Source organism: Pinus tabuliformis, chromosome 3_1 (assembly GCF_031772625.1).
Source record: "Pinus tabuliformis cultivar Carrire ecotype Pingquan chromosome 3_1, CPIR1, whole genome shotgun sequence".
NCBI classification, from domain to species: domain Eukaryota; kingdom Viridiplantae; phylum Streptophyta; class Pinopsida; order Pinales; family Pinaceae; genus Pinus; species Pinus tabuliformis.
Window position 1 is genome coordinate 702,954,513 of NC_142301.1, and position 72,089 is coordinate 703,026,601.

At 38.3% G+C, this 72,089-nt stretch overlaps 2 protein-coding genes and 2 pseudogenes across 2 annotated transcripts; all 4 read right to left on the reverse strand.

The window, feature by feature from the left end:
* Window positions 1–15,430: 15,430 nt before the first annotated feature.
* On the reverse strand, window positions 15,431–16,471 carry LOC149189094 (disease resistance protein RUN1-like; annotated as a pseudogene).
* A 6,008-nt stretch (window positions 16,472–22,479) lies between these two features.
* On the reverse strand, window positions 22,480–23,713 carry LOC149189095 (disease resistance protein RPV1-like; annotated as a pseudogene).
* Window positions 23,714–47,661: 23,948 nt separating this feature from the next.
* LOC149189096 (disease resistance protein RPV1-like) lies at window positions 47,662–48,162 on the reverse strand. Its single transcript, XM_089410122.1, has one exon. The coding sequence runs from the start codon at window positions 48,160–48,162 to the stop codon at window positions 47,662–47,664; it is 501 nt and encodes a 166-aa protein (XP_089266248.1).
* A 505-nt stretch (window positions 48,163–48,667) lies between these two features.
* Window positions 48,668–49,210, reverse strand: LOC149189097 (putative 2' cyclic ADP-D-ribose synthase BdTIR). Its single transcript, XM_089410124.1, has one exon. It carries the CDS (start codon window positions 49,208–49,210, stop codon window positions 48,668–48,670), a length of 543 nt encoding a protein of 180 aa, XP_089266250.1.
* Between the last annotated feature and the right edge of the window lie 22,879 nt (window positions 49,211–72,089).

Below are 72,089 nucleotides of genomic sequence, written 5' to 3' on the forward strand. Positions count from 1 at the left end.
TTTCATTATTTAAATTGTATTTTTGAATGCTAAATATAGTATATATAAGACCAAATAAAAATTTTAACCATAAAAAAATGATTTTTTTTCTATATATAGATATATATATGAAGACAAAAATTAGTTAACATAGATCTTCAAATAGTTTATTTAAATATCTTGTTGAAATATTCTTGAAAAGTATAAGATTTAAACATCTGATTCACACATTTGTTTTTGAAATTATAGCCAACATTATTTTTCTATTTAGAACATAATTTTTATTTTAAACAGGGACCTACAGACGGAAAAACTTACACATCTCCTCATACTGGGTTGTAGAATGAGCCTCCCAACTCAAAGATGCATTTAATAGGTTCATGTCTTAGAAAGACAATAATGGGGCTCATCTCTATCCTTCTTCCTTGTGTATCATCAAATACCTTCTATTAAATGTTCACCTATGTGTTCCATTAATCCCCTCTACATGTCCATCCACCAGCTTGTCATCTCCTTCTAATTTATATGTACTTTTTGTAGTTCGGCCATGTACCAATCCTTTGCCAATTCTCAAATATACTCCTATACTGGCTATCAATTGGGATGTCATTTCCACAAACATCAAACTTGTGAATATTGTATTCTACCATAGTGCAAATCTCCATCTATTTTAGGGAAGCAATAATGAAATATAAAAATGCAATTTAAATGTTTTCTTAGTTATCCATTGTAGGGACTCAAGATTTGGAAAATCACATGACTTTAGGCCATGTTTTCCAATCATCCACTAAAGCTTTTTCTGCATTCTCTTTTTATCACAATACATTTGTGAATGTCTCCAATGTTTATCTATGTAATATTATTTTTTCTTGATATGGTTAAAATGGACCAAGCCCATGGTATTTACGTGGTATCTGCCTATTTTATTGCCTTCATTATTTTAGGGGAAACAATAAAATAAGGTTTTTAGATATTCCATCAAGCCTATAAAAGGGGATAGGAGCTAAGCATTTGGAGCATCCTGAGTTGTCTATCTATTTTGTCTTTGTTGAGAACTTAGTGAGGTCGGTTCTATTTTGATCCCAAGGAAGAAAAGCTAGTGGGTGTAATTTTTCTCATGGATCCATCCAAGGTCCATGATTGTGCTCCAGTGTCTTTGATTTCTCATTTGATGAACAATAATGCATGTCATTATATGGACATGCACTATTTTCTTTAGTGAATAATATAAATAAAGGGTTGCATTTCCACACACTGTTTGTGCTCTTGTTTCTTACTAATTTTTTTTTATTAAAACATTAAAGTGTGTTATATCCATTAAAAATTTTCAACGTTTGAAATCTTACCATGATATCAGAGTTGTGTTTCCTACCAACGTGAAGGTTTTAAGCAGCTAATTTTAGTGAAATTTATTCTCAAGTTTTGCGCTACCAGTTCGAGGAAATCATTCTGATTTATATTGAGGTGAAGGATTTCGCAATTGAAAAAAAAAATAAAAATTTTGTGGTTGCATTAGTTACAAGCCTATACCCAAGGGTTGACCACGACATTCAACAAGATCGCGGATCTCTACGTCAAGACAGGTTGCAATAAGAAAGAAAAGACAGGTTGCAATAAGAAAGAAAAGGTTGTGTGGTGATCACAGCACCTTGGACGCAACATAAGAGCAAGGGAACACCATTGTGTTGCGCATAGCTCGCAGCACATGCCGGTGAACAAATTTTCAACACCGCCGGGAGAGCGGTGATTTGGTCGCACTGAAGGATCGAGCAGGGGGTCAACATTGTCGGGAAAACTGCGTGAGGCCATCGGCGATTTGGCCGCATTGAAAGAGCTCTCGTAGGTGGTCAATTTGGCCTTCCACTAGCATTCGGTCATATGGTGGTCCAATACACTAACTCGCAAGTGTGAGGGTTCCATATAGACAACACACCAAGGATGAAGGGCTGAACGACCACGTGCACAACAGCTTGAGCCTCAGATTCAATTCGTCAGTCAAAAAACTGGTCGTGTAAGAGCAGAGGAGGTTGAAGGCAGTAGGCACCACGTCATAGATCAGTGGAACCATAACCCATCGCAACATAAACTACAAAGTGTAAGCCACATTCCAACAACTGCCAAATTTCGAAGACTGACCATACTTTGTTGCAGAAAAGGATCTAGCGTTGTGGAGACAGGGATGAGAGTGGATACAGGCATGAAAGGCGATTTTCTCGTTCGCGGGTGGTGATTACAAGGTAGAGTGCAGTGGCCTTCAGGTCTCAGGAGAAGAGTCGAGCGACCACGGATTGATGCATCATGCTGGGAATCAGCTGCAAAGGCCCAATTAATATTTTTTGGCCGAAAGCAAACCATGGAGCTGAATCATTAATTTTCTTAAAGGGGCCAAATATTTAAAAAGGCTAAGGTTTGAGAAGAAAAGATGCAGAGGATTATATTCTTAAAGCCATATACATATTCCGCTTAGAATTATTAAAACCAGCGAATTTCTTTAAAAATTTAATGAAGGTCGTGAATTATTATTAAATCTCAAAATCATATCTCTTCAATTAAAGGGCCAATTTTTTGCAAGGAGCCGAGCCACATTGCTGGTGCGAATTCGTGGAAAGTTAATTTTGTCTCAGTGGTACAGGTCAAGATTAATTATAATTTCTGAAGGAGCGAAGACAAAGAATTGCTCTTGCAGGGTTCGATTTACGCATCAGAGGCACATTTCTTAAGCAGTGGCCGAATCATCCGTTGAGACAATCCCACACAAAAACAATTTTTTTTTTTACAAGATAATGGAATTTTCTAAGAGTCGAGCTGACCCCTACCATACCATTCGTTCAACTTAATTTACCAGAGTTTTTTTATCGAATTTATGCATTGTAAGGAACCAATCTAAACGCTGAAGCATATTCTCTATTTCCCATGTCATCGAGTTGTATGGTGAAGTATGATTTTCCAGGGAGTATAAAGGCCAAGACTTATTTGCAAAGAGGAAATCAATCTCTATCTTGAAGAGAGCCAAATTATTTTTGTTTCAGTAGTGAAGCTAAGAGGCTGAGTTGTGCATCTGATAGGATGACCAAATTCTAAAGAAGTTCCAGATCTGAATATTGAAGCAATCTGGATAATTTGGGGTTCGACCTTCAGTAGCACTGTAATCAGATTTTTGCCTTGCCTCAGATATTTACCTCATTGTTTACATGTAAGTTATTTGAAAAAATCTCTGTGTGGGAAGTCAAAGAGCATGTGCACAGGAAAAATCAGGGTGGGCGTCGGCCTTAACAACAACACATTATGGTCGAGGCGCTAGATACCATGTCCAACAGGTGCGCAGAGTGAATCAACATGGGCTTCAGCATTATCAACAACGCTCTAGGGATCACAAGTTTCCCCGGTGTATTTAATGGAGTATATTTGAGGGTGCGTTGCATATCCGGAATGGGGTGAGTCGATTTGTAAGAGAATATTTGAGTTGGTGGCGTCGCTCCGGTATGTGGAGGTTGTTTCCTTAGAATAAACTTAGATGATCCCAGTTTTCCAATAAACAATAAACTTAAATGATCCCAGTTTTCCAATAAACTAGAGTCTCTCGAGAAAGCTTGGAATCATCGCATCGTAGCGGCACCAAGGGCTATAACATCTGGGCATTGGGTCAAATTGTAGAAGGGGACTGCCAATATTGATCCATACATATTGTGGAGACGACGAGGTGGTTGTGTTGTGGAGACCAGTGATTAGTTATAATCAAGAATGTGGAAGATATAAGGATATAACTATATATATAATATTATTGTTGAAAGAAAAAAGAGAAAAGAAAGGAATAAGGGGGCTTTAATTTTGGGATTTATGATGCTTAGATGTTAAAGAGAATTGATATTTCTCTTTTTTGGTATGTGAGAAGATGGGAAGAGATTCTAGAAAACATCTAAAAAATTATTGATGAACTAGAAAAAATATATGGTCTTTTACGCACGAATATCTTTTTGGACCAAAATAATGGTCAAAGCAGTAGACTTTTCTCGAAAAGAGTCTATGCCATTCTGCAGCGAAAGTGCCCATGGGAAGTGAAGGAAGGACAGGGAAGAGGGGTTATGCTCTTTTCACTTCGATTTGAATTGCAATGAAAAAATTTAGTCATAGACATTCTAAGTTGGAGGAATTAGACATGTATATGTCCGGGGTGGGGAAGCCAGAATGGAAGAAACTCAATTGAGCTCTCAAGCCGTCCATGCTTGAGTTGATACAACCCAAACTTTGGGAGCATCCTTGTGAAGAGGTCAGGCTCACAATTGCCTCTTGTCTCAGTAGGATCCTAAATTTAACATTGCCTCTACCACCTTATCATAATGACCTCATGAGGGAGATATTGTAGTTGATAGTAGAAACCCTTCAAGGGTTGAACAACATGATGCTTCCTAGCTCTTAGAAGCAGCGCAAAATTTTAGAACTCATGGCTGAGTTCAACATTGGCTCCTTTATGTTAAATTTGGAATGTGAAGACTTAATATTTCAACTGCTCCAGACCTTTTACACCAGCATTACATTAGTTCATCCCAACTATGTCAAAACAAGCATGCAAAATATTGTGTCCTTGTTATTAAAAGGAGATGCTGACATTTGCAAGATACTAAGGTCCAAATTGTTGACCCTTTGGAGAAAGGAACTAGTTGTATCACTAACTACCTATGATCCAGTCGAAAAGGTTGTCATGCAAAACATAAAATTGCTTAGAAATGTGCTGACTAAGAAAGAGTTGAAGAGGATGGATGGAAGAAGCAAGAACAAAGGAAATAAAACATGTAGCAAGAATAAACTAAGAAGGAGATGACTATGCTTTATCTGTAAGGGACCTTGGGAACTTAACCATTCATGCCCAGGTGATAGGAAGGAGGAAACACATGAAGAATAGTTGGAGACTCCTTCAGATCATGGGGATTCATCTGTAGTTGGGTTCATCAGCTTTTAGGAGAGAACCCATGAAGGATCTGAGCACTCAAGTATAGATGGTGAGAAACAACACAATGTTATTTAGAGAGACTTGCAGGACAAGCTGATGATAATCAACCAGCTTGACAAAGTACATGGGGAAAGGTAGGAGGTAATTCTTCCTAATGATGTGGTAGACTCTTGTACAACTAAGTCCATAAATATCCAAGAGGACATCCATGAAGAATATGAGTAATCAAGTGTAGATAGTAGTCGACCAGTGCATCCATGTTTGACAACCAGAGAGGATGAACAACAAATTGTCCCCACAAGTGGAGAAGGCCAGGGAGAAGACATTCAAGGAGACTTAAGTAAGGAACCAGTAGTAGTAAATCGACATGATGAGCATGATCATGAGGGGAAACATGGAAAACATAGTATGCAAGATGGGTCATTTCCAGAGAGTTGGTTAAAGGCTCAAGTTGAATTTGTGATAGTTGGGCATCTAGTGCAGATAGATGTAGAGACATTCAACAGGGCACCAAAAGCTCTAGGAGAGGATTGTTGGGGGAAATATTAAGTATTTCAAGATAGATCTTATGATTTTGAAGCAGAGGATTCAAATAGTATGAGGAATTGTCTTACAGGAGAACATGAAAATTGAGGAGATCATAAGAGTATGTGTCGAGTTAGAATTCAAGTTGTCTAGTGTTGAGGAATGACTCAATTCCCTCACAAGGAAGCCAGAGGAGTATAGTTGGGAGTTCTAGAGTAGCCCTCTACAAGAGTACATAGATAGAGATTGCAACACTACCAACCCACTTTTATACATTGGGGAGTGCAGGGAAGAGTTTTCGAAATGGATCATGTTGAGTGACTAGGTGGAGCAACATGAATTGGGCATCAAGCAACATCAACAAAGTAGATGTGTTCCATGTGAAAGTATTCATTCTTCCCATGGGGTGGATTGGTGAGATATTATGAGTAGGTACTCTATTGATGGGATGATTTTTAAGAGGATACTCTTAGCCAAGGGCATATCACATCATGGGCCCTTAGGCACAGACAATGATGGAGGGATGAGTGGTTATCATAACCCACAGGTCCTGGGACTTAGGGGGCAATGGGATCTAGGTGGATCTATTGATGACAACATTGGTCAGAGGATTGTTTGGGATCTAGGTATCGAAGGATCCCTTCATGTTCGTTTAGTAGGGAAGCATAGGGTAGCATAAATATTTGTATGGTATCTTTATATTACTATACAAATGCGTCTTCTATGGATAAATGTGGATTTCTTGAGGGAAAGTAATCTTGGGGTGTGAGGATTTGTAATATTCCCTTTTCTTGATATGGTAAAAATGGACAAAATCTGCCCATGGTATTTACTGCGATATTTGACCATGGTATTTGCCTTCGTTTTTTTAGGGAAAACAATAAAATATGGTTTCTAGAGAGTACATCAAGCCTATAAAAGGGGATATGAGGTAGGCATTTGAAGCATCATGAGTTGTCTATCTATTTTGTCTTTGTTGAGAACTTGGTGAGGCTAGTTCTAGTTTGATCCTAGGGATGAAAACCCCATGGGTGTAATTTTTCTAGTGGATCCATCTAGGGTCCACGATTGTGCTTTAGTGTCTTTGATTTCTCATTTGATGAAAAATCGTGCATGTCATTGTAAGGGCTTCGATATTATTGTATGTGATGGGGCCCATCATTAGGTACATTTTGAGGTTCATTGTGTTATCCTCCAACCCTTAAAACTCTCATTTTCTCACATTAATTCACATTTTTAGCCATAATATGCTTAGTAAGAAGACTAAAGGGTGTTTGTCATATTGTGTGGCCTAATGTGGTTGATATTCAAGAAAATGAGGCATTTTTGGAGATATTCACCATGCAGGGGCTTGATGGAGGCAACTAGAGAGAATATAGGGGGTTTGTCCACCTCATTAACTCCCTAACTCAGTTTTAGATCAAAACATCTTCACCAACAACTCGAATTCACTAGCAGCCGAGGAACTCCAAGTGCATGACAAGGTCAAGAGGAACCAAATCCACAAATTATGAGATTTTGGAGGGGAGAATTCCTCCTTTCAAGGGAGTTGTCCCTCAATTACTTTTGTATAAATAAACCAATTGAAAGGCTCATTAGGATTCGATTTTTTGTTGTAGCTAGGAGTAGCTACTGAGAGCCTAGTGCTTGACATTGTTATTCTTAACTTTCATATGATGTATGAGACTATTATTTTATGTTAATGAGAAGTTTACCATTGATTTACATCTGAGTTAGTTTTGGAGGGTTGAATCCCTTGGGTTTGGGCCCAACCCAGAGGCTTTAGTCCCTCTCTTGTACTTATTTCTTGTTCTTGTTCAAGGTAGTGCAATTCCTTCCTTGTTTCAATAGATGTTGTAACATAAAAACTTGTAATTGTAGACTTTCCTATCACCTCTCTTATGGGAAGGGTGATTCAAAAATATCTACAATCACAATCCAAAACGATGTATTTATGATTTCTTGAAAATGGATAAATGTTAGTTTGTGATCCTTTTGCATGCTTGCTTTTTGTAACTTAGGAGTTAGTATCATTATCTTGGTGATTAGAGTATGTTATAGACATTTTTGTGCCTCGCGCCATGGAGCATGAAATGTCAATAATTACAGGGATCCTCCGTCCCTAAACATGTTGTTCTTACCCCTAAAAGAACAATGTCATCAAACAACAACACTTCCAATCAGTTCTCCACCTGAAAACACTTCAAAACAGGCTTATTTTGGATCATGTCAGCTACTCCACTAAGCTTCTGCGCTGGAATGCAACTGCTCCTCCTTGTACCTGCGCTGGAAGTCAAATCTAATGAAGGCTACCTGCGCTGGGCGAGATTGGCCAAGTGGCACAGTCATTCTGCAAGGTGTCAACTGCCCAAGAAGCTTCCAAACTCACACTTGGTTCATGAGATTCGCCCTGTGATGAGTAAGAGGTACTTGATCACCATGTGTAAGCAAGGATCTCCAAGTGGACTCAAGGACTGAAGTTTAACTGAAGAGGGAGAGGACACAAGGCAGCTTCATGTCAGTCTCAAGCTGACTCATCCTCTCTTCTTCTCTCCTATATATAGAGCTCTTCTATGAGGTCTAAGGAGGCTGGAATTTTGTGTAAAGCAAGGAGGTGCTGTTGGTTTACAGTTAGAGCTATTGGGTGATTGTTTTACTAGAGGTGAAGAGGAGAGTTCTTGCTGCTGGGGAGGTGCTGCTGGATTGGAGCCATCATTGGTTGTAACCTTCTCAGAACCCTGTTACTTCTATCAATAAAGTTTTGCATGTTCTCCTATATACTTGTATTGCATTGATGTATTGTGTTTACATGTATGTTTGATTCACCCTAATCCATGCATCAGTTATGAGTACATGTATCTTGTAGTTTCCTCTCTTGTTTTGTGCAGGATCTGTGTGTAGCTGGACCGGCAAAGAGAGCAAGGAGCTGGGAACAAGAGACAAAGAGAGAGGACAAGGATCGACTAAGCGAAAGACACCAGGTTGGTTAATCTTTTCTTCCTTCTCTCTGTACTTTCATAAAGGAAAACATCAAAGCTTTACTTTCAGTTGTTGCTAAAGACTGTCACCTTTAGAGTAGGGATAGGGTCATCCGCGTCGGATACTTTTCCCCACAACGAACTGGCGACTCCGCTGGGGAGCCTAGTATCTTGTTGGTGTTTGTAGTATTTTGCTATTCATTTCTTGAAGAAAAGAGTACCAAATCGAAAAGCTTTTGACTATATCAAAAGCGAAGTAGAGGGTCTGTTACTCTTGCTCATTTGCTGAGCAAATTCAAGATTTGAAGAGCTAATCTACAAAAGACTCTTTACTCTTTGTGATAGATCTTCATCCTCTTGATCATCCCTTAGCCTGTACTTGACCTATAGCTTTTTATTTCATCAAAAACAGTGCATTTTTGAGCTTTTTATGACCCAAAAAACTTTGTAGACGTAACTCTCGTGTCCCAGAGCAGGCTGTCCATAGGCAGTCTGCATTACAGCGCAGGTGCTCCCTTCAGGAACTGCGCTGAGAGTCAGACTGACAGACCAGAGCCTGCACTGGTCCAGTTAGCCATTGTCTTGCTCAGTTTTCCCATTGTGTCTTGGCCCTGTTTTCACTGATTTTTGCTGATTGCTTGCTGGTCATTGTACTTGCTGTAAACCACTTCTCCTTGACATTATTCCGCCTCAGTTGTGTGATGAAACTGTGAATGTTCTTTCAGTATTTCTTGTTTCAGTTACAGTTTCCCATTGTGAAAAGCGAACCAGTATAGCTGTGACCTCTTAGATCCTGAACTGTAAAAGTTTCTTTGTGGTCTTAAGAGCTAGTTTTATTACTGTTCATGTCTGTTTGAGTTTGTTTGCTTTTCATATTATGGTTTGAGTTCATATATTTTAGTGTTAAAACAAGTACCTGTAAGGTGTCTTTTCATTTTAGACGAAACTTGTTTTTTTATGCTTCAAATTGAATTCGAAAATTATACAACAATTTCCTTTTGTCTACATCAACATTAAGGGAAAAGAAAAGAAATACATGCATCTTGCATTTGCATTTTTGATAAGTTTGTGTGTCTGATCTAGGAGAAAGTGCATTAGTTTGTGCTTTGTGCTCTGTGTGGAAAGATATTGTTTTTCTCTCCCCTCAGTAGTTAGGATTTTCAAAGCTAAAAAGATTGTGAAAGCTTGCTTATCATTTTAGCTGCATTTAGGAATTTGTACCAATACATCTCGTGGTGATCCTGAAAGACAAACTGATAAACAAGATCAACTTAAAATATATTGAATGAATCTAAAAACGCATTGTAACATAACGCTCACAATAGAGGTCTAGGTAGAGATGTGTTCCGGCGTCGTTAAACGTAGTGACTGTCGATCTCTACGAAGGTGGGTGATTCCTCCTGAGGGACGATAGCACTAATACGGATTTGAGCTCCCGCGTATCGTCGCGTATATTGGGAGACCCCTATAGGCAATTATCCTTTATCCTTAGGAAGCCGTGTCGACCGCCCTACTGATCGCGATGCAGTGAACACAGCATTCACGAAGATCGACCACCCGTACCGTAAAACGTATTCTGTGGTTTCGCGAAAGGTTTGGCACACCCTCTGCATAGATCTCCAGAGCAGTTTCTTTTGGCCCTTTTCAAACTCTATAACTGAAAAGGTCCAACCGAGCATTTGTCACTTCGGGCTCGTTAATACATCGAAGGCGACTAGAGTCATCTTTAGCTTTTTCTCGACTCTTAAAACATGAAAAAGCAAAGTTGTGTCTAAAAGCGTCTAATAAAATTCATTCAATACGGAAACATAATTCCCCCTTTTGTATTTTAGTTGATCAAGTAATCCGCAACCGTGGAGGAAAGTCAATTAAAACTCCGTCGTTCGGGGAGACTCGCGAGTCAACCGTCTTTGTCTCTGGAACCGAAAGTAGTACGGGCGAAGCGAACTCGCTGGACCAGGTCAAAATATCCTTTTAAAGTTAGAACGGAAGTTCCAACAACATCTGAGATTCTGGTCACTCCCGATATTTCTGGAATCCCTGCCTCTATTGAAGAAGTTCAACAGTAACAGAGGGACAGTTGTACTGATCCTAGTCTGAAAACAAGTACTTGCATAACTGAACCAGTTCTATCTGAAACCGGTCCACAGAGTCTTGTTGTTCAAACAACTGTCGCTGTCGAAACAACCCCTTCTTCGGCACCAGAAATCTTTTACGGACCTGAAGGTCTTCCTCTTCCTCCTGGTCTGATTGCAATAGAGGAAATCGTAGAGGACCAGCAAGCAAATACTCCAATTCATTTTGGAGTAGGTACCCCTCTTTTTCCTTCTGCATCAGAAGTTTGTCTATCGCCACCGGAAGTTCCTGAAGAATCGTTAGGAAGTTTATTGGATAGACTTAAAATGTCTGAACAACCGTCGACATCTAGGACTATGCCAAATGACACAGCGATAGCAGAAGCTCCTGCTGTCACTCCAACGATGTTTGCCGGCATACCATCCGTCCCAACTAGTTCTCATCAACTAGAAGGAGTCCACCCAGGGACTATTATGACAACTTGGTCTGTTCCAGTTTGTTCTTCCGGTATAATACCCGGTAATTCTTATGTTGAAACTAGACAAATTGATCCCTTTGGGAATCAGTTTAGACCATCCAGTCCTCAAAGGCAAGCTATACCCTTGAGCTCCGGATTGTTACCGTATGGGGGGCAATATGCCCTTTCACTTCCTCTTCCGGGAGGATACCCATACGGCAGTTTTCAACCACATTCAGGTTTAGCTGAAGTAACGACGAGTAGTTGGGTACCTATGTTACCCCAACAACCAAGAGTTGTATATTGCATGCAACAATGTGTACCTATGTCTAGTATCCCGACGACGCCAGCAATTGTAACCGTGTCACAAGTTCAATCGATGCCTGTTGTATGCCAACCCCAAGTTGTAATGCAACAGCCAATTGACCCTGCAACACAACCACAATCACCAACTTCCGGGACGACACAGATACAAACGGGAACCATAACCCCGCATCTTGGTCCGTCGGTTAGTGTCGCACAACAAAACATGGCTTCACAACCATGGATGGTGCAATACCAACAACCTCAGTTTCAACAGGTGTACCAGGGATCTGAGCAACAGATCTTTGCAAATAGTGGGCAACCCTATATTCAGAATGGGTTAAATCAACCACTTTACAGTGGCCAAGCCCACCAGCCGTATCAGTCATATCAACATCAGTTGCATTATGCTGGTGTGCAAAGACCTACTGCTCAGGCGATTCCATCGTATCCTGGGTACACCTCGCCAAACCTGAATCAGCAGTTTCCATTCGTGGCGACCTTAGAATTACCAGACTTACATCGATTGACAAACGATCCAATCGCCTATGCCCATTGGTGGCCAGCGATTCCTCACAAACTTCCTTCGGACATTCCTAAATTCAATGGAAATCCGGGCGAAGACCCGTCGAATCATGTGATGACATTCCATCTGTGGTGTTCGTCGAATACCTTGAATGATGATTCGATAAGGCTTCACCTTTTCCAGAGGACATTGATTGGTCCGGCGGCTAAATGGTATATTGAATTACCTAGAGCCTCGTTCGACAATTTTAGTTCCCTAGCCACGACTTTCTTAACACACTTTCAATTACCTATAAGGTACGAAACTGGAACAAAGATCTTGACCAATTTCAAGCAGACAACGGCCACACATATATCAGATCATATACATGAGTGGCGTCGTCGTCGTAGAATGGTAAAAACCTATGTTCCAGATCAGCTATTAGCTGAGTGGTTTATAAAGTCGCTTCTGCCTGCTATAACAGAAGATGTGGCCAAGGGAGGCGTCATAACAGAGGAGCAAGTTATTGCTCGTGCTCAATATTTGGACTTAGTATATACTCAGTCGGGCACGCTCTATGATAAGATACCTGACGCCCCCAGACCAGAATTTTCAATCCCTCCTCCTCCCGGATCGAATAGTGACTCTCATGCCGGTGATGGCGTGATTGGAACTGCAAACGCTAAGTCGACAAGGGATTCGAATAAGAAAGCCCGTAAGACTTCGAATCAAAAAGCAAATCAAGAGATTCTTGCTTCGGAGGTAAATGCTGTATCTACGGATAAAGACAAAAACTCCAATCAACCAGGAAGCAAGAAGAAACAAAACAAAGGGAAGAAGAAGAAACAAGGTGGGTCATCCCCTCAAAAAACTTCTTCAAACCCTCCTGGGCAAAGGAAACAATTTTCTCCATGTCAAATATGCGATGAAAATCATTTGACAAAGAACTGTCCGTTCAAAGCTGAATTAAAGAGGTTCTTTAAAAGTTCCCAAACTTCAGCTGTGTTGACTGATCCATTTCCCGCCCCAGGTCAAAATATGGTTGATAGTGGAAATGCTTCCCCGTCTCAAGTGCTTATGTTGTCGGTTTCTAAGCAAAATGATGCTTTGATCTCGACTAGGAATAAAGATTATGGGAATCCGCCGGTGTCGAACGACAAAGGGAAAGATCAACCCAGCAGTTCGACAACAACTTCGGCAGAAGTTGTACCCCCCCTCACGCATGAATTAACAATAAAGCCACCTAAGGGAGTAGTCCACAAGTCGACATTCAACCCTCGCGTCAGAGCGGCGCAACACTATGATATAGTGGAGGATTTGGCCCAATCGCCATCTGCTATGTCGACTCTTGAGGTACTACAAAATTGTCCATCCCAAAGACAGGCATTGTTATCAGCAATTGGTGGAGTGGATCCTAAAGATTCCAATCTTGTATCCTTTGATCACAAAGGATATGATCCTCAGTTACCAGCACAATTAGCTTTCCTTATTCAAGTGAAAGCACTCAACAAAACTGTTCATAGAACGATTATTGATGAGGGAGCATCGACATGTATCATGTCGATGAGTTGCTGGAAAACTCTTGGATCTCCAACCTTGTCACGATCTTCGACGACATTGAAATCATTTGACGGTAGGTCGTACACCCCGTACGGTATCCTAAATAACTTTAAGGTTGAACTAGGAGGAAAAACAGTAGAAATTGATGTTGAAGTCATTGATGGCAATCTCGACTATAACATCCTACTGGGAAGACCATGGATATATGCCATGGCAGCTGTAGTGTCGACATATTTTAGGAAGATCGCATTCCCGTTTGAAGGAGGAATTACGATCGTCGACCAACAGAATTTCCTCCCTAATGGTTCACAAGTTACTGGAAGCATTCCCCTGATCCATGGGAGCGACCATTCAATACAAGATATCGGAGTAGGCTTGCTAAAAGATCCCACAATGATGGGAACTTTCGCGTTGCCACCTCCTTACCATGTAGGGGATATCCCGTTTGTAGCAACATGCAACATGGTATCTTCGTCGAAGGTCGCAGAAGACAAAGTCGTCATGGATCATTAAGTGGTGTTGCCACCTAGCCCTATTGAAATATTGTAGCAATCAATGTTTCAGGCATGGGAGGCGAGCCCAAATGAACGCTCGTCAAGCGTTTGGGTAGATAGGTCCGAAGAATATGGTACCCCATTGGATCCATGGTCAAAAGTTCATGGGACTGACGAAGGAATCTTACAATCAATGATGATTGAGGGGGCACCATGGAATGATCACCACCATCGTTCCCTTCTTCCAGAGTGTGAAGAAGAAACTCAACACGACCTATACCACCCTTCAGTGTTTGAATTCCTAACAAATACTGTAAATACGGTGGATTCAGAGAGAAACCTATCCAATATTGAAGAGACCGTAGCCGTAAACATCTCGACAAAATCTGATGTTGTAGAGAATATTCATGTCGGCAAAAATTGTTCCCCTTCAGAACTGGAAATATATAGTGCTCTCTTTCGCGAATTTAGAGATGTCTTTGCATGGTCATATGATGAAATGCCAGGCATTGACTCGAGCATAGTTGAACATGAAATTAAAATGTATCCTGATGTCAAACCAGTAAGACAACGGCTTCGACAGGTACATCCGAAGAAAGCCGCTGCCATTAAGGCAGAAGTTGAAAAACTTCTCCATGCTGGATTCATCTACCCGGTTCCTCTAACCGATTGGGTATCGAATATTGTCCCTGTTATGAAAAAACAAGGGACGATAAGAGTGTGCGTCGACTATAGGGATGTAAACAAAGCTTGTCCAAAGGACAACTACCCTACACCCTTCATCGACCAGATAATTGATGAATGCGCCGGATGTGAAATCTTTTCCTTTATGGATGGATTTTCCGGGTATAATCAAATAAATATCCGCCCACAGGACCAGTCTAAGACTGCATTTATTTGTCCGTGGGGCACATTCGCTTATCGAAAATTACCCTTTCGTTTAAAGAACGCAGGGGCGACGTTTCAGAGGGCAATGAATTACGCCTTCCATGACATTAAGAACATTGTTCAACCTTACCTCGACGATCTTCTGGCTCATTCGCGGAAGCGGACTGATCATCCGCGGCATTTAAGAGCAATATTTCTACGTTGCCGACATTACAAGATAAGACAAGATAAGACAAGTTATGTTCTGTTGTTCTTTTTTTGTTGAGGGTATTGTAATATACGCAGCAGTGCGAATGCCCTGTGTTTGTTGAGAATGAAAACCCAATACGCAGCAGTGCGTATGTAAGAAAAGTTTTTACACACAGTAGTGTAAACTTATACAACAAAAAAAACTACACAACAGTGTTGTTTTTTTGAGAGACAGAGTGTTTTGTAATGCACAGCAGTGCAAAGACAATGAGTTAATTTTTAAGCAGAGACAAAGTGATTTTTTTTTTGGAACTCCATCTGAAGAGTTCTTGGTGAAATCCCTTTGTGAGAGGAAGAATTTTGTAACAGCAGTCTTGTTAATGAATACAAAGTATTTTTAGTTTGTGAAACTCTGTTTTCCTGGGACAATTTTGTCCTTTGTTTCTCTTTCAGAAACAGAGCATTTTTCTCTGTTCATTTTTGTTCTGGAATGATCAGAAATTCCCAGCATTGGGAAGTTCTAAGATTTCAGAACTTGACAGGCAACTTTAATGGCACAAGGCTATTTCGAAAGTCCATCAAGAATACTTACAAATGATTGGCCAGACATATTATGAAGAAGATTCTCTGTGAAATGCCAAAGACGACATGGATATTCTGGATTCTTGGCGATATCTCTGCCGAGGTCTTGTAGGTGGTTGTGCATTCTGAGACGGTTCGTACTGTCCACCTCCATCAGCATCTATTTTCCAGCGTCCAAAGACCCAGCAACCCTTCTCAGTCGGATCCATCCCATACTCTTATAGCGGTATCCCTTTCTTCTCCTATAAATAAACATGCTACGTCTAAGAATATTTGCTTCTCCTCTTCATCCAGAGCATGATAGCTAATTTTAAGTGTGCTTAGGATATCGTCCGGAAGTACTTTGGAGGTTTTCCACAACTGCGCAATCCAATGCCTCAAATCATCTTTTCCACGAAGAAGCGCCCCAAGCACCTTAAACGATAGTGTCAAACCATTGCAGACATGCAAAAACTTTTTCACCACTTCTTCAAATCCTATAACAGGATGGGGTTGACCGAAGGCATGCTAGCAAAAGAGTTCTTGCGAGTGCTCTGGAATGATGCCTTTCAGTGTGTAAATGGATGACTCTCCAATACCTGCGTTTATTATTGGGAATTTTTCTGGTAAAATTCTAAAAACAAATTAACTGCACACAGAGACAATGCTCTGTTTTTCTCCACAGGATCTTAGCACAGGGAAGCTTTAAAATTTCTGAGCAGACAAAGTTTTTCTCATACAAAATAAAACTTGTATTCATTAATCAAAGAGAACTTCTGTTACAAATTTCTTCCTCACTCTCAGAGGGATTCACCAAGAAGATTTCAACAAAAAATTACTCTGTCTCCTCCTGAGATTTTACACTGCTGTGTGTAAGAATCTCTTTTACATTCACTGCTGTAAAAACAGACTTCAACTACAGAAAATTACTTTCACTGCTGTGTGGAAATTACACAGATTTTTCTCACGCTGCTGCGTGTTCCTTTTTGCATATTCAAAACTATACATACGCACTACTGTGCCTCTCTTTACAATTACTTGGTCAACACAAAAAACATTACATATATATGACAACCAAAAGAAAATTACTTCACGTTTTCACTTGCCATGCTGCCGTAAAATAAAAAACAATAAAATTTAAATGGTTTTACCAACTTTTACTTGTGCCCATACTCCCGCTGATAGAAAATAATAAAATTAAAATCTTTACCAAAACTTACCAACCCACAGTAAATTACATTTACTGTTTTACTGACAAAACTGGTGGTAAATGAAACTTTTACTTCACGTCAAATTCATTTGTTGCAGGCCTGTACTTCAACCGTTGACTTCAATTGGATCGCATCGCAGAATCACAATCTGCGGGAGGAAAAATGGAACACTATTATATTGGTGCGATTTGCGATTGAATCGCATCGCAAAATCGCATTTGGCGGAACGGAAAAAAATGGAGCACAAGCATATGGTGCGATCTGCGATATGCGATCGGATCGCATCGCACCATCGCAATCGGAGAAATCAAGTGAACAGACGGAGGCTCCAAGCATGCATGCGATTTGCGATCTGCGATCTCATCGCATCGCAAAGGTAAAGAAAAACAGTTTGTTGCAGTTGAAATTATATTTCAACACTCCCCTTTAATTTCAACTGCTAGGTTATCAATCATACCCAGACGCTTCCTTAAAAACTCAAAACTTTTCTGTCCCAAAGGCTTGGTCAGAATGTCCGCAACCTGTTCCTGAGTGCTGCAATGTTGTAAAACAATTTCTCCATTTTTCACCAATTCTCTAATGTAGTGGAACTTTGTATCTATGTGTTTCGTTCGCTTGTGAAACACAAAATTCTTGGACAACGCAATAGCTGAACTATTGTCGCAAAAAATCACCGTTGTTGTTGCCTGCTCTTGGCATAGACTTCTTAACAGTCTCCTCATCCAAACCACTTGACACGCTGCTGCTATAGCTGCCACATACTCTGCTTCTGTTGTAGACAGGGCCACAATTGGCTGTTTCTTGGAAGCCCATGAAATTGCTCCTGAACCCATGTGAAAAATGTAACCGGATGTGCTTTTCCGGTCATCTACACTTCCAGCCCAATCACTATCGGTGTAGCCAACTAAATCTGAACTTTATGAAAAAGTATATAAAATGCCAAATCTTTTTGTACCTTTGACATACCTCAGAATTCTTTTTGCTGCTTGCCAATGTGCTTCTTTTGGCCTCTCCATGAATCTGGAAATTAAGCTAACAACAAACATTATGTCCGGCCTAGTTGCAGTTAAATACATAAGGCTGCCAACTATGCTCTTGTACACGCTAGGATCAAAATCCTTGCTTCTGTCCTCTTTGCTGAGTTTTAATCCCATTACAGTGGGAGTGATTGCTGCCTTGCTGTCCTGCATGTTAAATTTGCCCAACACTTCATTTACATATTTTGCCTGCCAAATAAAAATCCCATTTTCATTTTGATCTACTTCTATTCCTAAGAAGTATCTCAGCAAACCCATGTCAGTCATTTCAAATTCTTATTTCATAACTGTTTTGAAGTTTTCAATGAGGTAGTCATCATTACCTGTAAAAATCACATCATCAACATACAACACTACAATTAAAATTTTACCATCCTTTTCTTTGATGTAGACGGTGGGTTCTCCCTCACACTTTGCAAATTCATTTTCCAGTAGATAGGAATCTATCCTACTGTACCATGCTCTTGGTGCTTGCCTAAGCCCGTAAAGAGCTTTATTCAATCTGCATACTTTGTGCTCTTGGCCTTTCTTCTCATAGCCTGGAGGTTGTTCAATGTAAACTTCTTCCATTAACACTCCATTTAGGAATTCTGACTTCAATTCCATTTGATAAACTTTCCACTTGTTTTGTGCTGCTATGGACAGCACTGCTCTCACGGTTTCCATTCTTGCAACCGGTGCGAAAGTCTCCTCATAGTCTCTCCCATACTGCTGCTTGTATCCCTTGACAACAAGTCTTTCCTTATGCCTTTCTATCTTGCCTTCAACATTACTCTTGGTCTTATAGACCCATTTAACTCCAATGACTTCTTTACCTTTTGGTAGTTCAACCAAATCCCATGTCCTATTTCTCTCTATGGCATTGATCTCCTCATCCATAGCTTCTATCCATTTCTTATTCTTAATTGCATCTTCGAAATGAATAGGGTCATCAACATGACAATATAAAGCAAATAAAGAGTTCATACCTTCATCATAAATATCACTTAGATTTCTGAATTTCTTACCTCTTTCATTTGGTGTGCAAGTGCTTGAGGACGCACTTAAATTTTCTCCTTGTGGTGTGCTTGGAGAAGTACTCTCATTTCTCCTCAAGGGTGTCTCTTGCTGTCCTTGTGTTGGCGCTGCTGTTTGGGGATGTGTTTCAGCTAACTCTTCATCATTTTCATCATGAGACAAACAGTTTTTAACATTAACTATTTTCTCTATGCTTCCATCCCAAGTTTCCTCCTCGATGAATTGAACATCTCTGCTCACAAAAAACTTCTTGGTAGATGGGATATACAACTTGTAAGCTTTGGATTCCTCACTGTATCCAAAGAAAATACATTTCTCCCCTTTGCTGTCCAACTTCCTCCTTAGCTGATCTGGAATGTGTGCATAAGCCACACATCCAAAAACTTTCATGTGGGTGACTCCTTGCTTTCTCCCACTCCATGTTTCTTCCGGTACTTTGTTCATGACTCCTTTTGTAGGGTATCTATTCAAAATATATACTACACAGTGTACAAATTCAGCCCAATAGTCATTTGGCAAATGCTTTGCCTTTAGCATGCTCCTCGCCATATCCATGATTGTTCTGTTCTTCCTTTCAGCAACTCCATTCTGCTGCGGAGTGTACCTTGCTGTAAACTGCTTGTGTATTCCATTTTCTCTACAAAAACGTAGGAATTCTTTGGAGATATACTCACCTCCTCTGTCAGTTCTCAAAACCTTGATACGCAGCGCACTTTGATTTTCCGCAAGTGCTTTGAAATTTTGAAAATTTTCAAACATTTCACTTTTGTTCTTCAGGAAATAAACCCAAGTTTTTTTGGTGAAATCATCAATAAATGTTAGAAAATATTGGCTGCCTGCTAGTGATGGAGTTTGCATCGGTCCACATAAATCTGAGTGGACAATTTCTAAGGGTGCCTTTGCCCTTATGCTTTTCCCTGATGGAAAACTTTCTCTGTGTTGTTTCCCCAAGATACAACCTTCACAAAGGCTGTCCGGTTTCTCTATCAATGGTAATCCTCTTACCATTCCTTTTCTGCTTAGCAAGTTAAGACCTCCAAAGTTGAGATGTCCAAATCTCAAGTGCCATAACCAATTTTCATCTTTTAGTTGGCTTTGGAAAGCCTCTTGGGTAACTGCTGCAATTTCTTCTTTGTTTTTCAAATATGCCCTTATTCTAAGAGGGAACATCCTGTTCCTCATCATCTTCACTTCAACAATACATCTTTTGCTGGGTGCTCTATCCATGATGGTGCACACATCATTTACAAAGAAAACATTGTAACCCTTTTGAACAAGTTGTCCAATACTTAAGAGGTTACATCTCATTCCAGGAACATAATAGACATCTGCTATGGTTTTCTTTTCACATTTCTTTGTAAATATTTTAACTTCTCCTTTACCCATAACAGAAATTTTTCTATCGGTCCCAAGTGTGACTTGTGACTTCACATTCTGATCTAAAGCCGAAAACAGGGCTATGTTTCCTGTCATATGGTTGCTGCAACCAGAATCTAGAAACCATATATCTTCACTGTTTGTTTCAGCCATATTACAAACTAACAGCACATTATCTTGGCTGATATTTTCTCTAGTGATATTTGCACTAGATCTATTATTTATATCATGCTACTTTTTTCTACATTCATTGGCATAATGCCCATATTTTTTACAGTAATAACATTGGACATTGGATTTTTCATACCTTTGTCCTTGAGCATGATGTTGTCCACTTTGTTGGCTACTGCCTTGGCCTTGGTTCTGATTTGGATTGCTGCCTCTTCCTTGAGCATTTGATAGACTGTTCCTTCCACCTCTGTTCTGGCTTCTGTCTCTTCCTCTCTTGTTTCCTCTGCCTTGGCCTCTTCCTCTTCCAAATGACATCTGGGTCTTGAAGGCTTGCTCTAGAGATGAGTTTTCATTTCTACTCAACCTCTGCTCATGTGTTATCAGTGATGCATGAAGTTCATCAACTGAAAAATTTGAGAGATCCTTTGTCTCTTCTATGGTGGTGACAATCACATCAAACTTTGAGGGTAGGCACCTCAATAGTTTCTCCACAATCCTCCTTTCTTCAAGAGTTTCTCCATGAGACCTTATCTGTGTGACCAGACCAATTGCTTGTGTGAAGAATGAGTCAATATTGTCTGACTCCTTCATGCACAGGTTCTCAAAATCTTTCCTCAGCAACTGTAGTTTTGCTGTCTTCACTCTCTCCATGCCTTGATAGGCTGTCTTGAGAGTTTGCCATGCTTCTCTGGATGTCTTGGCTGCTGCTATCCTTGGAAACACACTCTCATGCACTGCTTGATATAAAAATACAAGGGCTTTTGAATCCTTCTTCTTATTGCTCTTCAACAGCTCTTTATCTGCGTGAGTTAATCCATTAAACTCATCTTCATTTGCTAGCTCTTCAAATCCATATTCAACAAGTTCCCATAAATCTTGTGAGGCAAACAGAGCTCTCATGGTTATTGCCCAATAGTCATAGTTTTTTCCATTAAACTGTGGGAGCTGAGTATTAAAAATACCCATGCTAGTGCTGGTACTGGTGCTGGCCATTCTTGCACTCTAATCTATGCTTCAAATACCTGACTGTGTATTTAAAATAACTCACTGTTTCTTCAGCAGTAACACAAAAAAAAACTAATCTGAGAAATACCTTGGATTCTTTTGCCTGAGACTTCACTCTGCTGGAGAAGTTGCAGCAAAAAAAAAACTCCTTCCTTCAGCTTTTTTGATGCCTTCAAAGAGCCTGGATAAGCTCTGATACCACTATTGGGAATTTTTCTGGTAAAATTCCAAAAACAAATTAACTGCACACAGAGACAATGCTCTGTTTTTCTCCACATGATCTTAGCACAGGGAAGCTTTAAAATTTTTGAGCAGACATAGTTTTTCTCATACAAAATAAAACTTGTATTCATTAATCAAAGAGAACTTCAGTTACAAATTTCTTCCTCACTCTCAGAGGGATTCACCAAGAAGATTTCAACAAAAAATTACTTTGTCTCCTCCTGAGATTTTACACTGCTGTGTGTAAGAATCTCTTTTACATTCAGTGCTGTAAAAACAGACTTCAACTACGAAAAATTACTTTCACTGCTGTGTAGAAATTACACATAGATTTTTCTCATGCTGCTGCGTGTTCCTTTTTGCATATTCAAAACTATACATACGCACTGCTGTGCCTCTCTTTACAAAATTACTTGGTCAACACAAAAAACATTACATATATATGAGAACCAAAAGAAAATTACTTATATATGAGAACCAAAAGAAAATTACTTCACGTTTTCACTTGCCATGCTGCTGTAAAATAAAAAACAATAAAATTTAAATGGTTTTACCAACTTTTACTTGTGCCCATACTCCCGCTGATAGAAAATGATAAAATTAAAAACTTCACCAAAACTTACCAACCCACAGTAAATTACATTTACTGTTTTACTGACAAAACTGGCGGTAAATGAAATTTTTACTTCACGTCAAATTCATTTGCTGCAGGCCTGTACTTCAACCGTTGACTTCAATTGGATCGCATCGCAGAATCACAATCTGCGGGAGGAAAAATGGAACACTATTATATTGGTGCGATTTGCGATTGAATCGCATCGCGAAATCGCATTTGGCGGAACGGAAAAAAAATGGAGCACAAGCATATGGTGCGATCTGCGATATGCGATCGGATCGCATCGCACCATCGCAATCAGAAAAATCAAGTGAACAAAACGGAGAATCCAAGCATGCATGCGATTTGCGATCTGCGATCTTATCGCATCGCAAAAGTAAAGAAAAACAGTTTGTTGCAGTTGAAATTATATTTCAACACAAGCACATCCTTATTGCGAGATGTAATTAAAATTAAGCTACCTACATCAATAGTATCTTTAACCGGTGCACATAATGCATCCATTTGATCCATATGATCAATATCATCTAAAATGATAAGAGCCCGTTGAGAAACTGTTTTGAGCCTCTCTATACCTTCATCAACGTTGTTTATTTGTGCATTCCATTGAATCAACTCCTTAAGAAGGCTACTCTGCAGGGAAGGTAAAGATGTGGATCTGGCATCAAATAAGAAGCAAGATCGACTGTAATTTGATCTCTCTCGGTTGAACAACTGTTTAGCGAGGGTAGTTTTTCCGACCCCACCAAGACCTACAATTCCCAAAACTTTAGCCTTCTGGCTTTGCCACTGCAGTGACAATGTCCTGTCCACATCTTTTATTTTCTCATCGAGGCCAGTAGGATATTTAGCAATGTTCAAAGGTGGTTTGCGAACCTTTTTCAAAACTTGTTGGACGACCTCCTCGACCAGCTGCCACTCTTCCCTGAACAATATTCACAATCACAGTTAATTGACTAATAAGAAACATCTACATAAATAATATGTGATATACTTATCAATCCAGCAATGTACAAAACTCAAATAATAGGGAGATTTGGAGGATCTTACTTGTCCTTCAGCTCAAAACCGCTTATATCTGCCACGGCAGAAAGAGAATTCCTCCATTTTTCTATGGTGTTGGGGTCATATCGTGGTTGAGAATCAAATGTTCTCTTCCTTTCGAGCACGCCCAGAGCTCGCGCATAAACTCCATCTCCGCCCCGCGTCCACCGAAGATCTGCGGGCCCGACTTTGTAGAAGACCGGAATTATTGCCGACCCCGACTCCAACATCTGTACCAGCTCGTCGAGGCACCAGTTGATTGAGCATATCGCGGAGAAAAAATTGCAACATGCACTGAGGCTGTTCGAATAGCCCCTTCGATCTGAGGATTCAAGCCCTCTCCTCTTTCCAATTCTTGTTGGTCCAGAAAAACTGCCAATCCAAGACCTTTAAGGCGATAGTAGATATGGGTAGCGAGTCCTTTCTTGACATCAGGGCCGCGGTGATTCAGAAAGGCATCATAAACATAGCAGTTGTTATTGCCATGGGAGGGGGCCGTGGAGGTGGATGCTAAGGATGTACCGTCAAGGGATGGGGTAAAGTCTGCCATTAGATACAGAATAAAAAGGAAGCAAGATAGAATATATTTTGTAGAGATTGAGAAAGTGCGCTGAGCCTCAATATTTGCGTCTGAATGATTAAGGAATGCAGATAATTTACCAGTTACGTCTTTGCTACTCTTTTCTGTGTATCAAGAGCTCAATAGTTGGGCACACGATTGAAAACAAAACAACTCTGGTATCTGGTTGATTACTGCGCTTCTTATTTCCTTGAGCAAATCAAGTGGCGATATACCTTAATCTGAACGATGGAAGCAGGAAGTTTCCTGCCAATTTCCCCTTCCTCCCGTCACAGCATTATTGACCATTCCCATCTATCCGTTCCTGTGCGCAAAAAGCGTTTGGCAGACCTGCGTAACTGGTACGATCTTTCCCTCATCTTGTACGATCTTTCCCTCACTTATGGTTTCCCTCACCGGTTCTTTTCTTCTGTTCAGGATGGCTTCTTATGGTGGTCCGCACAATGCCCCTCCAGGCATGCTCTTTTCATTCTCACTTGCTGGCATATTTGGAAGTGGCGGAATGGTCGTATTTTTTAGGGCAGCTGTCAGCCTGTTGACTCCATTCTCATTTCTATTTCGGGGTTCATGCCCTCTTCGGCATAAGCGGGCCATCTTCTGCCCTTCTTTTTATCTGTTTATGTTACAGTCATGTGCTCCATTATGTAATATCTACAGGTCACTTTCTGGACGGTTACTACAGATTTCACATGCTTCATTGTATGTGCTCCATTATGTATTCTCTTCAGGTCACTTTCTGGACGGTTTCTACAGTTTCCATATGCTACATCCCGGATGTTAACAGTAGTTTACCTATTTGAGGACGGTTTCTACAGTTTCCATATGCTACATCCCGGATGTTAACAGTAGTTTACCTATTTGAGGATTTCCGGACAGCGACAGTAATTGTCTCTTTTGGGGAATTTCACTCCATTCATATGTTTTTTTGCTCAATATGGCCCAGATTTTCAAATCCTATGTATTTCTGATCCTTATATATCCTTAATATAATCTATATCACTTTTTTCCTTTGAAAAAGAACTGAGTTGATTTTCCTGCGCAAATCTGCTTTACCACAGATAAGATTCCTTTAGTTGGGACCCAATTCTTTATGCAATTTGGTAGTGGAGCCGTCCATTTGAATAGACCATTCGTGCGTAACAGTTGGCTGGTTTCTCTTCTTATTTTAGTTTCTGACTAATATCGTTAGAGATTGGATTCATATTTTAGTTTTTACAAAGATTCCACATGATTTTATGGACGATATTTTTAAAGGTAGGTGGTCTCTTAAAATGATGGTTGTGGTTCTTGCAACCTTCCATTTGGACGTCCTTTGCAAGTGATTGGACATTATCACATGTTAACCATGTTGTAGATTTTTTTTAATATTGTTATATTATTTTTAAGAATATTTTTTTAAATAAATTTATTTTTATTATAAATTTTTTTTAAGGTTTATAAACAATTTCCCCTTAATTATAAATAAAGAGTTTAATCACTTTGAAAAAGTCCATAGGGCATTCTATTTTTACATATTACAACATGATAACTTAAGATTCTAAAATTTCTGCCAAAATTAATCAGAGTAATTGTCCGAAAAGTGTAAAAATGTCTAATGTTTAGGTTGCTATGTTATATATAGTGAATTGTAATAGCAATTGTCCGAAAAAGTGTAAAAATGTCTAATGTTTAGGTTGCTATGTTATATAGTGAATTGTAATAGCTTTTGCTCAATTCATTAATCAAGATTATTTTTTTGTTTCAAAATTCTATGGGAAATATAAGTTACATTTCAAATGTAAATTTTTTATGATTGTTTTGAATTAGATGTTTATTTATCAGCATAGATTCATTTTAAGTAGGGATCTAATATGAGCCAAGAAAGATCAAATTTTTTCACATTCAAACTTTTTTAGAGTGCAAAATATAATGTGTTATTTTTCATTATTTAAATTGTATTTTTGAATGCTAAATATAATATATAAGACCAAATAAAAAATTTAACCATAAAAAAATGATTTTTTTTCTATATATAGATATATATATGAAGACAAAAATTAGTTAACATAGATCTTCAAATAGTTTGTTTAAATATCTTGTTGAAATATTCTTGAAAAGTATAAGATTTAAACCTGATTCATACATTTGTTTTTGAAATTATAGCCAACATTATTTTTCTATTTAGAACATAATTTTTATTTTAAACAGGGACCTACAGACGTAAAAACTTACACATCTCCTCATACTGGGTTGTAGAATGAGCCTCCCAACTCAAAGATGCATTTAATAGGTTCATGTCTTAGTAAGACAATAATGGGGCTCATCTCTATCCTTCTTCCTTGTGTATCACATAATCGCAGCACATGCCGGTGAACAAATTTTCAACACCGCCGGGAGAGCGGTGATTTGGTCGCACTGAAGGATCGAGCAGGGGGTCAACATTGTCGGGAAAACTGCCTGAGGCCATCGGCGATTTGGCCGCATTGAAAGAGCTCTCGTAGGTGGTCAATTTGGCCTTCCACTAGCATTCGGTCATATGGTGGTCCAATACACTAACTTGCAAGTGTGAGGGTTCCATATAGACAACACACCAAGGATGAAGGGCTGAACGACCAAGTGCACAGCAGCTTGAGCCTCAGATTCAATTCGTCAGTCAAAAAACTGGTCGTGTAAGAGCAGAGGAGGTTGAAGGCAGTAGGCACCACGTCATAGATCAGTGGAACCATAACCCATCGCAACATAAACTACAGAGCGTAAGCCACATTCCAACAACTGCCAAATTTCGAAGACCGACCATACTTTGTTGCAGAAAAGGATCTAGCGTTGTGGAGACAGGGATGAGAGTGGATACAGGCATGAAAGGCGATTTTCTCGTTCGCGGGTGGTGATTACAAGGTAGAGTGCAGTGGCCTTAAGGTCTCAGGAGAAGAGTCGAGCGACCACGGATTGATGCATCATGCTGGGAATCAGCTGCAAAGGCCCAATTAATATTTTTTGGCGGAAAGCAAACCATGGAGCTGAATCATTAATTTTCTTAAAGGGGCCAAATATTTAAAAAGGCTAAGGTTTGAGAAGAAATGATGCAGGGGATTATATTCTTAAAGCCATATACATATTCCGCTTAGAATTATTAAAACCAGCGAATTTCTTTAAAAATTTAATGAAGGTCGTGAATTATTATTAAATCTCAAAATCATATCTCTTCAATTAAAGGGCCAATTTTTTGAAAGGAGCCGAGCCACATTGCTGGTGCGAATTCGTGGAAAGTTAATTTTGTCTCAGTGGTACAGGTCAAGATTAATTTTTTTTTTTTTTCAGAGAATAGGTCAAGATTAATTATATCTTGCAGGGTTCGATTTACGCATCAGAATCACATTTCTTAAGCAGTGGCCGAATCATCCGTTGAGACAATCCCACACAAAAACAATTTTTTTTTTTACAAGATAATGGAATTTTCTAAGAGTCGAGCTGACCCCTACCATACCATTCGTTCAACTTTATTTACCAGAGTTTTTTTTATCGAATTTATGCATTGTAAGGAACCAATCTCAACGCTGCAGCATATTCTCTATTTCCCATGTCATCGAGTTGTATGGTGAAGTATGATTTTCCAGGGAGTATAAAGGCCAAGACTTATTTGCAAAGAGGAAATAAATCTCTATCTTGAAGAGAGCCAAAGTATTTTTGTTTCAGTAGTGAAGCTAAGAGGCTGAGTTGTGCATCTGATAGGATGACCAAATTCTAAGGAAGTTCCAGATCTGAATATTGAAGCAATCTGGATAATTTGGGGTTCGACCTTCAGTAGCACTGTAATCAGATTTTTGCCTTGCCTCAGATATTTACCTCATTGTTTACATGTAAGTTATTTGAAAAAATCTGTGTGTGGGAAGTCAAAGAGCATGTGCACAGGAAAAATCAGGGTGGGCGTCGGCCTTAACAACAACACATTATGGTCGAGGCGCTAGATACCATGTCCAACAGGTGCGCAGAGTGAATCAACATGGGCTCGAGCATTGTCAACAACGCTTTAGGGATCACAAGTTTCCCCGGTATATTTAATGGAGTATATTTGAGGGTGCGTTGCATATCCGGAATGGGGTGAGTCGATTTGTAAGAGAATATTTGAGTTGGTGGCGTCGCTCCGGTATGTGGAGGTTGTTTCCTTAGAATAAACTTAGATGATCCCAGTTTTCCAATAAACAATAAACTTAAATGATCCCAGTTTTCCAATAAACTAGAGTCTCTCGAGAAACCTTGGAATCATCGCATCGTAGCGGCACCAAGGGCCATAACATCTGGGCATTGGGTCAAATTGTAGAAGGGGACTGCCAATATTGATCCATACATATTGTGGAGACGACGAGGTTGTTGTGTTGCGGAGACCAGCGATTAGTTATAATGAAGAATGTGGGAGATATAAGGATATAACTATATATATATAATATTATTGTTGAAAAAAAAAAGAGAGAAAAGAAAGGAATAAGGGGGCTTTAATTTTGGGATTTATGATGGTTAGATGTTAAAGAGAATTGATATTTCTCTTTTTTGGTATGTGGTATGTGGGAAGATGGGTCTTGAAGAGATACTAGAAAACACCTAAAAATTTATTGATGAACTAGAAAAAATATATGGTCTTTTACGCACGAATATCTTTTTGGACCAAAATAATGGTCAAAGCAGTAGACTTTTCTCGCAAAGAGTCTATGCCATTCTGCAGCGAAAGTGCCCATGGGAAGTGAAGGAAGGACAGGGAAGAGGGGTTATGCTCTTTTCACTTCGATTTGAATTGCAATGAAGTGCATGTCCGGGGTGGGAAAGCCAGAATTGAAGAAACTCAATTGAGCTCTCAAGCCGTCCATGCTTACGTTGATACAACCCAAACTTTGGGAGCATCCTTGTGAAGAGGTCAGGCTCACAATTGCCTGTTGTCTCATTAGGATCTAGCTTTAACATTGCTTCCACCACCTTATTATAATGACCTCATGAGGGAGATATTGTAGTTGATAGTAGAAACCCTTCAAGGGTTGAACAACATGATGCTTCCTAGCTCTTAGCAGCAGCGCAAAATTTTAGAACTCATGGCTGAGTTCAACATTGGCTCCTTTATGTTAAATTTGGAATGTGAAGACTTAATATTTCCACTGCTCCAGACCTTTTACACCAGCATTACATTAGTTCATCCCAACTGTGTCAAACAAGCATGCAAAATATTGTGTCCTTGTTATTAAAAGGAGATGCTGACATCTGCAAGATACTAAGGTCCAAATTGTTGACCCTTTGGAGAAAGGAACTAGTTGTATCACTAACTACCTATGATCCAGTCGAAAAGGTTGTCATGCAAAACATAAAATTGCTTAGAAATGTGCTGACTAAGAAAGAGTTGAAGAGGATGGATAGAAGAAGCAAGAACAAAGGAAATAAAACATGTAGCAAGAATAAACTAAGAAGGAGATGACTATGCTTTATCTGTAAGGGACCTTGGGAACTTAACCATTCATGCCCAGGTGATAGGAAGGAGGAAACACATGAAGAATAGTTGGAGACTCCTTCACATCATGGGGATTCATCTGTAGTTGGGTTCATCAGCTTTTAGGAGAGAACCCATGAAGGATCTGAGCACTCAAGTATAGATGGTGAGAACCAACACAATGTTATTTAGAGAGACTTGCAGCACAAGCTGATGATAATCAACTAGCTTGACAAAGTACATGGGGCAAGGTAGGAGGTAATTCTTCCTAATGATGTGGTAGACTCTTGTACTACTAATTCCATAAATATCCAAGAGTACATCCATGAAGAATATGAGTAATCAAGTGTAGATAGCAGTCGACCACTGCATCCATGTTTGACAACCAGAGAGGATGAACAAAAAATTGTCCCCACAAGTGGAGAAGGTGAGGGAGAAGACATTCAAGGAGACTTAAGTAAGGAGCCAGTAGTAGTAAACCGACATGATGAGCATGATCATGAGGGGAAACATGGAAAACATAGTATGCAAGATGGGTCATTTCCAGAGAGATGGTCAAAGGCTCAAGTTGAATTTGTGATAGTTGGGCATCTAGTGCAAATGGATGTAGAGACATTCAACAGGGCACCAAAAGCTCTAGGAGAGGATTGTTGGGGGAAATATTAAGCATTTCAAGATAGATCTTATGATTTTGAAGCAGAGGATTCAAACAGTCTGAGGCATTGTCTTACAGGAGAACATGAAAATTGAGGAGCTCATAAGAGTATGTGTCGAGTTAGCATTCAAGTTGTCTAGTGTTGAGGAATGACTCAATTCCCTCACAAGGAAGCAAGAGGAGTATAGTTGGGAGTTCTAGAGTAGCCCTCTACAAGAGTACATAGATAGAGATTGCAACACTACCAACCCACTTTTATACATTGGGGAGTGCAGGGAAGAGTTTTCCAAATGGATCATGTTGAGTGACTAGGTGGAGCAACATGAGTTGGGCATCAAGCAACATCAACAAAGTAGATGTGTTCCATGTGAAAGTATTCATTCTTCCCATGGGGTGGATTGGTGAGATATTATGAGTAGGTACTCTATTGATGGGATGATTTTTAAGAGGATACTCTTAGCCAAGGGCATATCACATCATGGGCCCTTAGGCACAGACAATGATGGAGGGATGAGTGGTTATCATAACCCACAGGTCCTGGGACTTAGGGGGCAATGGGATCTAGGTGGATCTATTGATGGCAACATTGGTCAGAGGATTGTTTGGGATCTAGGTATCGAAGGATCCATTCATGTTCGTTTAGTAGGGAAGCATAGGGTAGCATAATGGTTTGTATGGTATCTTTATATTACTATACAAATGCGTCTTCTATGGATAAATGTGGATTTCTTGAGGGAAAGTAATCTTGGGGTGTGAGGATTTGTAATATTCCCTTTTCTTGATATGGTAAAAATGGACAAAATCTGCCCATGGTATTTACTGCGATATTTGACCATGGTATTTGCCTTCGTTTTTTTAGGGAAAACAATAAAATATGGTTTCTAGAGAGTACATCAAGCCTATAAAAGGGGATATGAGGTAGGCATTTGAAGCATCGTGAGTTGTCTATCTATTTTGTCTTTGTTGAGAACTTGGTTAGCTAGTTCTAGTTAGATCCTAGGGGTGAAAACCCCATGGGTGTAATTTTTTTAGTGGATCCATCGAGGGTCCACGATTGTGCTTTGGTGTCTTTGATTTCTCATTTGATGAACAATCGTGCATGTCATTGCAGGTGCTCCGATATTATTGTATGTGATGGGGATTAGGTACATTTTAAGGTTCATTGTGTTATCCTCCAACCCTTAAAACTCTCATTTTCTCACATTAATTTGCATTTTTAGCCATAATACGCTTAGTAAGAAGACTAAAGGGTGTTTGTCATATTGTGTGGCCTAATGTGGTTGATATTCAAGAAAATGAGGCATTTTTGGAGATATTCACCATGCAGGGGCTTGATGGAGGCAACTATAGAGAATATAGGGGGTTTGTCCACCTCATTAACTCCCTAACTCAGTTTTAGATCAAAACATCCTCACCAACAACTCGAATTCACTAGTAGCCGAGGAACTCCAAGTGCGTGACAAGGTCAAAAGGAACCAAATCCACAAATTATGAGATTTTGGAAGTGAGAATTCCTCCTTTCGAGAGAGTTGTCCCTCAATTACTTTTGTGTAAATAAACTAGTTGAAAGGCTCATTAGGATTCGATTTTTTGTTGTAGCTAGGAGTAGCTACTGAGAGCCTAGTGCTTGACATTGTTATTCTTAACTTTCATATGATGTATGAGATGATTATTTTATGTTAATGAGAAGTTTACCATTGATTTACATCTGAGTTAGTTTTGGAGGGTTGAACCCCTTGGCTTTGGGCCCAACCCAGAGGCTTTAGTCCCTCTCTTGTACTTATTTCTTGTTCTTGTTCAAGGTAGTGCAATTCCTTCCTTGTTTCAATAGATGTTATATCATAAAAACTTGTAATTGTAGACTTTCCTATCACCTCTCTTGTGGGAAGAGTGATTCAAAAATATCTACAATCACAATCCAAAACGATGTATTTATGATTTCTTGAAAATGGATAAATGTTAGTTTGTGATCCTTTTGCATGCTTACTTTTTGTAACTTAGGAGTTAGTATCATTATCTTGGTGATTAGAGTAGTGTTGTGGGATAGAATATAGTTTAATCAAATTAAACTCATATTTTCCATGTTACTTTGTCTCACTGCATTATTGGTCATTTGATGCATGTATTTGACTAGCTACAGGAATTGTGTTGATTTGCAGGGGTGGGCACACCTTTCTACATTCACCTTGTCCTTTCCATCTTCCTCCTAGGAACCTCACGTTTCTTCCCAAATCTTCCTTTGAAGTCACTATGTTAAGGTAAATGAAGGACGTCGTGGGCATCAACTTTGGTGCAAGATAGACCTATAAGAGGTCCTAAGATTGGATAAGGGGCTCCCACACCCTTCATTCACCTCCTCCTACCTTCATCCACCTTATTCTGCCTTCAAGACACCATTTCTACTCTCAAAAGGCTCTTGTACACCCCCTCTTATAGCAAAACAGGGCCTTCGGTAGCAATACAGGACCTCTTGTAGCACCTCATGTAGCAAACATGTAGCATTGTTTTCTTCAACCAATTTTGCTCCATACTTTGATCCTAGCATAGTTAAGTTAAATAATGGACCGCAAAATGTGATTTGATGATTAAGGAAGACTCTAGGACTACTCCAACCTCATCCTTTCCTCACCGCAACCATCAGATAGAAAACCAGAGTTAGAATTAATAATTTTCTTCATATGCGTGTTAAAGATTGGATTCCTTATTTTAAAGAAAGTGTGAGTAGATAAATGATGCATACAAGTATTTTATTGATTTCATTAAATGTTCTAATAGAGTAGCATGATTTACTTTTGCAAATAGACTAGCCTTTTCCTTTCATGCAATTTCAATTAGCATTTTCATTTAATGAATGCAATTTTCACCTTTGTAGTTAGAATCATTCTCATTTATGCTTTCATAAGAAGTTTTCACTATAATAAGTTGGAGGAGTGGTCTTTGAACACCTCGATCTGATTTCATGATTGAGGGTGACATGAGTAGAACCTAACATGTTGTGCATATAGCATTGTCACCTCTAAGTTTGTACAAACCCCAGGTTGATAATTTGAGTTGAGAAGCCCTCCGGAGTTGCAACATCCTTGGTGCAATACTAGGGCTCATCACTTTTTGGCATTGTTGTCAGGGAGGTGTCTAAGTAGGTATTGTTTCTACTTATAAGTTACTTGTTTTTGTTTTGCATCAATCTTATTATTTTGAAAATTTTGAAAAAATCCTAAAAACAAAGCTAGTTCTTTCATGCCTCATAGGAGTAGGGATAACTAAGGGAAGTTATTTCCAAAAACCCCCACTCCCTCAAGCAGTCAACCTTCATTCTTCTTCGGTGACTATGAACTTCCCTCTCTAACTACAAGGGAGTTAGAAGACCCTTTAGGTGAAAAAATTGAAATTTTTGAAGAACCAATAGGGTAAGAATAACCTATCTCACCTACCCAAACCATCACTGAAAACAGGAACAATTAGTTTTTCCCTATCAGAGAAACCAATGGAGAGGCTAGAATGAAGAATATGAGCCCTGCTGCCCTTCCATGCTTCCATGGCCTAACCTTTGAGGATCCTGACACCTTCATGTTTGATTTAGTTGTTGTATGTAAGAACTATGACTACGCCCCTGATGAACAAAAGCTGAAGTTGCTTCCATCTACCCTCAAAGATACAACCTTGCTCTGGTTTATGGGATTACCTAGAGGCAACATCACTACCTGGGCCCAAATACAACAAGTCTTCAATGAAAAATACAGGGATTATTGTAGGTCCAAAGAGACAAAGGAGGAAATATTTAAGATGATTATTGGACTTGATGAATCCTTAGAGGACTATGAGGAAAGATTCCAACTCAATTATAGGAGGGCCAACCGTACCCTTGATCCTGAGTCACTCAAGCTAGTTCTTCTCTGAGGGATCAGGGAATATGTAATGGAAACCCTCAACATGATGTCTGGAGGATATATCTACTAGTTTCTTTATGATGGCATCAAAACCGTATTCAAGAATCACTCCAGGGCTACTAGGAAAAAGGGTAGGTCTAGCCAAGGCTTGGCCAGTTCCTCTCCCTCAACAACAACCAGTAAACATGTGATAAGAAGTATGTTGGAGGATTTTAAAAGTGAAATGTTGCATACCTTTTCTTTGTAAATGGATATTATGAAAATCAAAAGGAAGCAAGAGGAGGCAGAAAGGGCACTAGCTATCTTTTGTCCTAGATGCACTAAGAGACACCCTAGGAATGAGTGCCCTTTGAATGTCATAGAAGTCTACTTTGTTTGTGAAGAAAATCATGCCACATACAAATATACCTCTCTGTCAGGTATGAAAGTTGTATACCAATGGGTAGAAGGTAGTGCAGAGCAGCTCTGTTTCATTAACCAAAGGAGGCCTCAATGTCCTCGGCCATATCAACAAGGCATGCAAGGTGGACACTATCCTTATTACAACCCAAATCAGAATGCACCTTTTTAGCCTTGGTACTCTTTCACTCATCCGTCATGTCCCACACCACCTCCTTGGATTTATACCCCTTAGTATCCTCCTCATCCTATTCACCCTCCTTTCCATCCATATCCACCTCAATCTTTCCAGTGGGGTAACCCCTCACAAGGGTGGAGGCCTTAGACAACCCAACCTCCTGGTTTACTGCCTCCACCACAACCTCAACCACAAATAACTCACCACACCCCACCTAAGCAACCTCAAATTCCTACTCAACCTAATTTGAACCCAAACAATAAGAAGGCACAACAGGTCTATAGTGGGGAGACATCCTATCCTGCCTATGTTGTGAAAATTCAAGAGATCAACCTTCGGTTTGGGGAGGTACTCCCAGGTAATCAACTAGCTTCGCCACCTGAAGAGCTTGAAGAAGAGAAGGAAGAGAGTGCCCCTCAATTTAATCCACCTCCTTATCCTGAAAATTTGGTCCACCCTAAACAACACACCCAGAAGAGGATGAACTTCATGGAGAATTGAAGAACTTTTGTGTCAAAATACCTCTTCTCAAGGCCATCAAAGATGTTCCCATTTACAACAATATTATTAAGGAGGAATGTTTCAAAAGGCCTAGGAGAAGAAGAAGAGACACCCCCATAAAAAATGTTGTTGGACATCTATCTAATATGATGCTAGGAAGATTATCTCCCCGGAGTACTTGGATCCTGGTATCCCAGCAGTGGATGGGCACGTTGATGGAATTATGGTCCCTAATACCTTGATTTATCTTGGGGCTGTAATCAATATAATGACCAGGGAAACCATGTCGAATCTTAACCTCCAAGGGGATTTAATAAATACCACTACAGTACTGCATCTTGCAGACAGATCCACAATATCCCCTAAGGGAGCTATTGAGGATGTGATGGTCCCAATTGACTCCTGGGAATACCGCAGTGATTTCCTGGTTCTCTAGCCCAAAACCAAGTTTAATGGCTATCCTCTCATCCTAGGAAGACCTTGGATGGCCATTGTTGATGCCTACATTAGTTGCAAGGTTGGGAACATGACTATTAATAATGGACATTTATCAAAACAACTCATGTTGTATCCTCCTGCCCAACCTTCTATTGAGCATGATTTACCCTTATGTTTAAAGGATGAGGAAGAGGAATAATTTTATCAGGCATCCCTCTACCCAGTCTGCACTCTAAATATTGTTATAGGAGTGGGGAAACTTGATGAAGATGACCTTAATGATCATATCTTACAGAATCATCCTCCGACTACCATACCAGTTGATGAACTGTTGAAAGAATCTGAGAGTAGTCCTTGGACTGATTTTTTCTTTGTTGACTCTATCCTAGAACATGCCAAGATTATAGAAATTGGCCCATCCATAACTTTAAAGATCAACCCATCTCTCTTAGCTGAGAAGGAATAACAATTATGCAATGTGTTGAGGAAACACCTGGATACCTTTTCTTGGGATTATAAGGAGATGAAAGGTGTGCATCCTTCAATTTGTACTCATCATATTTACATCAAAGAGGGATGAAAGCTTGTGTGCCAACCCCAGAGGAGGATGAAACCAACTCTTAAGTTAATAATGAAAGAAGAGTTACAAAAACTACTAGATGCGGGGTTCATATGTCCCATTTCCAATAGTGAGTGGGTGTCCCCTCTCATTTTAGTCCCAAAGAAAAATGGGAAATGGAGGATGTGTTGACTATAGAGAACTTAACAAGGCTACAAAGAAGGACAATTTTCCTTTTCCCTTCATTGACCAAGTCCTAGATGGCCTTGCATGGAATAAATTCTTCTCTTTCCTAGATGGATTTAGTGGATACAACCAATACGAATCAGCCTTGAGGACCAAGATAATACCACATTCACATGTCCTTGGGGTACCTTTTCTTATAGGGTCCTTCCATTCGGTCTGTGCAATGCCCCTACTACTTTCTAGAGGGAAGTTCTAAGTAACTTTTTTGAACTTGTTCATGACACTGTTGAGATAAACATGGATGACTTCACTCCTTATGGATGTGACTTCTAGGAAGCTCTCTCTAATATTTGCAAAGTCTTATAGAAATGCATTGAAATGAATCTGTCATTGAATCCCGAGAAATGTGAAATTTTGATGAATACATGGATTGTCCTTGGCCACTCTATATCCAAGTAATGGATACATGTTGACCCAAACAAAATTTCCATCATTAAAAGGGCCCCTATCCCTCAAAATCAAAGAGATGTCAAGAGGTTCCTGGGATTAGCTAGGTATTATATAAGGTTCATTAAAGACTTTATTAAACTGACTTCACCCTTGTTTGGATTACTAGCTAAATATTCAGATTTGTGTTGGACAAACAACTATCAAGAGGCCCTTGAAGTGTTGAAAGAAAATTTGACCACTACACCCATCCTTAGGGGTCCCAACTGGGCATAACCTTTCCATATACACACAAATGCATCAGACAAAGTTCTAGGGGCGACCTTAGGACAAGTGGAAGATAAATTGCCTTATGCTATATATTTCATTAGTAAGAACCTTTCTAAAGCTGAGTTGAATTATACAATCACTTAAAAGGAACTTTTGGTTGTGGTACATTCTTTGGACAAGTTTAGGCACTATGTCACTGGTTATCAAAATTTTGTTCACATTGATCATGTAGCCATTAAGTATTTAATGAATAATCCTGATGCCGATGATAGGATAATTAGATGGTTTTTATTATTACAACAATTTGGTTTAACTATTATTGACAAACCAGGGAAAGAAAATGTGGTTGCAATATTTTTGTCAAGACTAACGCTACCTACATAAAATGAGGAGATGGTAAATGATCAACTTGCAGGTGAACACCTCTTTTCCATCTTGGTGCTTTCTCCTTGGTTTCCTGACATAACCAACTACTTGGTTGCCGGGAGGTTCCCTCCTAATATTTCATCCAAGGAGAAAAGAAATATTGTCAAGAAAAGTGCCCCACTCACTTGGATTGGGGGAAATATTTTTAGATTGGGACCAAATCTAATCCTAAGGAGATGTGTGAGGGAAGAGGAGGTATTTGACATCCTCTCAGCATGCAATGATGGACCTTGTGGGGGCCACTTTTCTACTAAGAGGATAACCTTAAAATTTCAACAAGTTGGTTACTATTGGCCCACTTTACATCAAGATGCAAGGAGGTACACCACCAGGTGTGATCAGTTCCAAAGGATGGGTAATCCCACACTGAAGGATGAAACTCCCTTACAACCTCAATTGACCCTAGAGCCATTTGATAAGTGGGGCATGGATTTAATTGGACCTATTTAACCCCCATTAGGACAAAAGAAGTATAACATTGTGTGCACTGATTACCTGACTAAATGGGCTTAAACAAAGGCACTTAAGGCAAAAAATGAGCAGAAGGTGGCTGATTTTTTATGCGATAACATCTTCTACAAGTTTGGTTTTCCAAGGGAGTTAGTCACTATTCAAGGAGCACAATTCACCTCAAATCTGATTGAAGATCTCATGAAGCAGCACCACATCAAGCACATGACATCAACTTACTATAATCCTCAAGAAAATGGGCAGGTGAAGGTCACAAACTAAGAATTGGAGAACATTCTAAGCAAGATTGTTAGCAACATCATAAAACATTGGGCATATACACTTGTAGAAGCCACTTGGGCCTACAACACCACATGGAAGACGACCACTGGATTCACTCCATTTGAACTATTTTATGGGAAGAAGGACACGATGTCTATTGAATTCGAATACAACACCTTAAGGATGGAAGCTCAATTAGACATGAAATTCATTACATCACAATAGGAGAGGCTGCTCCAACTTAATGATTTAGATGAATTCAGACTACAAGCTCTCCTACACACTAAGGTAATCCAACTACAAAGGAAGATTTGGCATGACAAACACATTAGGGAGAAGAATTTTAAAGAAGGAGATTGGGTCGTGTTGTATGATTCTAGATTCAAGGATTTCAATGGAAAGTTAATGACAAGATGGTCGGGTCCCTATCTAGTAGAAAGGTATCATGAGTATGGGTCTGTCCAAATCAGAACAATTTATGAGGAAGGTATTCTCATACTTGTCAATGGTTACAGGTTGAAGTTGTATAAAATTCCTATGTCCAAGGAAGAATTTGTTAATTCAATCAGTAATGAATTGCATGTGATTGGGAGGCTCACAACCCTCATTCCACAAAACTTATAAAAAAAAGAAAAAAATAAAAGGGCCTAGAAAAAAACCTCCATGAGGCATCTAAGGCCAACTCTAGGGTTGAAAACCTCTCTGAGGCAGCCCAAAAAAAAAAAAAAAAACAAAAGGAAATGAAAAATAAGATGAAATATCCCCAGGTGAAAACCTCCTTTGAGGTGCCTAGGGAAGACATGTAGGTTGAAAACCTCTACAGAGGCATTCTACATGTGTCAAAACAAACAAACACACACACACACACAAAAAGAAAAAAGAGAAATAAAACACAAGGAAGGAGTTCTTACACTACTTTTTCTAACATCTTTCTTTTGCAGGACTCTAGATAGTCAAGAGAACCATGTATATAGAACATATTCTACAAATTCATTCGTTCACTCACCTCCCTACCTCTCTGTTGAGCCAATTAATTTTTCCTAAAGGACCAACTAACTATTGCACATCAAATCGTCAACCTGAGGTTTCTTTTTTCGATTTTAAGGTTATCGGCACAATTTATGCAAGAGAAATGATGGTATGACTAATTACTGCTACCCTATTGAAAAGAAAAGTTGCAATGTTAAAGGAATCAATATGTAATGAATTTTCTAATTTAAGAAAACAATTCAAAACATCAACTTCTAAATACTTTATGAAGGAAACAACAATGGAAAACCTATCAAGCATCAAGTTGTTACTTAGGGAACAACAACTATAGAATGGAAAAACAACACTACGAATCACATCACCGAAAGAAATTGAGTATGCAAGATAAAGATCCTATGATATTCTATAATAAACAGTAGGAAATGACGATACTCCTAATGAATTAAATAAAGAAACTCTACTTTGTAACAATCTCTAGAAATCCTATTTAAAATAGAGCATGTAATTTAATGAGCGAGTAACAATAAACTAAAATAAATTACACAAATTAAATAACTAAAACAAGAGAACCAAGCACCAATTTAACAGTACAGGTATAAACAATTTTGCTTCTAGGATCGGACCCAAATCACCAGAATCGAACTTCCTTATAGAAGAAATCAACACAACAAATTAAATTTGAATAATAAACGCTTCCATTCATTTACAGAGAGTTAATTACAAGCAATGCCTTCTCAGGTATGAACTTATATCAAAATAATATTACAATCGAACAACCCCTTTCGAGGATCAATGTCAAGTTTTTATACTATGTCGATAAAATATAAGAATAATGAATCAATTTCTGATAAAGAGCGATCCTGAGAATATGAAGATTCTTAGGATGCTCATTTTAAGTTACAAGAGGTCTTAATATATCTGGATGACCAAGTGGGAAGCCTGTGCTTAACTGATTTACTCTAAACAAGGTTAAAGAGCTTGAATCTATCTGATCTCCTATGATCATTCCACGAAACAACATTGGGTGCCAATTCATTAATAGATTCCTGTCCAAATTAAGGATCCAATCGTAAGTAATTAATGCTTTAGTGGTCAGATTCGTTCACAAAGTTAATAAAATAATAAATATGTATAAAACACTTCTATAATCCATACTTCATAAGTTATCGTATTTGAATTACAAGAAAGGCATAGAAATTAATATAAAAACTAAGGAATAAGGTAAGGAAATTATAACAATTATGAGGCCCAACATCACCCCCCAACTGACCTTTTTGCATGACCTCATGCAAATAAATGATTAACATGTAAGGCAGTTATGGAATAAGATTCATAAGATTCCTCTCATCTATGTCTGAAGCCATTCCTACTTCTGAGTTCTTGAAAGGCCACATACTTACCTACCTTTGATAAATCATTGTCAGATTTATAAAAAGATTAGGGGCACCAGATCATGGGACATCTATACCTGCACCCTATCTAATTGATACCTCTTTCCAATACGTGAACATAGTCTTGTACTCTAGACATGGCATATTGAAAATTATGGTAGCCAAAGGGTTCTCTATTTTTTATTTCATTAGATGATGCCTGCCATCTCATGTTAGCTCCAGGAAGAGCCTCATCCTTGATATGTTCCAAATATTCCAATCTTGAATGTAAAACATCATCATGAATTTGTGCGAGTGCAGAAGCAACAACACGTTTTTCTATGAAGATACCATGACAAATTTGTATGCGAAAAGGGTTATTAGGTTCCCCTTTGACCCAAAGATCAAGACCACGCTCTCTCCTCCAGAAGGTGTGATACACTTTTTGCCATATAACCTAGTTCCTAATAAACGATATGAAGGCCTCAAACTGAATGTCCCCAATAAATGGAACAACATTTTCTTCCACATGTTCTTCCAAAAAGGAATTATGCATATATAATTCACACAGAAGATAATGTGTGTACTCATCATGTTTATGGAAAGTAATAATGAAATCCAATAGATTTTTAAACTCATATAGTTGTCTAGACCCTATAGCTTTAACTTTGAGCAGCAAATGTTTCTCAAGTAAATACAATGCATCATTCTAGGTTGGGGACCTATATGCCAAGACATCTGAATAAATGGGCATATTTCCTTAGTTTTCTATGAAGCCTTATTAAGACAATACTTTAATTTCTTTATTTTCTTCTCAGATGATCTCAGTTACACACAAGTCTCATCCTATGTTGTTGTCAGTGCCTTGAATCATTGAAGCAATTCATGATGTTCCTTCTGAGGCACTGCTTCTTTCTGGTATCTTGCAATAGCCTCTTGCTATCTTTCCATAGTTTTGTGCAAGACTTAAATGGACACTTCTACAATTAAGGGAGTATAAAGAGGCACATCCTCTATTTTTACTCCTCTATCAATAAGGTTATATGGTGGATCTATTTGAGTTTCTACTTCAACGAGACTAGGAGGAACATCAATCATCTGTATCTTAGAATCAGTCTGAGTTCCTACTTTAGTAAATACAAGAACAAAGTCTACCTGGGTACTTGCTTCATTAGAGATAAGTGTGAGATCATTCTGGGTTTCAATCTCTTGAGTTTCCTTCTTTCTTCTAAGCTTCCTCACATGACCTTTATGAAACTTCTTACTACCATGCAGCTAATTTGTTAGATGGCGTATCTTCCTTCGAAATTTCTTATTTTCTTCTTTCAATTTATCAATCTCCTCATGAAATTTACCTTTTTCTTTATTTCTCACAACTATGGTACTTATAGTCTTCTAAACAAATTTGCTAGCCAAGGTTGTTGGAGAAAAGGGAGAAGAAAAATCAACTATTATCTCGGATTTTTCAATAATAATCTCTTGAGGAGATTCGACTGTCAAAAGGTCAGTCAATGAATTATCAACTTCCATTGTCATTACATCAGTTGTAGATTTCAGTAAGTCTTTGTCAGGAAGATCAACCTGAGATTCAACTGAAAAATCAGTACCACCATCTCGGCCTTCACCAACCAGATCTTCAAGGAGGGATTGTTGAGCCATATCTTCCAGAGAGGAGGACTCCAATATAGTAGCAACAAAATATCTAGAATACTCTTGGAAAGGAATAGATTCATGGTTTTCATCTGATTCCAAAGTAACAATAGCTAAATAATTAACGGGAGAGGTTGCAACTGGTGAATTAGGTGAAGTCCCCTTGTCAAAATGGTTTTTAGGATGAGCTACAGGTTCTTCCAATGAATTGGTCATTTCTTCTCCTAAATTCACAGTTTCCAATAAACACTCTATTCCTTCTAATGCTTGAGTTATTTCTATTTCCTGTTTTGTCTATTTCGGGGCTGGTAAATCTTGAGTTGATTTTTCTCCAAGGGTTTCCCGGTGCATCTCTTCTGCATTAGAGAAATCTTGGGTCGAATTTCCTTCTGGTAAATACTCAAGAGGATTCAAAGAACTCTTACCTTGCTTAACTAGCCTAGCTGACCTTCTTCTTTTCTTGGTTGGTGAAGCTAGAACATATTTCATTCTTTTCTTCGCTTTACTGAGTTTTTTAGGTTTTAAAGTTTTTGCAGTTCCCCGTGGAGTATTTTTTGTCACTAAAATTTCATTCGAATTATCCTCATTGCCTTTTTCTAGCTGCTCATTACTAAATGAAACATTCCCAGATGTTTCAATAAATGTTTCATTTCCTAAAGGAATGTCTTGGCCAGCGTCAGGGTTTCGAAGGAACCCTTCCCAAGTCTGTTGAGCTTGATTGAGACTTATTATGATTAATAATCTGATAAGTCTGTGGTGACTGACGACCCAGACTTGGTCTTTAGATCTTCTCAACCTAGCAGCGGTCTCATGCAACAACTAATTGAGAAAGTAGGGAAGGTTTAGAGTTACCTTTCACCTTAGGGATTCCATTAATTTGAGATGACATCCCCTCACCACATCATACCTTTCGTCACAGGTAATATATCACTAGATGATACCTTCTAATTCTTTCCACAGTTTCGGTAATGAATTGGGCTTATACCCCTTTCCTTTCCCAACCAATTCTTCACTAGTGTTTAGAAACAAGAGGGCTACGTTTTGGAGCGAAGTTTGTATCTCGTGCCATTTTTCTCCCTCTGTCGGAAGACCTATTACTTCCGCTATTGCACCTTCACTCACTTGTATGTTTGTGTTTCTTACCATTACTATGCCATTGTCGACATTCCTTGTGAATTATAATGCTACTTTGTTATCAAAGCCCTTTAATCGTTCAAAGTATTCCGTCCATCCAACTTGGATCAAAATGTTGCACACCTGCTCCAAGGCCTGTAATTGAGTAGGTTCATATCAAACCGAATGGTCACCTATTTTTTTACTGTTCGACAAGATGCAATTTTGCAGCTTGAAACAATAGAATTCAAAATATATACTAATAGTAATTATGCACATAGTATAAAGACTCAGTGATCATGACATGTAATGATATTTTAAAATTTTGAATAAAAAATCATATATCAGTGTTATCTTGCCCCCCCAATTGAATTGAAGGTTGTTTGTGGTTGTTAATTAGTTTTTAATAGGTTGGTAGGTTTGACACAATTAGAGGATATTGTAATATTAATGAAGCGTAATAGGGTAATCGTAAAAAATAAAAATAGAAAGCGAGGGTATTTGTGACATGTGAGAGAATCATTGAGATATTTATTAATCATGAGATGTAATGATAACTCTAATTATTATAATACATAGAAGGTTCAAGCAAAATAAAGGCATGCAAATATTTCTACGAATAATAGATGGATGGAAATAATAGTTGCATCAAGTATATCATTAGAGAGAAAAAATAAAATAAATTAGTTAGAATGCTGAATTTCTAAAAAATTGGTATCCTTGCTATGTAGAATTATAAAGAATTAGTCATGGAAAACCAATAATCAATTATTAACGATTGTGACCAAGGAAACAATTGTGATTAAAATATCAGTTATTTTTTCATATTTAACATAAAAAATAAAACAAAATAAAATTATTTATGTTATGTACAAAATGCAAAAGATTTCGAAAGAAATTTACCTGGTTGTGACTACGGGGACATTTCCTTGATCAACTACAACATGCAAATTTGTGTCATTATCAACTTTGTGAAGAAAATATTCTTGTGTAAGTGGTTGGTGATACAAAAAAATTTGATGCCCATTAGTAAGGAAAGAAATGCCAAAATTATCAATTGTAGTAAGGCACATCGTTCCATTGTCATGAACTTCAGTAACTTCGTAAGGGCCAAGCCATATTGTTTGGAGTTTACCTGGAAAGTCTTGGAATCTGGAGTCATATAACAACGCTCAATCCCATTTATGAAATTTTTTCCTTTTAATAAACTGATCATGCCATTTAACTCATTGTTGTTGGACTATGGCAATGCATTGTAAGGTAAGAAGGAAAATTTAATCAAGTTCATTGAGTTATTATAAGTGTTTTTTTGTGCTTCCGTGAGATCCAATCTGATTTCCTTGGCAGTTCTAAGAGTCTTAACTTCAAACTCGATTGGAAATATAGGTTCCTTACCAAAAATGAGTTGATAAAGTGAATAGCGAGTAGTGTTGCGCCAGTTTGTCTGATAAGCCCATAAGGATTCCAGAAGCTTGGTGGTCCAATCTCGATGATTTACAGATACTATTTTAGTATCTGTAAAATCCAACAGAAAGAGAGTTATTAAAAGCGTTAGAATAAGAGGGGAATAACATTTTACTCATCATTTATTTATCAATGATGTATTACTTTTCACTAATGGTTCTCGAGCAGAAGGGAAAATGTTACAATAGATTTTTCATTTGTATTGGAAGGCCATGGGAATGGAAATTAATGTGCACACATCTATAATTAGTTTTAATAATATAATTGAAGAGGTACAAGATTTTTTCAGGCAATTGTTTCCATAAATAAATTTGATTTAGATGCTTTCCTCAAATACTTTAGCTTCATTCTGAAACCAAATGGTGGTAAACATAGTTGGCATTAGATTATTGGAAAAAATGAGAGAAAAATACACTTATGGTGCAACAAGTGGTTGTCTCAGGGAGGGAGATTGACTCTACTTAAGGCTATATCGGAAGAAATTCAAGTATATTGGCACTCTTTAGTGCACATTCCCAAGGGGATTCTTGAGAAATTAAGGAAAACATATTTCAAATTCCCCTAGAACAGGAACTTAGAGTAGGGAGGTTATGATCTTTTTAAATGATAAACCTCAGTTCCACCAAAGAGTGAAGGGCGTTGGGGTCCTAACATATTCATCTATTTGGAAATGCTCTACGTAGCAAAATCCTTTAGAATTTTGTCACTATAGAAATTCTATGGAAAATATTAATTGTGTAGAAATACATCATTCTAATATTGCTCTTGGAATGGATTAGAAGTGATAGAAAGAATGTTAAAAACATCGCTAATAATTAGAAATCCATAGTTTTAACCTTTCCCATTATTTGCCAGTTTCTACCCTGGAAGGATAGTAACAGAAGGTTTAATATTATTGGAGTTGATGTCATATTAGGCTATGAGAATGGTAACTTTCTTCCAAAGAGACAATTCAACTTTTACATTCAAGATCAATTTACCTTAAATCAAATAGTTGATCGGGATCCTAAATTTATATGGCATTAAAAATGGTTGTTCGATAGAACATTAGGCCATTAAGGAAAATTTTCAAATTGATGGAATTCATATTTGGAGTTGAAAAAGGGCCATATTCATATCAAGTACACAATGCATTTTTTGGGCTAGTTAATGAACAAGGTTGGGGGATTGTACAACTAGTTTTGGTAATATTGTTATGCATTGTGGGGAAAGGAAAGACTCAAAGTCATGATGGTATAAACTCTGGAAGATAAGGACTCTTGAATATCTATCATACACATGTGGCTTCCTTTGAGTAATGGACTATTCACTTGGGAACTACTTCAGAAGGGATAGGTACATGGACCTAGTTATTTAATTTTATGTAAATTTTTTGAAGAAACCATCCTACATCTTGCTATATTATGTCCTTTTACTTGCCAGGTATGGTGGGATATTAACAAGACTTATGGTTATGGAAATGTTTGGTCTAGGGACAATATATAATATTACTTATGTATCTAGTTCTAAAGGGAGCAACTCAATGAGACATGTGACTATTTTATAATGCATTTTTGTTTCAAAATAGAATCCACACCCCATCATTTCATGGTTTTCCTTAGGATGATGTTATATGTCAAAGTTCAAAATATGATTCTAAAAAGTGAGAATACTCAAGAACTATAAGTATTTCAGGTTGATAAGGGATTACCTAAAAGCAAAATATCATAAAAGCATTTTGGAAGGGCTTCTATTTCTAAGTAAGACGCACTACTATAAATTTAAAGCATGTTTGGGTATGAAATCTAATAATTGTGTTTAGCTTATATCTCTTAGGTCATTAATTAAGTTGATAAGTGCATAAAGGTTCAATAGATTACAAATCTATGATGATTCATGCTCATGACTAAATAGATAAATGAGGATAATCAAATTCAATATATTACTCTTAACCTCTAGCCATGCAATTAAAAGAGAATAAATCATAGCTTGAAGTGTTCATTTTTACTTACATATACATAAAACACAACATTGAAACTCACACACTATAAACAAAATTGGTTGTAAAATTGGTTTCCTCCATTAGGAAAAAAACTCTTAAACTCTTAATGGAATCCCAAACAAAACTACTCTTAAACACTTAATGGAATCTCAAACAAAACTAGACTTGATATTTAATCAAATAAGTAATTAGATAATAAAAAAGGTTTGTAAATCAATAATTAAAGCTTATTTATTTTTGGTAATTTCTATATTTTTATAATTTCTATTATTATCATTTTAAATACAACATGACAAGCCCTTGCCCATGATAAACGTTTGCTCTTTCCCAGGCATTCGTGCATAGAGATAATACCGTTATCTACACCAGTCGATACCAATGAAACCCATAGATTTAGATGGTTACATACACAAGTCTATACAAATGAGACCGGAACTCGCCCATGTCGGCCAGCGACCTCTGGTCTCTGTTTTTAACAACTTAACCTTTGATCACCACTTCGGGGGAGGCTACACTGACGTCCTATATTCGCATATGGTCGGATATATCGACGCTACCATGCCCGGGGACTTTATCGGCACCTGCATTACGCTCAGTCGAGGATGATATTAGGCCAAAACCAAAGAATGCCAAGGCAAGTGATTAACATGCTCTGCCACTTGTGATTCTAAGCCATCAGTCCAACTGTAGCCAACCCCATCGTTGAATTGCTCCATCTGTCTTATAGAATGTGCTGCAATACCACAACAAATTGACCTAGTGGTGTTAAAATTCAAATTCTTCACACGACCTGGAAATTAGAAGGGATAAAACTCAGATAGGGAACGAGAGTTTTATGACAACGAAATATGATCGTATGATGAGAATGGAGCCTTGGGAAGATAAGGATTTTGCTCATAGAATGCCTTCCGCAAGACCCACTTCTCAATGTGCCCAATGCCAATGTCAAGCTTCACCAGTGAAAGAATTATAATACAGTGAAACTAAATGATTGAGTGGAGAGATTTATTTTACAATTCAGTATAATGTGAAACTAAATGATTGAGGCGAAAGATTTATTTTACAATTTAGTATGATGCATTAAATCCCTCTCAACTCATGTTAGATCCATATTAAATCCCTATTTAAAATAAATTTATACTGGTGTAAACACTGCCACCTAATGAAGATGCTTACCATCTTTCGATCGGTATCAATGTCAATGGCAACGTTGACGAATTCCTGGTCTAGAAATAATCTTTTCCACGAAGAAACACCCCAAGCACTTTAAGCGATAGTGGCAAACCATTGCAGACATTCAAAAACTCTTTAACCACTTCCTGAAATCCTACAACGGGACGGAGTTGACGCGAGCAAAAGAGCTCTTGCGAGTGCTTTCCATTGAGACCTTTCAGTGTGTAAATGGATGACTCTCCAAAAGCTGCGCTTGTAGGTACATCCTTATTCCGAGATGTAATTAAAATTAAGCTACCTACATGAATGGTATCTCTAACCGGTGCACATAATGCATCCATTTGATCAATATGATCAATATCATCTAAAATGATAAGAGACCGTTGAGAAACTGTTTTGAGCCTCTCTATGCCTTCAGAAACGCTACTCTGCAGGAAAGGTAAAGATCGATTTGGATCTGACATCAAATAAGAAGCAAAATCGATCGTAACTTGATCTCTCTCGGTTGAAGAATTGTTTAGCCAGGGTATCTTTAACCGATCCACATAATGCATCCATTTGATCCATATGATCAATATCATCTAAAATGATAAGAGCCCGTTGAGAAACTGTTTTGAGCCTCTCTATACCTTCATCAACGCTGTTTATTTGTGTATTCCATTGAATCAGATCCTTAAGAAGGCTACTCTGCTGGAAAGGTTAAGATTTGGATCTGACATCAAATAAGAAGCAAGATCGATCGTAATTTGATCTCTTTCGGTTGAAGAACTGTTTTGCGAGGGAAGTTTTCCCGACCCCACCAAGACCTACAATTCCCACATCTTTGGTGCTGCAGTGACAATGTTCTGTCCACATCTTTTATTTTTTGATTGAGGCCAGTAGGATATTTAGCGACGTCCAAAGGTGGTTTGCGAACTTTTTTCAGAACTTGTTGGACGACCTCATGGACCAGCTACCACTCTTCCTTGAATAATATTCACAATCACAGTCAACAGACGAATAAAAAACATGTACATAAATAATCTGTGATATACCTATGAAGCCAGCAAAGTACAAAACTCAAATAACAGGGAGAGTCTTACTAAAACCGATTATATCTGCCACAGCAGAAAGAGTATTCCTCCATTTTTCTATGGTATTGGGGTCGTACCTTGGTTGCGGACAATCGAATGCTCTCTTCCTTTCAAGCACGCCCAAATCTCTAGCATAAACTCGATCTCCACCGCGCGTCCACCGAAGATCTACGGGCTCGACTTTGTAGAAAACCGGAATTATTGTTGACCCCGACTTCAACATCTGTTCCCTCATCAGTACGAGCTCGTGGAGACACCATCTTGATTGAGCATAAGTTGGTGAAAATATGGCTACATGAACAGACGTTGTTCGAATAGCCCCTTCGATTTGAGGATCCAACTTCTCTCCTCGCAATTCTTTCTGGTCCAGAAAAACTGCTAATCCAAGTTCTTTAAGGCGATGGTAGATATGGGTAGCGAGTCCTTTCTTGACGTCAGGACCGCGGTGATTTAGAAACACTTCATACACATAGCTGTTGGTATTGCCCTGGGAGGTGGATGCAAAGGATGTAAAGTTAACGGGTGCCATTGGATACAGATTAACAAAGAAGCAAGATCGAATATATTGGGCAGAGACTGAGAATGTGCGCTTAGCTTCAATATTTGCCTATGAACGATTCAGGAGAGCAGAGAAGCTATCAGCTGCAGCTTTTCTGGTATCAAGACCTCAATTGAAAACAAAACAGCTTTGATTTGTAGTTGATTACTTGAGTTTCTTATTTCCTTCGAGAAAACCAAGGGGCAATAAATAGTGAACTATTACCGTAATCTGGTAATCTAAAAGGTGGAAGCATGAAGTTTCCTAACAGTTTTCCCTTCTTCCAGCATTATTGACTATCAGTTCTGTCGCAACATTATTGACTAAAGTTCGCAAGACCTTTTTTTAGACTAAAAAAATTTCATTTTTTCATTTAATCAAATGAGAACATTTTTCATTAATCAAATGAGAAATTACATATGGCCAGAAACGAAGAGAATAGGCAAATCATTATCAGACCAACACAGGCAAATCATTATCAGACCAACACTAGACCAAAGAAATCAAAAAACCAAAAAACCAAAGAAAGGTAGGCAAATTATTATAAGACTAACACCAAACCAAAGAGAGGTAGGCAAATCATTATCAGACCAACACCAGACCAAAGAAACCAAAGAGAGGTAGGCAAATCATTATCAGACCAACACCAGACCAAAGAAGCAGAAAAGAAATCACTAAGAACCAACCAATTGGTAACACTAAAAAAACCAAAAAAAAAAAAAAAAAACCAAAATAGACTAGACTGAAACAAAAATGAAAAACAAACCAAATTATACATCCCAAAAAACAAGAAACAAAAACAAAAAATAAACCAGACTATGCATCCCAAAAAACAAAACAGAAGATCAGAAAGCGAAAGAACCAGCTTCCTGGACAATGCCATCAAACCTTGTTTTCTTGCGGAAGACCTGCGTTGATTTCCTTGAGTAAATTGGGCGAGCAGCAGCTTGGCGATACCGGATCAGGTTTCCAGGTAATTGTAACCTGACGAGCTTTGAATCAGCCGGCAAAGAGGATGAGGATTTTATGCAAAAGATATTATCACTGGAAGGAATCTCAGGCAAAAGATTGTAGTTCTTGAAATGATATGGTTGAAACTTCATAGGAAGTTTGAACAAAACTGAATTTCTTTCCGCACACCACAGCTCTGCAGCCCTCCCAGCATTGTAGAATTCACGTTTTATTAAAAAAGCAAGGGCATAGAATACATGGTTTTGGTTGGAGAGTAGATAATTTCAACGTTTACAAACAATCCTTAACCTGTTTATGCTCAGAAAAGAGAAAAAGAGTGGAGGTAATGCAATGGCAGTTTGTAGCCAATTATAGCCATTCTGAATTGCAACAGAGAGATCATCTACAGCCAAGTTGCTTCCACCTTGCGTTAATTAGGCAGTCACCACTCAATTAGGCATGTTGTTCACCTGAGTTTTCTCCATGTTCATTTGGAGGACTGAATTTGGAGGAGCAGTTGGGTTTGAATTTGCTGGAGGTTTTTGTCCAACCATTTAGCAGCGTGGTGAGCAGTGTGGTCAGCAGTATGAGCAGAGCAGAGCAGTGTGAGCAGTGTGGCAGCAGTGAGAGCAGTGAACAGTGAGCAGTGTGAGAGCAGGGAGTTTTCTATGCAGCAGAAGTATAGAGCAGCGAGCAAGCAGCAACAAATGCATTTGAACATGACAAAAGAACCAGAAATTTCAGAACATGTGGAGACAAATGATTTAGGACAAGTGAAAATTTCCTCACCCGCTAAAGCTGGGAAGTGGGTTTGGGTCAATGCCAAACAATATCGGGGCATTTTAAAACAAAGAATAGTCTGTCTAAAATGGGAGCAAGCAAGGAAGAAACGGTCTCAAAAGAAAAGTAATCGAGCCCTTCACAAAAAGCACTCAAACAAGTCTTCTCCACAAGCATGTGGCAACAAGAAGTCCAAAGGAAAAGTCATTGATGATTCTGTCTTATATAGTCCCACATCCACACCTCTCACCTGGTCATCTGATATTTATGTGAAAGAATTGTTAAATGCAAAACAAAGGTTGGAGGTTTTAGAAGCTAAAGGGTAGGAAATAGATCATAAAATTCATATAATAACCTCTGAGAACAATGTATTAGCAGAAAGCAATAAAATTTAAAACAAGTGGCATTGCTACAGGATGTTCACTTGATAGGGAAGACAGAATGGCAACACATGAAGGCGAATGTGCAAACCATAAAGAAATATGTAGGGGAAAGTATAGTGGTGGTGAATATGAAATCATTCCAGGATAGAGGGAAAATAATTGCCCCAATAAACAAACATAAAGAGAAGCTGTTTGAATAGCCCCTTCGATTTGAGGATCCAACTTCTCTCCTCCTTGCAATTCTTTCTGGTCCAGAAAAACTGCTAATCCAAGTTCTTTAAGGCGATGGTAGATATGGGTAGCGAGTCCTTTCTTGACGTCAGTGCCGCGGTGATTTAGAAACACTTCATACACATAGCTGTTGGTGGATGTAAAGGATGTAAAGTTAATGGGCGTCATTGCATACAGATTAACAAAGAAGCAAGATCAAATATATTTGGCAGAGATTGAGAATGCGCGCTCAGCTTCAATATTTGCCTATGAACGATTCAGGAGAGCAGAGAAGCTATCAGCTGCAGCTTTTCTGGTATCAAGACCTCAGTTGAAAACAAAAGTGCTTTGATTTGTAGTTGATTACTTGAGGTTCTTATTTCCTTTGAGAAAACCAAGTGGCAATAAATAGTGAACTAATACCATAATCTGGTAATCTAAACGGTGGAAGCATGAAGTTTCCTACAAGTTTTCCTTTCTTCCAGCATTATTGACTATCAGTTCTGTCGCAACATTATTGACTAAAGTTCGGAAGACTTTTTTTTCGAAAAAAAAAAATCATTTAAAGGCAGGCAAATCATTATCAGACCACACCAGACCAACAAAATAAAAAAAACCAAAGAAAGGTACGCAAATCATTATCAGACCAACACCAGACCAAAGAAAGGTAGGCAAATCTGATATACACCAGACCAAAGAAGCAGAAAATAAATCACTAAGAACCCACATTGTTAACATAAAAAAAACACAAAAAAAAAACCAAAATACACTAGACTGAAAAACAAAACAAAAAATAAACCAAATTATACATAAAAAAACAAGAAACAAAAAGAAAAAATAAACCAGACTATGCATCCCAAAAAACAAAACAGAGAATGAGAAAGCTAAAGAACCAGCTTCCTGTACAATGCCATCAACCTTGTTTTCTTGCGGAAACCTGCTTTACCACACATAAGATTCCTTTACTTGGTAGTCGAAACCCATTCTTTATGCAAAACAACTTGCATCCACCCATATAAGATATGCGGTGGTTTAGATTTTGTGAAATTTTTGGTAGGAATTCAGAAAAATCATCATTTTTATTATTTAAATTAAATTTTTAATTGTATATATAAATTTCTATGAATTTAATATGCTATAAATCAACATAAAATATAACCATAGAATTATGTTTTTTTATCTGAAAATTTATGGAAATTCTGATTATATTTAAAAAATATGTAACAATAATTTTTATAAATCTAAATAAAAATGATCACACTTCATATTTTTAAGTGGCCTATAAATTTTCCAACTTTTTAAAGGTATCCCATATACCAAATGATTTGACTGCGACGCGATCTTTTGTCCCACTCTCTTCATGGTCTTTTTAAAGGTATCCCATATACCAAATGCTTTGACTGCGACGGGATCTTTTGTCCCACTCTCTTCACGGGGAACAACTGGCAATGGCATCAATGGACGTAAATGTTACAACAATATAAAATTTTGAAAAAAAAGTCAGAGTAGGTAAGTGGGGTTCTTACAATTTTTCATAGGCAACCGTACGCATCAATTTCAAATAAATGTTATGACAATTTCACATGGTTGAAATCTTCTTTTTAATGTTAATACATTATGATAGTTGTACAAATCTCATAATCAATTATCAAATTGTTGAAAAATGGTTCTACTTAAAATAGTGTTTTAAAGATTATTGTTGAAGTAAATTTCAATTTTTAAAAATATTATTAATATTTATATTTTTTATTATTAATTTTTTTTATATCTGCAGTATGTTTTATATATATATATATATATTTATAAAAATTTAACATTTTTAACACAATTTTAATATTAGGTATTAGTATAATTATTGTTTGGATATATTTTTGGTGGTTGGTATTTATATAATTAGAGTTTGAATATATTTTTGATTTGTGTTTTTATTATTTGAGTTCAAAAATATGATATTTTTATAAAGAATTTACACAATTTTATGTGAAGCTATTTTTAAGGATATGGGAATTGTTTGTTAGTGATTCTTTGAAGCTTGTTATCTTTTGAATGTGATTGTATGCTACCACATGTTAGAAAGTGATTGTATGCTATCACATGTTAATCATGGTATGGATTCTCTAATTGTTTGATTCTTTAATTTTTATTATTAGATAAAACTTGTATATATTTTGTATCTAATCATATCTAAGATGACAACTCATAGAGGTAAGAAATTGCAATTTCATTACAATAACCAATATTATAATTCTTTCAAGTGTAATTATAAATAGTGGATTGCAATAAATGAAGGGCATACCTTGGCAAGTAGCTTAGCTTTTACTCAATTCATTAATCAAGGCTGTTCATTTGCTTCAAGATGTCATGAACAACACAAGTTACACTTCAAATTAGAAACTACCATGATAGTTTTGAATGAGATGTTTATTCAAGATGCATTTGATATGTTCATGTTTTAGAAGAATGATAATGGGTTTCATCTCTTTCCTCCTTCCATGTGTATTGTTATATGCCTTCTATTAAGTGCACACATATGAATTCCATTAACCCCTATACATGTCCATCCACTAGCTTGTCATCTCCTTCAAAGTTATCGATGTTTTGATACTCTACTCTTATGCTAATTTATATGTACTTTTGGTGATTTGATCATGTATCAATCTTTTGCGAGGGCCCCTAACAACTGGCAATTCTTCTCTATAATCCTAGAATGACTATTAGTTGGGATGCCACTACCACAAGAATCAATCTCATGAATGATGTATCCTACCATAATGCAAGTATCCATTTATTTAGAGAAGCAGTAGTTGAATCAACAAATGCAATCTCAAAGTTTCATTATCCATTATATGTACTCAACACTTGAAAGATCACATGAATTTAGGCCGTGTTTGTGAATCATCCACTCAAGCTCTTCCTACACTATCTTTTATCATAGTAGATTTGTCAATGTCTCTATTGTTTCCCTACCCAAATTATTTATTGAAGTGCTAATTATAGAAACCAACATGTCCTTGCTACTTAATTTTTTGTCCATGGCATTGGCCTTCTCAAAGATGTCAAGCATCATGTTTACAAAATCATTCCCATTTTCCACACTCATTTTCCTTCCCCCTCTCAATTTTTTCATTAGTAATCTCCTTCCATAATGCATTAAATTCTTTGTGCACTTTTTTGTGCTCTCTGATGTCCTACAAATTTGACCACCCTACATAAGGAATGAAATCTTTGATTTTGGAAGCATTGGCTACAACACACAAACCACACATAATTTTACCCAATCCTTTAATTCGCACCAACTTATCCAATGAGGAACATAGAAGAGAGTAAAGCAAAGTATCATGGGGAGTTAGGCTAAGTGGTTGTACTAGATCAGTGACCTATTTTCATCTATGTATTGTTCCATCATCCCCAAATAATTATTCCCATTTACAACCCTAAGAAAAACAAACCAATATATCTCTCTCAAATCTTAATTGAGATTGTGTTGTTAAAAGTGAGTTTGTCATTGAACACTTGTACCTCAAAGCTACCCTAGCAACATTGTTCATATCAACAACATATAATATGTTTAATGGTTTTTGCAATTTAATGCAAAAGAGTCATCCACATGTTTTATCATGGTTAAATAATAATTTGAAAATTAACAAGAAGAACGTTGTTAACCTGACCTAACTAAACCAAGCCTTATGTGTCAGCTTGAGACACCCAACACTAATACCCTAAGTAGGCTTTGGTTGCATTATGGAGCAAGGTAGTGAGAGTTGGAGTAGTCAATGAATCTTAAGAGTCTAGGAAAAATTGCCAATCTACAAACACCATGCGGAATAATAAAGATAAGAATAGCAATATACATTTCTCTAGAAACAATGGTATATTTCTTAGATTCTCTCCATGTTGAAGATGATGTCATAGTGGTGAATGCCATATGTGAAATAAGTGACAACATAATGGCCCTAATGTGCTCTAGATTTATGAAAATATCATGCCCTAGCTTAATCATGGTGGAAGGTGTAACAACCCTCGTGAAAATTCCATGTAATAAAAGCTAATAAAGGCAAAAATAATAAACATGATTGATGGGACACTTATTCCAAGTTGAATGTAGGGTAAGACATCGTAGTGTGGGTGTTGATTTGGTTGTTAATGGCTAAGGAAATTGACAAAGGCAATGGCTAAGGCTTTGGAAAGGCAAAATGGAATTTTTGGCACATTTATTTATGAAAATAAAGGAAATTAGGAAAAAAGGGAGGTGAAAGGTCACAAGTTGCATGTGAGGAGGAAAATGAAGGAAAATAATGCAAAATGAAGAAAATAGAGGCCTCATTCATAAAAAGGCTTCTAAGGATCAGTGGGTAGGCTTGGTCAGTGTAAGCTTATGTCAGTTCATTTCTGGAGTTCTCTCTCTATTCTCTCTCTCTCATACTCTTGGACACTTAGAGTTTTCTTGGAGCACTCTTGGAGAGTGTGGCATATTTGGAGTTTTGGAACAAGAAGGCAAAGGAAGAGCAAGAAAGTGCAAGAGGACATCAAGATTAGTAGCTACAATGGGTTTTTCTTACAGGAACCGAGATGAATGTATGTTTTCCTCACTAGTTTTGCCATGTGTGTCATATGCATGTGGTTTGCTAGTTATGATCTGTCATTGGCATGGAGGATGGTTGGGATTGACAGTGGATTGCCTAGCCTTGCTATTTCCTGGATAACCATGGAGATTGTGGGTATTTCATTGTTTTATTTTGGCTGGTTCTCATGTTTCCTTAGCTTAGGTTGAGTTATTAGTCCTGGAAGCCTTGGTTGGACAAACACTCTGGAAGCCATGTAACATCTTGGGTTGAGTTACTAGTCGTGGAAGCCTTGGTTAGAAAAACGCTCTGGAATCCCTTGGTGGGTTGAGTTACTAGTCCTTTAAGATGTAGTTGGACAAACACTCTGGAAGTCCTGGAAGGCTTTGATAGAGACCAATCTGATGATGGTTTTGTGATATCCAACCGTGACGTGGAATCATTGTTTGATGGGTTGAGGTGGATGGCCTCTGGAATCCCTGGATGGTTTTGGATTGATGTGTTCTATAAGATCCCATATTCATGCTTGGAATATGGCATGGGGGTGAATGGTTGAAGGGAGATTTGGCTTAGCCATTTTACGGTCGAGTGGAATGTGGTAGTCTCATACCGGGTTGGATTTTGCATCATTAATATAAGGTTATTTCTCCTTGTTATCTCACGAGTATTATACTAGTTTATATGTGGATTATATGGTTGTTGTTTCCTTGGTATTTCTATTGTTATTATGTTGGTTATGAATGTGTATTATGACAGTGGCTATGTATGGCTCCCATCATGTTTTTACTTGTATATGAATGAACAATGTATCTATGGCTTAATGGATAAAACTGTAGCTAATGTGATAAGGAAACAAAGCTTCATAGTGAATCTCAGATAAGTATGAAACCCCTATGCTTAGATCTGTTGTTTACACCTATAGATTGCATTGATGCCAAGTGTTTGACAGAATGTCAGTCCCGGTTGGGGATGGTCAGGCCTAGTCCTAGATTTAGTTTTTGGTTTATTAGTCTTGTCATCATGTGTTTAATGGATTCCGGAAGTTACAACAATGTAACAGCCCTGGTAAAAATCCATGTAAAAATATATAAATCCCATGGTTGATGGGACACATATTCCAAGTTGAATGTTGGGAAAAACATCCTAGTGGGTGTTCATTTGGTCTTTTATGGCTAAGGCTTTGGAAAGGCAAAGTGGAATTTTGGCACAATTATTTATGAAAATAAAGGAAATTAGGAGAAAAGGAAGGTGAAATGTCACAGGTTGCATGTGAGGAGGAAATTGAAGGACAATAATGGAAAATGAAGAAAATAGAGGCCACATTGATAAAAAGGCTTTTGAGGATCAGTGGGCAAGCTTGGTCAATGTAACCTTTTGTCAGTTGAGTTTTGGAGCTCTCTCATTATTCTCTCTCTCTCTCATACTCTTGGACACTTAGAGTTCTCTTGGAGCATTTTGGCATTGGAGCAAGAAAGGCAAAGAAGGAAAGAGGAAGCAAGATCGAGCAGGGAAAGGCATGATCAAGCAGCTACAACAGGCTTCATTGTAGGTATCGACTTGCATGTGTATTTTCCTTGCTAGATTTGGCATGCATGGCATTGCATGTGGTTATTTTCTATCATGGCATGGGTTTTTCCAAGTGTAACAATGTTTTCAACCTAGCCTTTCCATTTCTGGATAGCCATGGTGTGATGGGGTTCTCATGTTTTGGTTGAGCTAGATTACTAGATGAATTCAAAGCTGGGTGAGGTGGATCTCTGAATGATAGAGCACATGGTCTAGTGGTCACTAAACTGAACTGTGGATCACAGTAAAGCCACTAACCTAGTGACCCCTGAGCAAAACTGTGCCTTGTGGTAAATAAAGGATTATGTTGCCTCGGTGGGCCTAGGAATCATTTCTGGTGAATGGAAAGATATACGGTAAAGCCAAGAGGTGGTTTGCTCTACGTTGGGCCTAGTAATCCCAGGTTTGGGATATGTGGTAAATCTTGGAGAGTGGGTCTCGGTTTAGGGCCTAGTGATCCGAGTTTGGATTGTAGTAAAGTCTGAGAGACTAGGAGACAGGAAAATTCCTCATGGTGTAGGTGGAGAAACCCGGTGGCATCCATTCTTGTTTGGCCTAGTGATCGGGTGGATATCACAGTAAGGCCTATTATGATGTGTTCGTTGTGTTGGCCTAGTGATCCAGGATGGATTATGGTAAAGCTTGGTTTTTTTTTATGAGGGTGAGGTGGTTTAGCATTAGTATGCCCTAGTTGGTTCTTTTGGTTTGAGTCCCACATTCATGCTTGGAATATGGCACAGGGGTGAATGGATGAAGAAAGATTTGGCTAAGCCATTCTATGGTCGGGTGGAACATGGTAGTCCCATCTCCGATTGGTTTATTGCATTCATTAATGAGAAATTCATTCCCTTGATTTCCATGTGCAAAATTATTGATGTATATGTGGGTTTTGATGGCTGATATGTTTATGGTAATTTTGTTCCTATTATGGTGGTTATATGTATATTTTATGACAACAACTATGTATGGCTCTCAGCATGTTTTTACTTGTAAATGAATGGTATCTATGGCCTAATGAATGATAATGCAACAAATGACATGAGGGAACAATGGTTCATAGAGATTCTCAGATAAGTATGAGAACCTTACTCTTAATTATGTTATTTACACCTGTAGGTTACATGTTGATGATATGTTTGACGAAATGCCTGAAATGGCTAGTAGGGGTCTGATAAAGGTCTTGTTCGACTTATTGCCTTTGCATCATTGTTTCCCTGTACTTTTACTGATTCCAAGCTATCACTCGATTTTGGGCAGTGGCCAAGCCTCTGGACCTGAAAAAGTGGCTTAAATCCCGGGGTTACTGGCACATAACTGGAAATTTTGGTCTCTGGTCACTAGCAGGCAAGCCTGTGAGAGCGACTTTAGGTTACTGCTCGCTCCCTTGCCCATAGCATGGAGCGAAGATGGCCTAAGAGATCAGAACAATAGTGGGACCTAGGGACAAGATGTTTGAGTGCCTGACATGTCTCCTGAGGGTTCTGTTGTTGATGTTGGATGATTGTGTGTGATGTTCTGTCGATTTCACTTCCTTAAGGTCACATAGAGGTCGAATCTGATCATAGTAGCCTCTCATCTCATGTTTACCCCGATTGGCATGATTACTTGGGTATATGTGGGAGGAGGGTGTTACAGAGTGGTATCAAAGCATGGTTGAACTATCGAACTGGATGGGCTATGTGTGTTGGCCATGCATGCATGCCAGTTGCATGTGTGTCTCTTACACTTGCATTCCATGTGCTTGTTGCATTGCATAATGTTGATCATGGTTGTAGTAAGGTTGTCATGAAGAACTTGATGTTGATTTTTTGGAATGCATCGTCATGAGTATATGATTGGTTACATATTGTTATATTTCACTTACATGTTTTTATATGCCGCTTGATTACATCCTTGTATGTTAGGTTGCATTCTTATATGTTTGATTACATGTATCAGTCTTGTAGGTTGGTTACAAGTATTGATCGATTATGCTCGACTACATGTGTTCATGTGTATGTGTAATTGATTATGCATTTCTTATGCATGTTGATGGTTGCATGTGGCAATGTTTACAGTGGAGTAGTGGTTGGTTTCATGCATGAGGTCATAGTTTGTGAAGTTGATATGGTCATGCATTGACGACTGGACTCTAGCTAGACGGATGTGTATATGGTTTTGTACTCATGTGTTATATGTCTATATGCAGTCGTTATGAACGTATGGTCTTGGTTATAGTTATGCATGAATAATAGGTCAAAAATTCCTTGTGAAGTCATTGTATGCAAATTTAGGTCATCGTGGTGCTATTGGTTATTATGATGCTAATGTGTTGGCTGAGATAGAACAAGAGATGAAAATCATCATAATGAGGTTGTCTCATTAGAATTTGGGGTAAGAGAAGATCGCCATACAGTTATTGTATGTTGGTATGAATGTATGTAAGTTAAGGATTATTATATGAATTAGGTTTATGTACATGTCTTTTGATGTTATGATTACATTCATGATAGATGTTAGTTTATTAGTGTAGTTATATGAACAAATGTTGAATAGTCAAGAATGATACTAACCTGTAGTTGTATGCATTGTTATTGTTGTTTTGCGTTAGATAACTTGATTATTAGGTTATATGTTGTTGATGAGCATGATATATAGCTTATTGTTGTTATATGCTATTAACTTGATGATGAGGGTTATTTTATTAAGATCTTGATGTTGTAATTTAGATTGGCCATATGCGTGATGGTTATGTTCATTGAATTGAAGATCTTGATGTTATATGTATTGTGTTAACCTGGTTTTACCTATGTAGATGGTTATGGTTGCGATATCCAAGTATGAGCCGACATATTTGTGATATGGTGTCGTACTAATCTAGACTGATCGTACATATGTGATTGTTATGCATGAACGATAAATGCTTATGAGCTTATGATGTGAACATGTTAGTTAGTTACTGTTATGGATATCATGATTTATGTTTGAGTTGATATGTTGTGAAGTTGTGTCATGCTAACCAGGATTGATTGTGTAGACAAGATTGCCTCCCCTGAGATACATCAAGGTATGAGTTTGCTTATGTCATATATTTGGTACTTGACTGTTTGATTATGTCGTATAGTTGATTTAGCTGACATGGTGTGTTCATAGCTTGCTTGAATGTTTGATTAATTGCATGATATGAGTATGAGTTTATAGGGTTGCATGAAGAAATGATCTTTTTTTAAGATGATTGTACTAATACATATGTGTCGAGACAATTGATATGTACTTGCGTGTAAGTAGGTGATAGTTGTAGCATTATGTCTAATGACTATGAATTATGACATGATTGTTAGTCTTGCTAAATGTTGATTTCAAATTGATAGATATGATTGTCTTCATATTTGGAACATGTGGTTGACATGTGTGAGTAGTTGCAGGAAGCATGTTGGTATTATCCTGACAAGGTAATAGTTGATGTGTTTATCTCACTAATAGTCGATGATGTGACAGTGCATAGTAACACTCAATTGTAGCAAGAAAAAGGTCAAAGAAAGGAATTGGGCAATAATTCCTTTGGATATGTTTGGAAACCCTAATTCCAAACGAATGAATGATTTGCATACCGAAAGTATTCTTACCCTTGATTTCGTTCGAGTTATGTGGGTATGTGCTATATTCATGAACATGTATTTGACAGGTATATTAGCTAGTCTCTAGTTATAGGTGGATCTATCAAGGGAATTGGAGTCCCTTGAGAGATGGCGTGGATGTGTTCAGTTGCAAGCAATGTGTTTGGAACAACAAGGTAAGGTAACTAGTGTATTGTGATGTTTAGTTATGCATTGACATTATGTGTTGATGGAAGTATGATGCAGGGGATTGCATGGAAAGAGACTGCCATGAAATCTTTAAGAAGGCTCAGGTTGAGCTTTCCTTTGAAATCACTGGGAACCATGGGGATTGAGTCATGGTGTCTATTATTAGCCTTGTGCTTCTGGCATTTCGTGATTTTCTTGCGCTTTATTTTCAGTTTTGTTATGTCTAGTGCATGATCATGTAACTTTGTTTGTGGTGTCATATTGTTGTTGGTTTTCCATGGTTTTCCTCTTCTTTTTGTCTCAGTCTTTCCTTTATTGTTTTGAATCTTGATAATTGGTTGGGAAAGAGGAAAGTTAATGGAGCTCGGGGAGAGTCGTATGGTACCCAATAGGTAAAACCTGGATGAAGCTTGGTGCATGAGTAAGCACAATGGAAGGTAAGACTATGACAGTCGGTTGGACTGGTTGGGTCCATTGGTGTAGATGGACGCTAGCAGTATAGTCATGAGAAAGGTAGTAGGAAAAGGTAAAGTAAACATATCTAAGGTGTTAGATGCCTTGGCTATGTTGGAAACTATTGTTCTCAATGTTTTGAATATGTTGCACATGTAAAGGGTGATTTATTAACCTTGACCTTATAATATATGGTAATTTTGTTGTGATCATGATTATGCTGATGTTTATATGTATACATGTACGTATGTATGTATATCATTTTCTAACAGTATCATGATTGTTTATTCTAATGTTTACGTATATCTATGTATGTATCCATATATCTATGTAACTGTCCGACAGATCATCAAGAATCGTTCTTGTGGCGGAATGATTTCTTATGCAAGAAAATGACATGAAGAAGTTCTTGGCTATGAGGAATCAAGTGGGAAGAGTAGTCATGACAAATATATGGGGTAACTATCATGTGAATATGAATTTATATTGTATGCTTGTATTATGCCTATGTTTATGTTATGACAAGTAATGTGGAAGGATACATCCGTGAAATTAAAGCAGTGTGGTTTGTGACATGTTAGGATAAAGCATGGATAAGACAATGGAAGCAAGGTTTCTTAGTAGAGACAGTGTGCTTTTGGATGTGAGGTACTATTTTTGTGCATAGGTTGTATATGTTGTACTTGTTGCATATTCACTGTTGGGTATAGATGGTGCTATGTACATATGGTGTTGGGTGAATGATTTTACAAGTGGTGTTGTGCACATGTGGTGCTTTGTACATGTTGTACAAGTGGTGCTATGTGTAGGTGGTGTTGTGTACATGTCATGCATGTGGCGCTATGTACATGTGGTGTCGCGTACTTGTCGTGCGTGTGGTAATGTGTACATGTGGTATTGTGTACATGTTGTACAATGGTGCAGTGTACATATGGCATTGTGTACAGGTTGTGCAGGTGGTGCCGTGTACATGTGATGTTGTGCACACGTTGTGCAGGTGGTGCTTAGTACATGTGGCACTGGCATACTTGTGGAATTGAGTGCATGTCGTACATGTTGTGCTGCAGGCATGTGGTACTAATTATGTGCATTGTGTAGTCACAGTATCGTGACATGTGTATTCGTTGTGTTGTACTATGTGTGGGTACATGTATTGTGTGGTTTTGTACATCGGGTATAGACATATGAGTTATGTTGTATATCAGGTGTATGTGTATGCATTTTGTGGTGTCTCACATTATGTGCGGATGTATGTCTTGTAATGTACATTGTGTACATATACGTGTTGTGCCGTTTCGTACACCGGATGTAAGAGTATGTATTGTGTTGTGTTATGCACTGGGTGTAGGTGTATGCGTTATATGTTAGGTGTGGATGCATGCATTGCATAGTGTTGTATGTCGTGTGGACTGTGCAGTTGTGATGCACACTGTGTATGTGCACATGGTTGAGGAGAAGGCACTGGGTTTTTGTCGATTGTGGCAACCAATTTGGAGTGTGTATGAAATAATGAAAAAGGTAGAAGCTAAGGATTAATGAAAGGATAAGTATCATCATTTTATTTATGTAACACCCTCCTCGTAGATCTACCCAAGAAACCAGACAGTCTGGGTAAACATGTGACAAGAGGCCACTATGATATGATTCGACCTCCTAAGTCACATTAAGGAAGTGGAACCGACATAAAAACACCATACAGACATCCAACATCATCAACAGAACCCTCAGAGGAAAAGTCAGCCACTCAGATAGCTTGTTCCTGGGTCCCATTGTTGTTTTAGGTCTCTTGGGCCATAGTCGCTCTCATGTTATGGGCAAGGTAGCAACCAACAACCTAAAGTCGCTCTCACATGCCTACCTACCAACATCTATGGATAAAAAATGTCAGTGTTGTGCCAGCGACCCTGGGATTTAAGCCACTTTTTCAGGCTCAGAGCCCAGGACACTTCCCAGAATTGATCCATCTCTTCAAATCAGTAAAGTAACATGGAAATGAAAGTACTAAAGAAAATACTTTTTCAAGACCTTGACTGGATCCCTACTAGGCATGATAGGCATTTCGTCAAACATATCATCGACATGTAACTTACAGGTGTAAACAACATAATTAAGTGTAGGGATCTCGTACTTATTTGAGAATCGCTATGAACCATTGTTCCTTCATGCCATTTGCTTCATTATCATCTATTAGGTCATAGGCACATTATCCATTCACATACAAGTAAAAACATGCTGAGATCCATACATAGTTGCTATCATAAAATGTGCATATAAACAACGTAATAGGAACATAAATACAATAAACATATCATCCATAAAATCCATAAATACATTAGTACCTTTACACATGAAAATCAAGGGAATTAATTTCTCATTAATGTATGCAATGAACCAACCGAAGATGGCACTACCACATTCCACCAGACTGTAGAATGGCTAAGCCAAATCTCTCTTCAGCCATTCACCCTCGTGCCATATGTTAGTGTCAGTGTTTCACACTGCCATCAGTGATCAAAATTTGCTCTTTTGCATCTCATAGTAGGAGTCCCATACTAATGATTCATTCAATTAGGTCATGGATTCACTGATGGTAGGGTTTACATCCAGTTTTTCTCCTCATAATTTGTACTTGTTGATCCTCTTTCATATTTCAGTCATGGTTCATGATTTACTCTGCAGTTTATCTTATTAGGTCTTAGGGTTTGGTGTCATTAGGTTTTAGGGTCCCACCATGGTCAAATCCAATAATTACATGACAATAATGATCAACAAGGACATGAGGAGGCCAATAATGATTGGTAAAGCCATAATTTATCATATTGAAAGCCTAAGTTTTGAGGTGAAAACAAAGTATTTTATTTTTATCTTCATTTCTTATGTAACTTTATGTTTCCATATGTAATATTGGTTCCCAGCTGCTCCTAAGCTTCTGATGATGTTGCCAAGCACCTGCCACTGCAAAACTCAAGTCATCATGAGCACCAATTCACCTGCAAAAGCAAAAGAGAAACAAGCACTAAAACCATAAATTCCTCTCCCACTGAGCTAGGGTTGGCTGTGGGATTAGAGATATATGAGAAGAGGAGGCATAAGGGATATAAGAAGGTATGAGGCAATTTCATATCATCAAACATCAGGTCTCCATCATTTGTCGAGAAGTCATTCCAAGGAACAAGCCATTCACCACACATAAGGGACAATTTTTCTTCAAACTGTGTTTCTGAGCAAGAAAATATGAATTTGAAAAAAGTGAGAGATTTTTTTGTCCATCATTTACCCAAGAAGAAAAACCTCTTTCAGTTTTTACACATGTTTCATGGTTTGGGAGAAATGTCGAAAACATCATTTGCCTCAGGAGGGTTAATGCACCTCTGGAGTGACCTTGGTAAAATCAATTTTTATCATAGATGGAATGACCAAATGACTTTCTTGATGAGTCAAATGATAAGTAGACACAAATATATTTCCAATGAGCTATCATGAGCTCAATTTGTAGTTGAGGAAGACCTTCAAAAGTTGACTGCAACAACACTATGCATTTTGGCAGCCTCATTCTACACATTTTGACCAGTCTTGGGAGATTGAGATTTTGACAGGGCAAATGAACTCCAAATTGAAAAATTCAAGTTGTTCTATAATTTAGAATCGACAATATTTCCAACGAGCTATCACATGCCCAATTTGGACATCGGGAAGGCAGTCAAAAGTCGTCCTGAAGTGGCGTTGCGCTTCTGGCATTTTCACACAGTGTAAATTAACACTGGCACTGCGCTCCTGGACTAGCGTTGTGCTCCTGTAGTTGGCGCTGCGCTTTGACCAGAAAAGCCCAAAAGCGCTCCAAACATCCAAATTTCATCAAGTTTCCTCCATATTTTCTCTTAGCAAGTAAGTATCATCACTCCAATTGTTGCTTAGTGTGCACGTGTGAAGAATTTCTTGGTTTTTCATCCTCAAAATTAAAACCCTAATCTCTATGGTAAAACCCTAGTTTGCCTACCATTCATTGCATAAACTTGAACCCTTATTCCATCACTGCTATCACACTCTATCACTCACTTATCACTCCCCAAACCCCCTCCCTCATACATTTTTCCCACACTTTCATTTGCACCCATTCCTCCAAGTCATTACCGATACCACCATCCATACATTACCACTGTGCAAACTAAGGGAAACATGGACAAAGACAGTGATCAAGAATATGAGGAGGAAACATTCAGTGGAAGTTCTATAGAGAGGCACGGGCAATAGAGGAAGCCCCATAAAGGAGGAAAAATCATCAAAGAGGAGCCCACCAGTTTGAGAGAATTATAGGATTTCCCACTGGCAATTTCTTGTTTCAGACACCAAGCATGTTTTGAATTTTGTGAACTAGTGGAAAGAGTTCAGTTTCACCATGAGTTGGCCAGAATTTTTGTGACTCATTTACATAACAATGAGGTGACACTTGCCGGAGTAACCTTCACAATATCGCCAACTATCATTTCAGAAGCCACTAGAATCCCTAATGTTGGTGAAAAATGGTACAAGGGTCATGATCTTGATGAGGATTACTATGAACCTTACATCAAGCCTCAATACAAAAACCAGGTGAAAAGGCTTTTCCCCTTTAAATTTTTGGAGAACAGGTATGTTCCTTTGATGAGGATTATCATCAAGTATTTCACTTGTGAAGGCAGATTCTCCCGGTTGTATGCTTACCATATCTGACTCCTCATGCACTTCGCCAGGGTAAGAATGATGAATCTCCCATATTTCGTGTTTAGAAATATTGATAAGATAGCTTACATTGTGCGGAAGAAACCATACCCTCAGCAGTTGAACAACATCTATCATTACTCTTTGATCAAAATCATTGTTCTTCACCATCTCAATCTTCTTAAAATTCCTTGGGAGACTTTCATTGCTCATGAGATTTTCAAAGGTCCATAGATCCCTTCACTAGTGCATCAAGAAGAAGGTGGGCCTTCTAGCCATGGAGAAATAAGGGAAGAGGTCAAGGAAACCAAAACTGTTGAGGTGCCAGTGTACTTAACATATCAGAGAGGCACAAGGAGACTTTTTGTAGCTGCTAGGCAAGTATTTGCTCCACAAGGTGTGTAAGGGGCCTTGCCTTCATCATCAGTCCACAGGCAAATGTTATCTCCACAAGGTGTGGAAGGGGCTTTGCCTTCGTCATCGAAAAAACAGGTACAGGTTGAGCAGTTGAGCAAAGGCAAGGAAAAAGTGCAGGAGGAAGATCTTGGTGATGAGGAGGAAAGAGATTTTGATCTGATTGAGCATGAGGAGCTGCAACAACACTTTACTCATCATGGAGTTGGCATTATTGACTTGGAAGCTCGGGATGAAGAAACTGTCAAGGATATCATCATTCAAGAAAGGGAAGCTCAAATACAAGCTTTGGCGGACAACTTAGAGAGAGCCAAGTTCATCATCAAATATTTAGAACAGGAAAACAAACAATTGAGTGACAAGAAAGTCTTCATGGAGCTGCAAATGATCAAAGCAGACACGCAAATGGCTAAAGAGGCTCATGTTAAATTTACTCCTATTGAGCAAGAGATTGAAAATGATAGGGAAACATGGCTTGAGAGGGTCAACATACATCTTGAAAGACTAATTGAGAAGGCCAACTGGGATAAGAAAATGCTCTGACACATGGCCTACCATTACATGACCCACAACAAAATCTGCAATATGAGGATTAGGAAGCTAAAAGCTAGGTTGAGGAGAGCCTTAGAGGGCAAGAAAGAGCAAGATAGGTTGGAAATATTGGTTGAAGCCTCCCTAGCTCATCAAAGTAGCTGATGGTGGTGTCCCATGCCAAATTTGGGCAAATTTTGGAAAGTTTTTGCATTTTTGCAATTTTGTAATTTTAAACACAGAAATTTTGCCGAGAAGCACAACGCCACCGACACTGCGCTTTTCCCTGGGGCATCAGATGGAGAAAAGGTTTGCATATTTGGATTCAGGAGGATGAGAACATGCACCCTGGAAATTTTCAGAAATTTTGGAGAAAATCTGGGTCACCAAAAGGTCCAAAAACTACCAAAAAATGACCTCTTTGCCTCTTTTTGGACACATAGAAGTAGTCTTGGGAGATTCAAGTTTTTGAGGGGGCAAATGACCTCCAAATTCAAAAATTCTAGGTGTTTCAGAAAATAGACTTGAAGATATTTCCCATGCGCTATCATGGGATCAATTTGGCTAAGGGGAAGGCCTCCAAAAGTGTGCTGAAAGTGGCATTGCGCTTTTGGCCAGTGGCGCTGCGCTTTTGACCATTTTGCTCAGAAAATCAAAATTTCGCCTGTTTTGACTGGAAATTGACTTCTCTCTCCTAATGGTTGTTTTTACTGATGTAATTGATGACATGGTATGTACTTGTAATGGTAAAATAGTGTTACATGGTAGATTCATTAGTTAGAGGTGGTTTTGAGGCAAATGAATCTGTTTCCACTCTTTTAGAGGCAAGTTGTTTAACTGCCTATATTCCAGTTCTTTGTTGGGAAATGGTTGAAATAACCCCTCTTCTCATGGATTCGACCCCTGAAGGTTAGGATGAGTTGTTTGGTTTCTATATTATGTATTTTCTTTCTCATTTGCAAGGGTTTGATTCACTTGGATGCTCTGAACTATATTGTACATCATTGTAAGCAGTTTGGCAAGGAAATTAATAGGAGTTGCAGCTATTTTATGGGATACCTGTGGTATGGTACTTTTGCATAGTTTCTTCTTTTGTTATCAGTTGTTTACATGTTTTATGTATGCCATCATCTATTTCACAGCTTCTAACTGCATGATATCAAGATAGATAGGTAGAATTCATTGTTTGCAGTGCTCTACCTTGGGAAACCATTCAATATTCTATGTTTTTTGCTATTTGAGAAGGATACATGATCATTACATGCCCTCCTCATCTCCTCACCAGTCTTAGACATCTCACCTCACTCAATTTCAAGTGTAAAATCTATACCTACCTTGCCCCATAGAACACCCTGCATTCTGACCTAATTTCCCAGACCCAAATTTCCTAGCTCCATCTGATCCAGCAAAAAACCAACAAAATCAATCAAAACCCTTGAGCTACTATACCTAGCATAAAATTTTGTTCATGATCCAGTCATCTTGACTGAGATTCATAAGGAGAGAGCCCTCTCCCGACCTGGTAGGGCTAGCTACCAGGTTAAGCTTGGTTTGTGGTTACCCTAGAATTGCCTCCCTTCAGCCTAAGGTCAATCTAGGCTCTAACACCATATTCCAAGCATGAATGTGGGATCTCATAGAACACATCAATCAAAACTCATTCAGGGCTTCTAGAGGCCATCCACCTCAACCCATCAAACAGTGATTCCACCTCAAGGTCAGACATCACAAAACCATCATTATATTGGTCTCCATCGAAGCCTTCCAGGGATTCCAAAGTGTTTGTTCCAACCAAGGCTTCTAGGACTAGTAAATCAACCCATAGCTGTCGTTGGGCTTCCAAAGCGTTTGTCCAACAAAGGCTTCTAGGACTATTAACTCAACCCACCAAGGGCTTCTAGAGCGTTTTTCCAACCAAGGGTTCCAGGACTAGTAACTCAACACAAGCTGTAATAGGGCTTCCCAGGAACTAATAACTCAACCCAAGTTAAGGAATCATGAGAACCAACCAAAAACAAATCATGAAAGTAAACCCACAATCACCATGGCTATCCAGGAAATGGAAATCTAAGCAACCTCCATGCCAATGACAAATTACAACCAAGAAACCACATGCATATGCCATGCATGCCAAAACTAGTGAAGAAATCATACATGCAACTCGGTACCTGCAAGAAAATCTGATGTAGCTGTTGATGTAGATTCCTTCTTGTGGTTTCCTACTCTTCCTTTGCCTTCTTTCTCCAAAAATACAAGTATGCCACACCCTCCAAAAGTGCTCCAAGAAAACTCTAAGTATCCAAGAGTATGAGAGAGAATAATGAGAGAGAGCTCCCACACTGAACTAACAAAAAGGTTACCAACTGATCCTTAGAAGCCTTTTTATGAATGAGGCCTCTATTTTATTCATTTTCTTCCTCACATGCAACCTGTGACCTTTCACCTCATTTTTCTCCTAATTTCCATTATTTTCATAAATAAATGTGCCAAAATGTCTTTTAATGCCTTAGCCATTGCCTTTGGAAATTTCCTTAGCCATAAACAACCAAATGAACATCCCTTAGGATGTATTTCCCAACATTCAACTTGGAATAAGTGTCCCATTCATCCATGGTTATTGTTTTTAACATTTATTACATGGAATTTTCACCAGGGTTGTTACAATTTAGCTTTATTATGCATGTGATTTACGATTATGGTATATGATGATTCTGGTTTATGATGGTGACATGTGATTTATGATTTTGATCTATGATGGTTGTGTTTCGAGCTAACCTGATGTGATATGTTATGCATGATGCTTTGATAAAACAATTAGTTTGACTTGTTGTGACAGGAAGTAAACAAGATTGCAAGTGTACCTTATTGACCAACTACAAATGAGGTATGATTTGAGGTTATTTCCATTTTATTTTAATCTAATGGAAGTTATGTGCTTGGAACAGGAATGCATGAACATGCCCAGTTGGGTGGTTGAAATTGACTACAAGAACGGGTAGCAACAGTGAAAGAAATTGGAACATGTAGTAGTATGCTTGTAGAGTACTTCAGGAGCAGGGCCATTGTGGGACACTGGTACCCAATAGTGTCCATTGATTTCCATGAGCATGCTATGACCAGTATGACAGTTTTGAGGCAGGTATATGCCTTAATTGTTTGATCTTCTAATGCGAGGAAGCCTTGCCAAGGTATGGATTGCCCAGGATAGGGGATGTCAGGGAACTTGGAAGGTGAGTGATTACACGGAAGGGGTTGACCAGATTTCCTGAAGGACTATGTAGCAGAGAAGGGAAGGTCGGGGATGGATTTGTTTTGGTCATTAGCATTGCTAGATGGAATCAGATGCACATTGGGAGTGCGCCCTAGAAAAATGAGCCGGTAACTGTTCACTAAGAGGACAAGTAGCGTGGGATTTTAGCGTTGGACATTGGATGCAACTTTGACTGTGGCAGTGGATTGTGGACTTCCTAGGAAGGAGGTGACTCCTGGTATTACCTTGAGGGTGGAGTTGTGAGCCTATAGATTCCCTTGTTGCAGATGCAAACATCGTATCCATTTTATTTTCTATTTGAGCAAATGTGTATATGTCTATATGTGTATATCATTGTAAATACCGTAATGAGCTCTGTTATAAAGCTCTAGTATGCAGTATGGTTGTTATCCAGTCATGTTGTTATGTTTTATAAAATGGTCATTGTAAATACTGCAACGAGCTATGTTATAGAGTTTCATGGGTAGTAAGTTTTTGTTTTCAACGGTCTTTCTGGTTATAGGTGTCATTGAACACCGAGGATGGTGTTCCCCCAAGGGGGGGGGGGTTTGTAACAACCCTGGTAAAAATCCATGTAAAAATATGTAAATACCACGGTTGATGGGACACGTATTCCAAGTTGAATGTTGGGAAAAACATCCTAGTGGGTGTTCATTTGGTTGTTTATGGCTAATGAAATTGGAAAATGCAATGGTTAAGGCTTTGGAAAGGCAAAATGGAATTTTGGCACAATTATTTATGATAATAAAGGAAATTAGGAGAAAGGGAAGGTGAAAGGTCACAAGTTGCATGTGAGGAGTAAATTGAAGGAAAGTAATGGAAAATGAAGAAAATAAAGGCCTCGTTGATAAAAAGGCTTCAATAGGAAAGCTTGGTTAGTGTAACCTTTTTCCAGTTGAGTTTTGGATCTCTCTCATTATTCTCTCTCTCTCTCATACTCTTGGACACTTAGAGTTCTCTTGGAGCATTTTGGAATTGGAGCAAGAAAGGAAAAGAAGGCAAGAGGAAGCAAAGATCAAGCAAGGAAAGCCAAGATCAAGTAGTTACAACTGGCTTCATTGCAGGTATCGACTTGCATGTGTATTTTCCTTGCTAGATTTCACATGCATGGTATTGCATGTGGTTCTTTTCTATCATGGCATGAGTTTTTCCAAGTGTAACAGTGTTTTCATCCTAGCCTTCCCATTTCCGGATAACCATGGTGTGATGGGGTTCTCATGTTTTGGTTGAACTGGATTGCCAGATGGATTTGAATCTGAGTGAGGT

Bases quoted from the DNA above. Each gene is read 5' to 3' on its own strand.
- LOC149189096 (XM_089410122.1), bottom strand. From the start codon at position 48,162: ATGCATTATGTGGATCGGTTAAAGATACCCTGGCTAAACAATTCTTCA.
- LOC149189097 (XM_089410124.1), bottom strand. From the start codon at position 49,210: ATGGCACCCGTTAACTTTACATCCTTTGCATCCACCTCCCAGGGCAAT.